Source organism: Pinus tabuliformis, chromosome 3_2 (assembly GCF_031772625.1).
Source record: "Pinus tabuliformis cultivar Carrire ecotype Pingquan chromosome 3_2, CPIR1, whole genome shotgun sequence".
NCBI lineage: Eukaryota > Viridiplantae > Streptophyta > Pinopsida > Pinales > Pinaceae > Pinus > Pinus tabuliformis.
This window is the reverse complement of record NC_142302.1, coordinates 715,168,159-715,240,247: the sequence shown is the minus strand read 5'-3', so window position 1 is coordinate 715,240,247 and position 72,089 is coordinate 715,168,159.

Below are 72,089 nucleotides of genomic sequence, written 5' to 3'. Positions count from 1 at the left end.
CATTGGCATGGATGATTGCCAAGATTGACATTGGTTTTTCCTAGCCTTGCCATTTCCTGGATAGCCATGGTGTTATGGGTTTTTCCATTAATTTGTTTTCTAATTGGTGCTTGTAATTCGTTATGGCTGTGGGTTGGAACAAATACTCTGGAAGCCCTAGAACAACTTGGGTTGAGTTACTAGTCCTGGAGCCTAGGTTGGACAAACACTCTAGAGCCCTTGGTGGGTTGAGTTACTAGTCTTGGAGCCAGGTTGGACAAATGCTCTAGATCCCTAGAAGGTTGTGGGTTGAGTTACTAGTTCTTGCAGCCTTAAACAATGTGGGTAGAGAATGATTTGGTTGGTGTTAGTGATGTCCAACCATGAGGTGGAATCACTGGTTGAGGGTTGAGGTGGTTTGGTCTCTAGAAGCCCTGGTTTGGTTTTGTTTGGTTTATTCCATGATATCTCATATTCATGTTTGGAATATGGCATGGGGGTGATTGGCTAAAATAGATATTTGGTTAAGCCCAATCTATGGTTGGGTGTTACGTGGAAGTCCCTGACTTGGTTGGTATTTTCCTATGTTAATAAGAGCTATTGTTCTATGATTATTCATATATATGTATTGGTAGTGTTGGTGATGTTATGGATGAGTTTCAATGGTTTATATGTTGGTTATTTTCTGGTTATATGTTGTTCATATGTTCTATATCTTCTATGACTCTTATCATGAAATATTTAGCTATTGATGAGTGATGAATGTATGGACTAATTAGTTGCGTTGAAACTATGTGGATAGGGCATAGGTACTTCTTGGTGATTTTCAAATGAATCTAAGACTTTTATGATCAAATATGCATTTATGACTTGTAGCTTACTTGTTTCAATATGTTTGATGAAATGTATGTCATGTTCTAGGAAGTCTAGGTCAAGTTCTGTCGTCAATTCTGTATGTCTAGCATTGATATCATTCTATTAGTTATTCTGAGAAGTTACAGGAAGTTCTGGGCAGTGGTTTGGAGGCTAATGTGGAATATAGGTTAAGATCTCGAGACCACATGCTCCTAAATGATAAATTTGGGTTGCAACTACATGGATGCAGACTTGTGAATGTGGTTGGAGGTTTCCAACCACATGGAGGGTTTGTTGTGGGTGTGATTGGGGACCTAGGTCAGAGAAAATGGTGTCCAACTTAGGTTTTGGCAACCTAGGGTGGGTACTCAGCCTCTAAGTGACTCGTAGCCCTTGTAGAATGTTATGATATGTCAGTTTATCTTTCATGGTCAGCCCCACTGTTGGAAATAATACTGAGAGGGGGGGGTGAATCAGTATTATCACATCAATAAAACTTTTTCATTTTCATATTCAGATTCATATATGCTACTTCCACAACTTCTTATGATGAATGCATTAGAACATTATCAACCATATTAACAGTAAACAGGTGCAGTAAAATAGAACAGATCATCACACATAAGCCACACACATGAACACCATGATATAAGGTGGAAACCCAATGTGGGAGAAAACCACCTACTGCAAGTCATCTTAATCTTCTTCTTAATAAGAAAATCCTTTTACAATGTTTATGTACTGGTGTAGTCTTATACCAGTACGCAGGCTTCTACCTGCAGAGAGTTACAACCCTCTCTCATTCTCCAGTCTCTCCTGGAAGGGAGCTACAACCCCCATAGTTCTTGTACTAGCCGATCCATTTACTAGTATGCAGGCTGGTTGAGTTTTCAACTGCTACTGGAAGGGATCTACCACCCCCTTAGCTCTTGTACTAGCTAAGATACTAGTACGTAGGTGCCTGCCTACAATCTTCTCTCCTCCAAGTACCACATTTCATGCATTTTCAGACTGGATACTCCTGAAGCACAACACATAATCTGAAAGGCCACGTTTCATCCAATTTTCATACTGGACCCATTAATATCATTGAAGCACATAATCAATCAATCTTCTGAATCACCCAAACACCAGATCAATACATATACAAGGATAATATATGTGTTAGTACCCAGATCTAGTCCATCAGATCACATAAATATGAGTCATTATGATCTTGATCCAATATTAGTTCTCATCCATCAATACTGAAGCTAAACACAATCAACCAAACAGGATATGCAGAATACTGACACCTTTAAACTGTCATCAGAACCCATCAACAACCAGAACCACCTGTGACTTCAAATATCATAGCTCAAATTGTATACGCTACTACAATGAACCAAACCTGCATATATACGTGCTTACACCAAAGCCAACCCACGTATAGATCTATAAATATTCAAACATGACTTGCAGCGATTTCAAACTTAAGTTATACCCAGTTCAGATCATTTTTCAATATACAGATCTAGAATAAGCATAATCAAATATATAGAGATAGTTCATTTCAAACCATTTGATCCCGATCTATCCTTAGATCTTGTTCTCCATCAACCGGTGAGATCCCTCTTTAGCTCAGATCCAGATCTGCACCATAACCCAATCACAGTATTCCAGATCTAGCACTTTATCAGATATTCAGATAATTCAGATGATGCTTTGCCAAATGATCTCCTTCCTCTTTTATAGTCTTAGGCCTTTCATAATACCACGGTCCAAAACAATAATAACACAATACCACAGACCCAATACTTGGGATCAACACTTTTGGATGCAATACCACGGACCAAAACCATAGGATCAAAAACTGTCGGACTAATACCATGAACCAACCATGAAAGTGCGTGAGATCAACACTAATACCACAGACCAAAACCATGGGATCAAAAACTGTCGGACTAATACCATGAACCAATCATGAAAGTGTGTGAACTTTTCTCTTGCATGAAGGGAACTTTTCTCTGCATGAAAGTGCGTAAACTTTTCTCTACATGAAATAAACTTTTCTATGCATAAAAGTGCGTGAACATTTCTATACATGAAATAAACTCTTCTCTGCATAAAAGTGCGTGAACTTTTCTCTACATGGAATAAACTTTTCTCTGCATAAAAGTGCGTGAACTTTTCTCTACATGGAATAAAATTTTCTCTGCATAAAAGTGCGTGAAATTTTCTTTACATGGAATAAACTTTTCTCTGCATAAAAGTGCGTGAAATTTTCTCTACATGAAGGAAACTTTGTTGCACTATAATTTATCAAATAAATTTGCTGCACTATAATTTATCATTTGTGTGATTTGCCATCAAGGACAACACTTGTCTCATAATGCCAACAATCTCCCCCTTTGGACTTGTCATACTGAGAATTGTCATCTGATATCTTTTCCGTAGATTCATCTAGATATATATAAGTGAGTTGATCTTCTATGAGTTATTTGCCATCAAGTACAACACATGCATCATAATGCCAACAATCTCCCCCTTTGGACTTGATGGCAACAATACCAAATCACTCTCCCCCTTTGACATCAAGGGAAAAGGGCGAACCAAGATATTCTCTTTCCTAGAAAGGCATTCCGCTGTTCATACTCCCCCTGAGTACCTGTTGAAATCTCTGAATGAGCTCCCCCTTTGTATATGCCAAGGTGTACCAATATGTTCATGCTACATGCTGAAAGCTCTGCTCTTTCTGAATTGTGCTGTTCATGCTCCCCCTGACTGTAGGAAAGATCTGCAAAAGATGTTCTTCAAGAAGAACCAAGACTTATACATCATGAAAGACCTTCCTATCACCAAAAGACTCAATACATACATCCATCACCCAACCAAGTGAGGATACATTAGAAATATGACAATCAAATACATTACATCTTCAGCCCAGGCATAGTGGGGAAACGAAACATAGGCCGTTACATGACCTTGATATGACTGAAATATTTCATCAAATGACTACAATAGATAGAGACACACTATTACACCATGAGTCTTGATATGACCTTTACATCGAATGATATACATGACATTTATAACAGAGACCAAACACCTAAATAAGATCATGATAAACATCAACAACGACACTGAATGATTTGCTCCATAGCATCTGTCACCAGCAACTTGTATTAGTGCATGAATCATCAAGGTATGTCCGTATCAACTCATCCTTTTGAACAGAATTCTGTATATACAGAATCATTCTATCATATGTGAGAAACACCATAGCCATCCAGATCTGCATGGACCAAGTATCATCAATTGGGAATATCTGCATTAATCAACATATGTAGGAAACAACCTATCATATAGGTAAGAACTCATCATCATCATGTCTCCAACAATGCAACTTTGAATAATCATCCATGTATCCAGCCAACAATCCTCATCCATATATGTGCCAAGAACAATCATAATATATGATCTTTATGCATATGACGACAACAGCATATGAGTGACTCATCATCAAGTAAAGAAGATGTGAAATCTTATCCTTATGAAGATCACCATGTAAGCACCATTAGAGAATCAACCACAAATCTGATCTAAATATCAACTATGTAACCCCAAGAATCATCTAAACAACTCATAATCATAGCAAAATGAATCATTTATCCATATACGCATCATCACCAAGGACTATTAACCATAATACCAACAATTCATTAAAAACATATTCTCCCCCTAAACCTGTGCCATCTTGGTTACTATCAGATCTGATCATGCATATCAGCAAGAAGTATCAAGACATCATCAATATCAAGTTAGAAACAAAAAACTTCTAACCATCAAGTCATTTCCACACATCATCAGCAATTGTAACCATTATCAAACAGCGCAAATAATAAACCGAATCATAACTAATCCTTTTCCTGAACCTGTCCCTTCTGCCTTTCCTCAAACAATCATATACGCGACTATGCCATAACCAACTCACGTATATACGTGACTTCTCTTTAAGAAACTTGCATATGAGATTTAGGACACTGAAGTTTTACACTTCCAGCTCCCTCTGATTCTGTTATGTCTGTATGTTGTGCTATGCCGCCTCTTTCTGACTGTACTTCTTTCTTCTTCCACATCTTCAGGTGTGATGATGATGTTTTCTCCTTTTGGTATGGTGCCCATACTTTGTTCCTGCATTCCTTAGCTATATGTCCAAGCTTGTTACATGTGTAACATCTTACATGTCTCATCATTTCTTCTATATGCAATCAACAGCTCTGTGACCAAACATATTGCAAGCAAAGCAATATCCATTAAAGTACCTTGAATGTGATGATCTTTCTGCATGATGGTCTTGAAACCTTCTTCTTCTACATCTGGCTGCAACATGTCCAAGATTATGACATACATAACATTCAACATTATTCATAGGAGGAGTAAAAGATTTTCTTTGAAGAATTTCTTTCCTTAGTTGATGATGAGATTGACCTTTCATCTCCTTATTGAGCATTTCAGATTTTGCAGTCGAGTCCCTTGAACTAGATTCACCTTTAATAGATTCATGAAAACCAAGACCAGTTTTGGTAGCAGGAGACCTTTGACTATTAAGAATATCATCCAAGACTTTAGTACTATCTTGAAATTGCAACAGTTTATCCTTTTCTTCTAATTTACCTTTCAAGATATTTACCTCAACTTGAAGTTGTTCTTCCTTTTCAAGATATTGCTTCTTCATGTCTTCTTCAGCTTTCCTTCCTTCTTCCAACTGATGCCTTAGTTTGAGAATCTCCTTTTCTTGTTCTTCATTCAGATCTTGCTGCATTTGATGAATTCTGAAGGCACATTCTAGCTGAGATTTTAAGCTGATAACTTCGTTTACCTGTTTTTCATTAGCTTGGAGTAGATCTTTATTCTGCTTCCTTGATTCTTCAAGATCTTCCTTTAGCGAGCGGATTGTGGCTTCAAGACTTTCATAGTAACTGGATCTATCTCTGAGTTTCTTGATGGTTGTGCTTCTTTCATTGACTTCATTTCTTAGAGATGTTACTTCATCCTGCAACTTTTGATATTTGTCCTTGAATAACTCTCGTTGAGCCTTTTGTCTAGTAACAGCTTCTTTGAGGGCACCACTCTTTATGTTCAGAAGTCTTTCTTGTTCACTAATTTTGTTTGTCAGCCTGTTAAATTCTGCCTCTATTTGATATCCTTCTTCCTCACCCATAAGAGCACATTCAGTTGTTTCGTTATCACTTCCATCTTTTCCAAATGGATAGATAGCTGGAACATCAGAGGATAGCAAATTCATACCTGATAGTTCATCTTTATTCTGAAATGATTCCGAATCTGAATCTGAATCTGAAGAGCTTCTTATACCTAATCCCCAATCGATTCTCCCACTGTCATAGTTCTTCTGAGATGTCTTCTTCTTCTTAGGTGCTTTCTTCTTAAGCTTCTTTCCCATAGTTCCACGGATCTCCTTCAAGCGATCAAGCTTCTACCAAAGGACTTGCTCTGATACCAATTGTTGGAAATAATACTGATTCACCCCCCCTCTCAGTATTATTTCCAACACCCACATCCTTAATGGAACCTAGGAGGTTTGGTCATGTCAGAGTAGCTATTCCTCTCATGTTTACCCTGGTAGGCAGGTGAAACCAGGTAAATGTGGGAGGGTGGTTACACTTGGGCCTGTTGAGAGCTGGATCTTGACTTGAGAACATCCTTGAAGGAAAGCGACTTTGAAGCTGAAGATGCCCCACCACCCTTAACATCACCATTAATGAATGCAACAAGATATATGGAGGCATCCTTCGCAATGCCATAATCTTTGAGTACCTGGTCCGTCTGTGGCTACCTTCCTTTGTAAAGGAGCCTGAATGAACCCACTTGAATTCCTGTCAACACTTTTATTTTGTCTTTGTGCATGAATACACCATCAACTACATTGACCACGAAGTAGAGGGATTTACTAGACAGAGATAATAAAAAATGGGAAATTTTGGTGAGAACTATCCTTGTTTCCTTCCCATCTGATTAATGATTTTGATAAAAAAAATTGCTTTTTTCTCACCAGTTCCATTTCCCTAGTAGGCATTTGTTTAGGTTTTTCGACAAACATTTGGCATGCATTCTTCCCACTTATGGAAATCGAGAGTTGAAACATGTAATTATCACCGGAACTCACAGTCATCAATCTACGAAACACCATAGTGATAGGGTTAAAGAAATTGGTGTCGAAGCTCTGCTAGATCATAAATTTTGATAGAGGCTCTATCAGGGAGGCTGTGAGGAAAAGCCAAGGCATGGAATTTCCCTGTTTCCGACCTGAGAACATTTTTCTTTTCATCAACGAGATACTAACTGTAATTGTAAGAGAAATCATGTAGAACTGTTAGGGTTGCATGACAAACAAGAACTTCGCCAACCTGAAAACAGGGTGTCATGCATAGTCCTTGCTTCATTTTCCTAAAGCTAAAAGTTATCATGCAAATGTAGGTGAACATCAAGATTCAGAGCCTTTGCTCTCCATCATTAGTTCTTGACTTCCCCAACAAACATGAAAGAGTTGCATGAACTTATAGTTGCATGAATAGTTATAAATGAGTAGCATGAACTTATAGTTGCATGAACAATTATAAAAAATTTAGTACAAAATAGTTTGATCATTATTACAAGTCTCATGGATTTAGGAAAAAATGATTATTACTTACGTACCTCGAAATAATAACATATCACTAATATAACAATGCTCAAAATGTCAATAACCACACTTAAATATGAAAACATGAATCATAAATGTGCAAATATGAATCATAAACCATGTGCATTTTGAAAATAAGTCCCACAAAAACAATATATGGACAGCCTTAAGGAAAATCTCGAGGAGAAAAGAAAAAATATTGATGCCAAAAACATGTAGTGTATTTTCTAATTGGGTTGTTATAAAGAACCTTTATATTGAAGATACCACATTTTTTCAGAGAGAAAAAGCATCATAAAAGATACCACATTTTATGCCAATGAAAATTTAGATAAATCAAGATAGATCAAAGTTCTTTATATTTAAGAAAGTATTCTAGTTAAAGAGGAAGAAAAGATGATATAAGAAATGCAGTGCGGTACTAGAAATATCTAAGTAAATAATAGTGGGGGTGATTTTATCTTTGTTCAGTAGTATTGAGAGCGATAACCATCCTTTAATGACACATGTAATATATTCATGTATGTTGAAAAATTACGAGGCATGAAAGGAAATATTTCAGGTGTAATAAATACAATGGCTTGTTGGGAGAACACTAATTGAAAACCACTCATCTTCCTCCAACCGAAAAGAAATTTGTTACTGTGAATTTATAAAACAAAGTATAAAAAATAGATGTGTAGATAAACACAAGGCCATGTTAGTTTCCAAGGTTATTGCGAAGAAAGAAAGATATTGTAATTTTGGTGATGAAATGAGCACAAGTAGGTTAATTTTGGCCTGCCCAACGTAGTTTGGATGAGCAATCCATCAAATAATGCCAAAAGTGATTTTCTCAATGGCAAATTCGAAAATGTCGATGTGGAATATTGTATAGGAGTTGAAAAAGGTGATGCTCCTTTAGTGGGTAACTTTAATAAGAGCTTGAATGGATCGAGAACAACACCATATTGTCAATATTTAAAAAATGATGATTATTTTAGATAATTTGGATTTTAAAAGAAATAATTTAAATTAAAAATTTATGTAAGGATTAAAAATGGTGATATTACTATGTTTCTGAGTTTTTTAATGGTTTAATTATTTCATGAAGTGATATATAATTGATTGTGAAGTAAAATATTTTTTTTTAATCAGATATTTGAGATGAAAAATTTAGGCTTATTTCATTATTTTCTTTGAATTGAATTTTACTAAAGACAGGATATTATTGTTACGATCTAGTCAAACTATGCTAAGAATATATTGCACTAGTTTATAATGGAGATAGAAAATTGGTTTCAATTTTTGTTACACCAAATGAAAGTTGATTATAGATGACACATGAAAAGAAATAGATTTGACTATAATTGTTGCTAATTATACAAAATATTAATTATTCAATTTCTTATCAAGGGATGAAGATATTTATGCACAAAATTTATTCCCTTTTCATTCCCTAGATATTGATGATAAGCTAAAGTATATGGGGTTTCATCTGAAACCAAATGATTATAGGAAAAATGGTTTGTTGTGGCTTATTGCTAAGATAGAGAAAAAATCAAAACCCAGTGTTTCAAATGGTTGTCTAGAGTAGAAAGATTCATGCTTATAAAATATGTATTGGAAGAAATATTGGTATTTGTTAAACACACATGGAAAACATAGAATAGGAAAGATAAATCAATGAGTACATTTCTTTTATTAACATCAGATATACATTTATAGTACAACATATGACTCTTGGGTTTCAGATCCCAAGGTCTCTTGGACTGCTTTGTCCATTCGACTTCCACACTAACCCACTTAGGATTAGGTGTCCAACATTCCCCCCCTTAATCCGAAGGGTTATGTATGAGTCCAAGAAGAGAGCTGTAATACAAAATGTGCAAAAAATGCATGGCAGCACTAGGCTGAATGTGCTCTATGAAATGTTGGTAAAAAAGGGCGGTGGTTTAAGGATGACCACCAACACTGGAACGCTTAGTGCAGTTCCCGGGACTCTTCCAAAACTGGCAAGAAACTGAAGTTTTCTGCTAGAGGAAGTGATCCTATTGTTTTAAATAGGGAAACCTTCAACCATAAAAGGGAGGTCTCACCCCGCATAAAAGGTAAAACTTCAACTTGAAAAGGGAAGTCTCAACCTGTGATGGTTTAAGGATAACCAACAACTCTGGAATGCTTAATGCAATTCCTGGAACTCTTCCAAAACTGGCAAGAAGCTGGAGTCTTCTGCTAGAGGAAGTGTTCTCAATTTTGTGATGGTTTAAGGATGACCAACAACTCTGTAATTCCTGGAACTCTTCCAAAACTGGCAAGAAGCTGGAGTCTTCTGCTAGAGGAAGTGTCTCAGATTGCCAACTGAAGGCATGTTCAGGCATCTTTGTCTCTGGCTACAACTCTGAAACTGGTGTGGCAGGTTGTGGCTTAGGCTCGCTTGATGTGACTTTGAAGCTTGTAGATGACCATCATTTCCCCCGTGTCAGGTACAAGGTGAGAAGATGGAGAAAACTCAACTGCAAGACTGTTCAATACTCTAGAACAAGTTCTGGCATGCGTTTGGAATATCTTCTTGGTTGTTGATGCCCATTGCCAAGAAGCGATCCATCCAAGATGAATCTTTGTTCTTGCAGGACGTTTGTTTTTGAAGCATCTGTGTGAAGAATGACTGGTTTTATGACAGTGCTTACATGGATGAAGATCAAAACAGTGATCTTTCAAATGGCCAACTCGGTCACAGTGTTGGCATTTCACGATCTGTTGTTTTTGTTGTTGTTGTTGCTGTAGAAGAGGGGCAGAATCTGGAACAGCTGAAGCTGAACTGTCATGAAGAGCAGGTGAACTGTCATGAATGAATCCAACACTCTGAAACTGAATGGGCTTGGCATAGTCTGGAATATGAAAGGACAAGTCCTTGTCATATCCAAGACCAATTTTGTGCTTGTTGTGGACAAGTTGTTCCCAAGGTCTAATGATGGGCTTGGGAAGTGCAGACTGAGTTTCTGCATCTGCATGTACAGCTGCTGCTTTATTGGGCATTGGATCTGAATGAACTGTAACATTATTAACATGTTGCTGATGGGTGGTTGTCTCAATGTTCTGAACAAAAACAGGTTCAGAATGGTGTCTATTTTGATGTAGCTCTTCTTGCTGTAGCTGTGATTCAAGCTGCAAAAAATCGATCTTTTCTTGTACATTTTGCAAACAACTATGAATATCGGTGAGAAAATCCTTGTTGATTTTGACTGTATTATTCATACTAGAGAGTATTAGATTGTCCACTAACTCTAATATTGCACCGATTGGAGCCATTTCTAACCTCAAAAGATAGTAAAACAATGAGGAAAAGATGGACACCAAATAAACTTATGGCAACAACTTCAAATCAATCAGCTTGCAATACTGTGTACAAGAATACTCTCCAGCAAGGTACCTTACCAACGTACATATGAATAAGACTTAACTCTTTGACCACATACAAAATTCCAACTCTACTATATTCTTGTTGACAACACAAGCATCATACATTATTCCCACTCAGCACCTAATACATGACTCGGGTTTGTACATGATATAAGGCTCACAATCATTGTACTATTGTAAACAAATTTCTTCAAATCATTTGAGAACAGGATTGATAAGAATTTCGAAGACAGAATTAGAAGGAAGAATATGCAGGAACCTGGGACTGCTTCTCTATTGACTTCCTCTGCAACAATATTCAACTCCGAAAATGAAGGTAGCCTACCAACAACACGGTTTCTTTCAATAAGCTGCCATAGGACCTTGGTCTGATCTGAACATGAAATAATTATGGAGTGTTTCAATATTGATCCAATCCCAAACTGCTATGCATCTGTTAAAAATCAACAGTTTTGCTTTTGGGTTGACGAAGCTGAAGTCCAATCTTCATTCATTCTTTGGTGCCATAAGCAAAGAAAGCAATGGATGGCTTATAAACCCATTCTCTTTCTACCATTCTAATCTCCATTCTCCTTTTCCTTTTGGCGCTATTAAACTTATCTCTCCGAGTCAATCTAAATCCATCTCACAGAGCAGTCATCGTAAGCCCAACGCTCTATCCAAGGAGAGCCTATTGAAGCAGGCAGTGGCCTCTATGAAATTGGACTCTGAAGCCTATGTTTCTATTTTGCAGGCCTGTATGGACACCAAATCTATCTCCCAGGGCAATCAACTCCATGCCCACATGGTTGTAAACGGGGTCGAGCAAGAAACTAGCTTGAAAACGAAACTTCTGAGCTTCTATGTTGCCTGTGGGAGAATGGATGATGCACGCTTGATATTTAACAGAATGTCCCACCGAAATGTCTTTTTATGGAATGAAATGATCAGAGGATATGCCTGGAACAAGCCCTTTGAGGATGCACTGGCGCTCTACTACCAGATGGAACAGGGTATGCCCAGAATGGATATGCCGGCGAGGCTTTGGCACTTTACAATCAAATGCAGTTGGCAGATGTGAAGCCCACTTCAGTCACCATGGTGAGTGTACTTTCGGCATGTGCGCAACTAGCAAGAACGGAGGTCGAAATAGGAAGAACGGAGCAACGATGTTGATTGTAATTGCACCGAACCAAATAAGCAATACAAACTGATCAAATGGCTCGTTCCCCACACTGATCAGATCCTTATCAAGGACATGACAATAATGGAGCGGAATGGATCTCACTTTGTGGTGGATGGCAACGAAAATGGGTGGAATTCGTACTGGTTAATGGACCAAAGCGTGGACGATTTCAACAGGCACAGAGTGAAGAAAATACTCAGGAGAGGTGCGGAAATGGGTCTAACTGTGATAGATGCTAAGAAATATGTACCTGGTCTTCTAGATGACCTTGCTATTGCTTGCTTAATTCGGGTTCCACGTGTCTTCCATCGGAAACTCAGGCTCGTATGTAAAAGGTGGTACCGTCTTTTGGCTGGAAATTTCTTCTATTCTCTGAGAAAAAGCCTTGGCATAGCAGAAGAGTGGATCTATGTATTCAAACAGGACCGTGATGGTCGCATTCCATGGTTTATCTAAATCTTACAGTTGTGGTCTGCCCGGATCTGGAATAAAACTGTGGTTGCCACCGACTGTGCATCAGAACATACAAGATTGGTCTGTGCGATGTCCTGTAATTCTCGGGCTCTCTCGTTCAATTGATGCATTCGCCTTTGCTGATTGTTTCCACCATTAAGCAGACAGATTGAACTTGAATCAACAGGCCAATTCAACTTGAATCTTCAGGAAGATTCTGGTTGGTGCGAAAGGCATTGTTTAATACAACAAGTGACCACAGAAGGAAGAAAAAGCCTTGCTAAAGTGCAGGTGCCGGACCTTCTTACAGAATCAAAAATCCACGACAGTCGCAACAACAGTTTCAAGGGAATATGGCAGACAGAATTCGAATGTAACTGATGGACATCATTCCGAGAATATGAAACGTTTATGATCAGAGAAGCGCAGGAATCATAAATAGAATGTCAGGGCAGCGCAGGTGTGGACAATCAATGGAGGCAATCACAGCTGCTATTGTGACTCAGATTCACACGTCAAATAGCTACCGGACCAGCACACATTCTCTCTCTCCGACCCAACGAATCAAATTCGAACCTTGATTGTGACCTCCAACGTACTTCACAAAAGAATGCGCAATTCGAGTGGAGATTTCAGGTGGTGCAACTCAGAATCTAATAAATAACCATTGCTCTGCTCACTAACAGGTTATAATGAGGTGCAGAGATGACAGATACGAATATGAGGGAGAACACTCATGGTAAATCGCAGCACTGTTATACCAGTGCGCAGACTGTGATAGGCCGCAGGTAGGAATACAATGCCTAGTTGCAGATCTGATGCTCTCAGCTAAAATAAATGGTCAGGTAATGAAGACTAGGCCAGCATTATTCAAGGTAGCTTAGACCAGTTGCTAAACCGTGAGAAAACTATACAAGCCACACATCATGGCTCTGATACCATGTTAAACACACATGGAAAACATAGAATAGGAAAGATACATCAGTGAGTACATTTCTTTTATTAACATCAGATATACATTTATAGTACAACATATGACTCTTGGGTTTCAGATCCCAAGGTCTCTTGGACTGCTTTGTCCATTCGACTTCCACACTAACCCACTTAGGATTAGGTGTCCAACAGTATTTTGGATGTCTCTGTCTTGGATTCCATCTGGGGTTCTGAATTCCATATAGAAATTACGTAGCAGGCTCATGTGGAAGGGAAGCAAAGATGGAAAAGTCTTCCCATGGGTTAGATGGGACAAAATTACACTGCCAAATTGTTTTGGAGGTTGGGGTTTGCAAAGCCTTCCCTCTTTCGGAAAGGCTTTGGCTTCAAAAGTTGGATGGAGGCTGTTTTATACAAAATTTATTTGGACAACAACTGCCCAAAGGAAGTATATCATCCCCAACTCCATGGAAGTTGGATCCAATCCCCAGATAAGAAGAGGATCGAGATCCCATAATCTGGAAAGAAGTTTTATCCTCTCTACCTATTGTGGAATATGGGTTGGAATGGAAATTTGGGAATGAAAAAAGGTTGAAAATAGGTCTGGGTCAGTGGGTTGGAAGTGGAGACAATTTTCAAGTACCAAGTGAAATGGTCCAATTTCTAAATGACCAAGGTATACATACCCTAGATCATGTTCTTGACCCACTTATCACAAGAATCAGGGCACAAAGATGGGTCAACATGTTGGCATTATGGTGTGCATGATTCCAACTAGCTAATGATGGCATTAGTTTCATGATGGAAACCAATATATGTTGGCATTGATATCAACCCTATGTAGACTAGATGATGTATTGATGCCTTCCTTGTAGCATGGTTGCAGTTGTTTGAGTTGGCATTGAGTTGGTTGTGTTGACATTGATGTCAACCTATGATGGCAGTGATGTGGTATGATAGCTTGATGGTTTCTCTTGTGCTTGATGTTCATGACCTTGTGCTGGAACCTAGTGCATGAATTGGAGGTGAATTTATACAACAATGTATTGGCTTGATGAGGATGGTTCTGAGGTACTACAATGTGTTGCAGTGGTGATTACAGGTCTATTTAGAGGTGTTGCATCTTTTGTAGGTGTCAGAGGAGAGTAAAGGACTTGTTGGCTGTGATGCCAACCCTTGTTTGTTTGCCTTTAGGCCAACTTGAGAGTGACGCCTCGGAGACATGTTTGGCCTATTTGTAGAGGTGTTACAGGACTTGGAAGAGGTTTGGAGGTGAGTTAAAATGCTTGATAAGGTAATCCAATAGGTGGCAGAGGTTCTGATAAGATGTTTTTATGTTTTTCATTATGCTCTGCCCTAACTTCACTCATGCAGGCTTGTGCATGTGGTTGAAAGGATCCAACCACATGGAGACAATCATGTGCATGTGGTTGCAACCAAGATCAGACAGTTCTATGCATGTAGTTGATCTTCTTCATGAAAAATTATGTGGATTCCTCTTACAAATCAGATGTATTTCGACTTGTAGATTCGGGGAAACTTCTATATTAATTGAATAAGGTCAAAATCAATTGAAAAAGTTCTCCAGTTTCCACCATATATCTAGTGTCTTCTTGTGTGATGGTTTTTGTGGTTGTGTTTTGATGGCTTTCTTTTAGTGCTTGCTACTTCTATGTTTATATGGTTATCACATATTGGCTTATGATTCATGTTACGCTGCTAACAAGTGTGTGATTCAGTGAAAGATAATAAAAGGAAAAATTGTGAATAAGTCATACTACTAATTCACCCCCCTGTAGTAGTGCTCAAAGGTTTCCAACAATTGGTATCAAAGACAAGATCTTGATTTCAGTTTGATCATTTTAGAGTAGATATGGATTTTGTTAGCAAGAATTTAGAATGACTTCTCAAGGAGTGGTTGTCCTTACTGCTGCAAATTTAAAGGTATGACACAAATATGTTAAATATCAATTATTGTCTAGTGGATTGATATTTAAACATTAATATGTGAATTTTGTGGCAAGGATCCAATTGCACTTGAAGTTTTATAGTAGGACGCTCAAGCTAGATGCATAATCTACAAAAATATTCATGATGAGGATTTGAAGAAGCTAGTAGGTTTGAAATATGCTAAATAAATGTGGAACAAGCTAGAGTCCATATTTGGAGATGGTACCTACATCAACAAGGAGAATGAAAAATAGAGCAAAAATATGAAGATCAAGAAAAAGAACAAGAAGAAGGGCCTTCAAAATAAAGAAGCTCAGCCATAAGGGTCTCATCTTCCTAGTCTAAGTGATTCAACCAATAATGGGTAGAAATGTGAAGATCAAGAACTAAAGGTATTGCAACAAAATGAATCCAAAGATATAAATGTTAATGCTTTTATTTTGAGTTACAATTTTCAGGATTCATATTTTGATCATGCTAAAATGCCTAGTGAAGATGAGGATGATATTAAGGTTATTAGAGATGAGATTTCTAGCTTGTTGATGGTGCTAGATGTTGCCAACATTGTAAGGGGATCTTCTCGATGTGAAGTCCCAATACTAACAACTTCATACAAGGATCAAGAAAAAATATTGCATATCTATGATGATAAGGAGGCCAATCTCAAGGAGGAGATTATCAACTTAAAGACTAAATTAGAATAATTAGAAAGAGTTGAGGAAGGTATGAGGAAGCAGTATAAAGAGAAGGAAGATGAGTGTGAGAGATTAAATATGAAGTGATGTCCTTGATAAAGAATCGGAAGATGGAGAAGATCATTGTGACATTGGATAGTTAGCTTGAGATCCAAAGATCACCATTGGATAAATATGGTTTTGGATTTCAAAAGGGTGAGTCTAGTTTGCATGCAGGTAAAAACACCAAAGTTGAAACAAAAGAACCTATAGTGAGCAATGCCAACAACAACATTAGCAAAGAAAGGAACCAATAACAATAGAAAAGAAAACCTCAAGGAGAATCTACATTTAGAATATATTTTTCTCCAAGAGAAGATTGTGACAAACCTATAAAATTCAAAGGAATCAAAGTCCTTTTGTTCCTTTTGTGCATAATATAGAATGTTACAATTGTCACAAATTTGGGAATGTTGCAACTCAATGCAGGAGTAAAATGTATAGATGTAATCAACGGATCTTGTAGCAATATAAAAAACCAAGGAGATTGGCCAACATGTGTAATTGTGATTTTAATGGTTATTATTACTCATGTAACCTGTTTGGCCACAACACAATAGATTGCAGGTCTAACCAATGGAGGAGAAGAACATTGCATGCAAGGTATATATCTGGCATGAGCAGCAAGATATTTGATCCTCTTTCTTCATATCTTGGCCATGTGGAGTGTTATACATGCCATAATTTTGGACATATGGCAAGAGACTGCATGCTTCCCCATTATTCAAGGAAAAACCGACAAGAGTAGAAAAAACAAAGAGGACCTAGTAGAAAACTAGTGAAGGAAGAAAAGAAGTAGCCAAAGACCATGTGGAGAAAGAAGGAGCAAAAACTCTTCAAGTAGTGAAGAGAAACCCCTCTTGTAGTCCATGATTATTTCTTGCATATTTATAGAGGACTGCAGAGTTCATGAGAGGTGCATAACCTTAGGGGGAGTGTATGGTAGCAGTGTGATAGTTTGATGAGTACAAGTTGTTGCAACAACATATAATGAGTTCATTTGAGCCTCATGCACATTCAGGTCCACAAGATCAACCTGTCTATTGGAGGTATATTGAGCTCAAGTGGAGCTATGCATGGTATGATATTTTCTTGGATTATTTGGAATATTCTTCATTGTTATCACTCAATTATTTGTAGTTTATTTACATATGTTTTCTGAGTGAAATTAATACATTTTTCAGCCATATATATGCTTTTGGCTTCACTAACAAGTTGGTTGGAACATTTGTACAACCATGCATAGAAGAAGATACTGGTATGCATGAGTATGCATATAGATTATTTGAGACTTGGACCAGTCATGTGTAGGATGTTACATGTTGATTATTACAAAACTCATACTGATAGCTATCTTCACACTGACTCTTACCATCATCCTTCCCAAAAATCTGGTGTCTTAAACACTCTAGCTGTTAGGGCTTTTAGGATTTCTGACCCGGATCACCTAAAAGAAGAGATTGAGCACTTAACCTCTATCTTCAAAAACCTTGGATACAAAGAATGGAGTATCAAGAAGGCTATAAGAAGAGCTCAGGATAAGGCCCTCTCCAAGCATCCCCCTGAAGACAAGAAAGAAGATTCTGGGAAGGTCTACCTTCCATTCATCCAGGGGATTACAGATAAGATTGCAAAAATTTTAAGGAAGAAGAACATAAACACTCAATTTACAACATGTGGAACTATAAGGCAGATGATGAGGTCAGTAAAGGATAACGTCGATCGTCAACAACTCAAGGGTGTGTATAAGATTGATTGCTCTTGTGGCAAGAGTTATATTGGGGAAACAGGTCGATCTCTAAAAATAAGACTAAAGGAGCACGTGGCTGATATAAAGAATGAGAGATCCTGTACATCGGCCCTTGCGGAACACTCGTCCAAAACCAAACATCATGTGTGTGTGGAGGACGCTAAAGTGATTGCAAGAGAGGATAATTATCACAAAAGAAAAATTAGAGAAGCCATCGAAATTATGAAATTTCCTCAAAACCTCAACAGGGACAATGGGAGTGAAATTAGTGGAAACTGGCTTCCCCTGATCAGACAAATAAACCCCTCGAGGGCTTTGGAAGCATAGTATCAGGGTCTCTTAATAAAATTTAATTAGATAAATTTAATTAGAATTTAATTAGATTAATTAAATCAAAATTAATTAATTAAAAAAAAACAAAAAAAAAAAAAAAATAATAATAATAATAATAATAATAATAATAATAATTATTATTATTATTATTATTATTATTTAATTAATTATATTAATTAAATAAAAAATTGTAATTAATTCTAAATAAGAATTAAATAGAATTTCTCAAATAATTAATAATAATAAAATAAAATAAATTAATTAAATAAATAAAAATAAAATTAATCAATAAGATTAATTAATCAATACATTTAATTTAATTAATTAACTAAATAAAAATAAAATTAATTAATCAATAAGATTAATTAATTAATAAATTTAATTTAATTAATTAATAAAAAAAAATAAGAAGGATTATAAATCAATTATTTAATTAATTTAAGTAGATCAATTAAATCAAAATTAATTAATTTAGTTATTCTATTCTAATTAAAATAAAAATTAGATAAAATTAGTCAATTAATTAAAAGAATTAATAATAACTAAGGATTAACATTGGATTAATAAATAAATAAGTAAAATTAAGATTATAAATTAATCTAATTAATTAAAGTAATTAATTAACTAATTAATTAGAATGGTAAATAACAATAAATTAAATTAATTAATCAATTAAATTCAAATTAATTAATTAAATAAAAATAAAAACAATAAGTAAGAATTAAATTAATTAATTAATTAATCAAATAAAATTAAATAAAATTAAAATTTGTTAAAATTAATAAAAACAGTTGGAAGGAAATGATAAATTAAATTTATTCATGAATCAGATATATCAATTAAAATATTTTAGGTTCTAGGTAAATTAATAGGAATAATTAATTTGGAAATAATAATAATATAAATAAATAAAAATAAATGAAAAAATTATTTACATAAGTGTCGGCTTCTTAAAAATTAGGGATCTAGGTTATTTATACCCAGGTCGTTATAGTTCTTCTCTCAATAAGTTTTCATTCATATTCTTTCTGATTTAGTCCTGATGATGGACCCCCTTTAGGGTTTGAAACGTCGACGGAATGAACATGAAACTGTGGATAATCCGGATCATACCACTGCATGTATTTATTATTGTATCATTATTTTATGATGGATGAGAGTCTAGTCATTTATGAGTTGAGTCATCTTGGTGATAGACATGTTTTTGGAGGAGTCTTATGGAGTCATTTTGCAACCATATGTATGGGATAATGATATTGTAACAACCATGATATGTCATATTTTTTTCATTGGTCCATAGGTAGTTATTATAGTAGCTATGTACTTTATTGATGTATTCATGTAAAATACTCATACTTATGTTGTAATATAATTGGGTCTTCTAGTCTTGAGTCATGAGGTCATATGTAAGTCATGTATGAGGTCTTATGTGGCTTCTATAACCATGTATGTATTAATGTATATGTCATTCAGTCATGGTCATGTGGAATTTTTGGTCCAATTTATGCTTCTTTATTGGCAAGGAAGCAATGTTTGCAGTAGAAGTAGTTCATTGTAGGTTGGAGCTGATTTTGGAGATGCCATATGTTTAGGGGGAGCATTATTTGTTCCTATTCACTTCAACCATCCATTGTTGGAATTATGGTCCACTTGGAGGAGTTCATGATGTACCTCTTCCTATGCTTTGGTTTTTGGGTTCTTTGCCTCATGTTATGAGTAGAGAAGATGTGATTGGATATTGGTGTTGCTGCCATGTGGTTGCTATGGAGAGTGTTGGTTGGTGCCTCATGTGTATATTGTTACATATACTCGATGTTGTTCACATTTTCTATTATGTTGCTACTCATTGATGCTTGTATGGTTTCTTTATGTGCATATTGCTACTACTGCTAGAGGTGTTTGGTTGGATATGTTGCTACTATAGTAGATTACTTGGAGAGAAAATGATGTGGAGCTGATCATGTTTTGAGAATTACATATATTGACATTTGTTTTACAGGATTACTGGTGCAGATGGTAGATTTTTTTTTTTTTGCAGACATATTGAGGGTTTGATGTTTTGGTTGTGTGAGAGTTGTGTTTTGCTACTGGATAGTTTTGTTAATCGGAGATTGGTTTATGGATGTGTTGTTGCCAATATTTTTCTAGTGACGATATCATATGTTTGTGGTGTTTTTGATTGATTTATTGATGGCATATTCTTGTTGGAGATCGTATTGGAGATCTAACTCGAGTTGAGTAGAGAGTCTTGGGATCCAATGTGAAAATATATGAAATGAGGTCCGCATAGAGTAGAGGAGCAATGACTTCATGAGAGTGGAGCAGTGGTTTTGTAGTATTGGTGAAAGGAACATTTTCTCCATCCAATGGTAGTTTGATAGTTCAATCAGAGTTGAGCGAGGATCGTTGATCATGGTGGCTTTCAACAAATGGTTATCTGTAGATTCATGTGAGAACATAGTCTTTCGAGCTGATCAATAGAATCAATTCTCTTGATTGATGGGGGTCAACTCATTGTATAGGAGGTTGAGTCTCCTAACTGATGGGAGTTAGTCATCTATGCAAATGACATTATTTTATTAATAGAATATTCAGAGCATCGTAGGAATAACAAGGGTGGTTTTTCTCCAAGAAGGGTTTCCACCATACATCGCCTGTCATCTTGTGTGATAGTTTTTGTGGTTCTATTTTGATGGATTGATTTTAGTACTTGCTTCTTATATGTTTATATGGTTATCAATATTTTATTATGATTCATGTTAAGATTATAAAAAGTGTGTGATTCAGTAAAAAATAATAAAAGGAAAAATTGTGAATAAGTCACACTATTGATTCACACCCCCTCTTAGTAGTGCTCAAAGGTTTACGAAACAACACTCAACATTAAATTTACCTGTTGAATTTCATGTTTTCTAGAACAATTATACAGTGGATTTAAACATTGCACATGTATGCCTTAGAGACGAAGTTGATTCTCTTCATTGGGTACACTCCCCATGGGGGAATACTCCCAAAAATATGGGTATGTGTTTACATGTAATGGTATACAACCAAAGGTTGTTGTATGGTGGTGAAAGAAGATCTAGAAATTAAATACCCCCCCAAAAATTTGTCTTTTCCTCTGTTGCTTACTAGAAAATAAAGCACCAACATGGGATAACCTTCAAAGGAGGTGTATGAAGGGTTCAAGGTGATCTACTTTATGAAAAAGTGCATACAATTTTTTTGAAGACTTGTGTATTTTCTGCCCTTTCTCTGAGGCAGTTTGGAATTCTGTAAATAATCGTCTCCAGTTTGTTCAAAACTAGTAGGGAGCATCCATCTGAGATATATGGAAATAATAGTGGGACTAGGTCTCCCATAAGTAGTACAATAACATTCTGTCATTGGTATGTTGGGGTTTATGGAAAACGAGGAACAAAGCCATTTTCAAAGGCAAATCCTCTATTCTAGATTGGGTGGCAACCAAGGTAGTTTCTAACTATGAACTCATACCTATTGAAGAAGTTTCACATGCTCCCAGAAATGTGGTCATGGAGGAGGTTGACAGGCCTAAACCTTGAGAATATTTTGATGGTGCATCTTCAGAAAATGGTGAATGCAAAGGGCAGTGGGGGGGGGGGGTTTCTATATATCAATGAAAATAAATTTTATAGGCTACACAACAGTCTGGGGAGGGGAACAAACAACTATGTGGAATTTCTTAGCTTAAAACTCATTTTCCTATTTGCAATTGAAAAATATTATCACTCTTTGCAGATATTTGGTGATTCAATGATCATAATTAATTGGTTTAATGATATTTTACTATCACATTCACACACTGAGCCCCATTCTTGAGGAGGTTTTACAACTCAAACATTTCTTTTTTCTTTTTTAATGCTCAAATTTATATTACTGAATCAAAGGATACATAGAGTTTTCCTTTGTGCTATTAGTCACCATGATGGGAAGCTTGCCCAGTAACATAAGTTAAGTTTCTTTAGATTTATGATGTTTTTCTTGACTAACTTATCAAACAAAATGAAAGGGTGACTTAGACTAGATATATTGTGTTTATGATTACAAAATTGATGGCTCGGATCTAGAGATCAATTTAGAGCAAGACAAAATGTATCAAACTACTCCATGACTAGATTAATGCATTATAGAGAACAATAATGTAATCAAGGACTAACCATATGCTAGCTTCCTTTATGGGAGTTCGAGCTGGAGAATTTAGCTAAGCTTGTGACCACCACTCATCCCCACAGCTGGAAACTCTATTCAAGGATGAATTTTGGATTTCCCACCAACCTGAAGCTAATTGTCAACTGCTACTCATTGCTGACCCAAACCATTAGAGAAATATAATAGGTAATCGCATAAAACTTTGAACCACTAACTGATTCCTCTAATGAGAGATGCTTTGGATTCCTGGGATGCGTTTCCACATAATGTATTGAGTTTGTATGTTATATGCTTCTGAACCACTCTTTTTCTGGTACAACCATCCTAACCCCATAGAGAAGCTAATTAAAAATGTTCTCGAACCAATTTTTACAGACTACAATCGAGGGTGGCTTGTAAGCTGTGAATTCTATTTGGCAGACATATCTTATCCTATTTATTTGACATATCTCCTTAGACTTAGAAACCAAGTCTAGAAACAAATAGACAAAAATACGAAAACATTCCCTAATTTGTCATTAAATAAAAAATGTAAGTAGGATGCATAACTCATACCTTTTTCTGACATGCTTGATAATGATCCTTTTTGTTATCCTTTGTAGTTTTAGTCCCGTCCTCAATTCTCCAATAAGAGACCTGCAGAGATAGAAACAAACAAATAATCAAATCATATAATACACCAATGATATAATCATAAACTATGTAAGTGATCAAGTAATATTATAATAAACACAATGTCAAATGTATAAGGGAAATAAACATACATTTGTATTAGAAATGAAGAAAAGGAGAATTATAACCAGGCCTTGATAATGGAAGCTTCCTTCCAATTATCATCAATCCAAACCCTTGTAATAAAAAATTCTCCAATAGATACTTGGACAACATGTAAGTATAGTTCATAAGTCTAAAATGGCAACCCAGTTCTCTTTGAGTGCATTGTACTTATAGGGAAAGAGTGGAATTTGAGAGATCCATAAAGGGAGGAAGTAGATCCACAATGAATGGGATGGATACACTATGGTAGGAAGGAGGTAGGGTATAAAGGGAGCTTGATCCCAATCTCAACCACTTTAGAATAGATACTAATCTCAATAGATTCTAGAATAGGAATCTTATTTTACTTTTTAATTTTTACCTCTATAAGAATACCATCACACCTTTACCACAAGAAAATTGCAATGACATCTCTTTGTGTTTACTCTGCAACATGCATCATTGCAGGTTGTGAATTGAATACCGGTGATGACCTCCAAAATTAAAGTTTTTTGGGTACTTATTTTGAGATTCTTATACATCATGAAGAGGTGATTCTTCCATATTTCAAGGGTATTTATGGTAACAGTTCATTGGATAGCGAAAGATCTAGATTTAGCATCATTAGTCTAGGTGTGACAAATTGATGTGTAACAGATTTCCCCCTAAAGTACAAAGTCAGGAAGGAAATGTTGGTTGAAGTAATTTATCATGCAAAGGTAAGAATAAAGAAATCATTTTTGGAGACATGCAAGTCAACAATACAGGAATTATAGTATAATATTGTCTTATGATCATGACTGAGTTAGGCCTCCCCATACTCAGAGTACAAGTATCTCAAAATTAAAGTATGGAAATATGAAAAGATCAGTATCAAGATGAGGGCATGGCCACCAGACATAGATTATGGATCCATGTTGCAATCATGAATACTCAAAACTCCATGAAACTTGGATATATTAGATAAAACCAGGGTCTTCATCCCTATCAATCTATAACATGAATCTAACCATGTGGATAAATATCTTGAAGTTGAACATAGTAGAAACCATCTTATTATCGTTCGATGATGAAGACCGTTAATAGATGCGAGAGAAACCACCAATAATTAAAATGGTTCTCAAGGAACTATATTACAATCTATGAGGTGCGAATAAACGATTTGATGTTGAACACCCATAGAATCATCTGATTGAAGGTCAATGATGAGAACATGTTGTCGAAAGAAAGGAAACCTTCCATTAAGGCATGTAGGCCCCAAGGTACTAAAGGAGGTTTCTAGATCAATTTTCTAGATGATGTACTGAAGTCAATAGAAAGTAACTCATTGTAGGAGGGCCTACGACGTGAAACAAATATCAAGTTTTGAAGAAGAAACTAGGAGTGATTTAGGACTGACTCAGGGATGTTCGCCATGATAAAAGGATTTAAAGACTAAAACGCGATTTTGAATAAGGTTGAACTTCTCTTGAACATATTGGCGACATGACAATTGACTTGGAAGTATATGAATCAAATTAAAACCAATTACCACCATGAATACTTTCATTAAGGTATGATTAAATGAGAGACAAATGGATTTCACAACCCTGACACAAAAAACTGACAAAGTATCATGCTCAAGAGAGACATACTATTTTTTTAAATACAAAATATGAATATTTCTTTCCCAATTTATCCCACCATTATTGGAAAGTACATCTTTATGTTTACACAAGCTCGAGGAGGATAACGTATGCTATATAAACTCATCCTTTGAATGAGTCCTTTGGAGTATTTTTAACAAACCCTAGGAAGGAGTGGCTCGGTCTCATCATGATTGACGAGTCCTACATTGTTACATTTTATGAGTCTAATGAAGGGGTAGCTTGACTTATTTTTTATGTTTAGATATTTTGAAAAATAAATAAAAAGGAAAATCCAAAATGGCCTTTTTTGTTAAAGTTTAACAAGTCCAAAAAAAGGATAAAAGATAACTTGCTCAATTCTTTCAACATAAAATTTTAACGAGCTTGGAGAAATTAAAGCTCAGTAATTTTGTCATATTTAGTGAGATTGAAAAGAACATAAAGAATAATCCAAGGTTACTATGCTCATAACACATTGTTTCTTTTTTTAACAAACTTGACATAGGAAAGGAACTATGCTCATGACACCTTGTTTCATTTTTTAACGGGCTTGACACAAGAAAAGAACCATGCTCATGTGACCTTGATCATGGCTCCCAAGAGGAAAAATATTATGAAGGAATAAATGCCAAAGGACATACCATTATCATGGATTCCAAGAGATCTTAATTGGATGGAACAATAATTCATTGGAAGGAATATATGTTAAGGGATGCAATAGGGGTAGGAAGATCAGGTTCCAATGTCCCCATTTAAGGTTTCACCATGTCAACTATTGGATCTAACTCAAAAGAAGTCAAACATGCAGTGAGAGGCTCTTGTTCATCAGTAAGTGAAGGCATGGGACAAGTTGCCATATAATTAACCTATGGTGGGGGTGACACCACTTGCGTATAGATAACTTTTAGGGAAGTCAAATGGTTGGCAGTTAGATTAAGACCACCAAATGAAAGCTGCTCAACAGTCATAATATTATTATTATGATAGAAAGACATCAATAGAAAAAGTGTAGAACACTATAACTTTCATGGCATAGACATAATATCGCCCAAGGAGAAAATTGAAATCCAAGGGGCATTTGACTACCATAACATCAATACATATAGTTTTTCCTTCCAAGGCAATGGGAAATTGAGGGATCCTCACTGTATCTTTTGTTAAAATTTAATAGATTTTGAGTAACAAACACAAGCTAAGGGGAACCCAAAGCTTTCCAAGTAGTGGAAAGTTTCACCATGTCAACTATTAGATCTAAGTCAAAAGAAGTTAAGCATATAGTGAGAGGATATGTCAGTCTTTGAGGGCGTTCTATCAAAACGGGTGAAATACCCTTGCATCGGGAAGATCTGAATCAACAAAAATAACCTAAGCGATATTAAATTTTTTCTAAAGGGAGAGTGGGATTGTCTAAATATGGAATCAAGTTGACCACTTGATAAACCAATGGTTCATCAACTTGAGTGGTATGAGAATTACTCTCCAAAGGAAGATTGGGATTTAGTGGACATGGAATCAGCTCAATCACTTTGTTAATTGATGGTAGCTTAGCAGAAAGCTTATAGTAACCAGTTAGAAGTTGTTTTTGAGAACAAGTAAGGTTTTCCAACAATTTCAAGGCTTCATCCATATGAGGGAAAAGGTGAGTTTGATGACTCCCTTCGCATAACCTACAAGGAAATCTCAATTCACTATTTTTACCTGGAACCTTATAATCACTAGTTTATGGACTAACAATAAATTGATGAGAATCCTTAGGCCTTAGGAATACTAGGGAAATTGATAAGAAGGTGGTCACCCTTACAGAGATTACAACGAAATTTTGGATTGCAATGCATGTTGGAGGGTTCCTCAACATTATCAACACTCATCGTATTGGTTGGTTGATTGGATCCTTTATTATCTTGCTTTTTCTTCTTCTTCTTCCTTTTCTTCTTATTCTTACCCTCCTAGTTACTAGCATTAATGCTTTCTCCATGTGAAGAAGAAGAAAGGGAAGAAGGCATGATAGGTGAAGGTAAAGGGTCAACATGAGGTTGGTGTCGTTGAGATGAAGTACTCAGTTGGGGTGATGTATATTCGGTATTTAGGACCAATGAAGTTGAAAACAACCATACCGATAAACCTATCATGAATCCGGGAAGGGAAAACATAGACATGTATGGAGGACCAACATTTCCAAAACAAGGAAAAGGACTAGGATCCCTGATAAAAGGGGTTCCTTGATTAGAAAATTCCAGAATTTTTGGCATAAAATTCAACCTGAGTTATGCTAAAAATAAAAAAAACAAAGTAACGCACACTAAGAAATATAAGGAGTCAAACCATGCAAATAACCTTTTCACAGCAAAATCACTATTTGGTGATGAAATCCAACATCATAGAGATCAATGTGAAAAGTGGCTAGAGATAGATTGGGTGGAACAGTTACCTTAACAACCTACTTAATGGTCACAACCTAGTGCATTTAACTTCACATATAATACCATATCATGTGAAATACCATCCAAGAAGGCCCAATTGAGTCTAGGCAATGTCTATTCCAGGTACAACAAGGCATTCCCCCTCATCGTCACCTTAAGAAATAGCCCTATGATTATGGTCACTAATATTAACACATATAACAACTTGAGTCGTAGGTCATATACACATACAAGGGTAGAGTAGTAAATCTTAATCCCCTTGAAACATCACTCAAAATGAGGTAGACCTTCCAAGTGATTCCTAAGTACCTCAAGTGGGTATTGTGCGTAATGCTCCATAAAATCTTTCAAAAATATTTCTAGAAAATTTACTATCCTTATCCACAAAGTATTTGACTAATGAGACTCAAATTATTTGATGTATAACAAAGGCTTTTGTTTTCTTTTGAATTGCAACAATGGATGTTCGTTAAACAAAAAATATTACATAGTGATCACATCCAGAAACCATAAGGTCTTGTCAATAGAAAAAAACATAGATAGACAAAGGACCAAACTTCTCCTCACAAAAATAAGATAAATAAACTCATCCTTCCAACAACTATAGACACTAAATAAGTTTCCAAGAAGCTGAGACAACACCAGACAAGACAACTTGAAACCCTATCCCTTACATCTAAGGGCGAGAGGCATCACCAATATATCATAGCATTCATTTCTTGGTAAAACCATTTAGCAAATAAAAGTGTTACAAAAATATACCTAGCTAAAGAATCTTTTTAGGCAAGATTCCAAAACCATAATTCTCACACCCAGGAGATAGAATATGTAACACCCTCCTCCTACATCTAGCCAAGCAATCGGATAGCTGAGGTAAAGAAGCAACAAGAGGCTACTATGATATGATTCAACCTCCTAGGTGACCTTAAGGAAATGAAATCAATGGAAAAACAACACATAGACCCCCCTCAGGTGCTTCAGGAACTAATCCACCACTCTAGGTGCCCGACCCTTGAGTTAACTTAGAATTTAGATGAATTAAACCCAAATTCGCTCGCATGACAAGGCATGCATGTGACAGTAACCCAAAAGTCACTCTCACAGGCCTACCTTCCAGTGACTAGAGACCCAATTTGTCAGTGTTATGCCAGCGACTTCGGGATTTAAGCCATTTTTTCAGGCCCAGAGCCGAGGTCACTTCCCAAAATTGAACCATATCATCAAATCAGTAAAATAACATGGAAATGATAATAATAAAGCAAATACTTGTTCAAGACTTTGACTAGTCCCCTAATAGCCATGACAACAATTTTGTCAAATACTTAGTAAATATTCAACCTAGAGGTGTAAATAAAAGATTTGAGCATAGGGGTCTCATACTTATCTGAGATTCACCATGAAGAATTTTCTCCTTATCACATTATCTACCACTTCATCCACTAGGTAATAAATACATTGATCATTCAATAATAAGTAAGAAAATGATGAGATCCATTCATGGTTGCTGTCATAAAACATATACATAACCAACATAATAGGGAAAAAAATATCAATTAAATCACAACCATATACACCACATATAATCCATCATAATACTCATAGAAATACCGGAGAAATAATCTTTCATTAATGATGAAAAATACAAATCCGAGATGGGACTTCCACGTTCGACCCGACTGTAGAATGGTTGAGCCAAATCTCTCTTCAATCATTCACCCTTGTGCCATATTCCAAGCATGAATATTGGATCTCATCAAACACATCAATCAAAATTCATCCAGGGCTTCCAAAGGCCATCCACCCCAACCCATCAAACATTGATTCCACCTCACGGTCGGACATCACAAAACCATCATCAGATTTGTCTCCATCCAAGCCTTCCACGACTTCCAGGTTGTTTGTTCCAACAAAGGATTCCAAGACTAGTAACTCAACCCACAACTACCGCCAAGTTTCCAAAGCGTTTTTCCAATCAAGGCTTCCAGGACTATTGACTCAACCCACCAAGGGATTCCGCAACGTTTTTCCAACCAAGGCTTCCAATACTAGTAACTCAACCCAAGCTGTTATAGGGCTTCCAGAGCATTTGTCCAACCAGGGCTTCCAGAACTAGTAAATCAACTCAAGCTAAGGAAACATGATAACCAACCAAAAAAAATAATGAAAGTAAACCCACAATCACCATGGCTATCTAGGAAATGACAAGGCTAGGCAATCCAATGCCAATATAGGCCATCCTTCATGCCAATGACAGATCACAACCAAAAATCCACATGCATATGCCATGCATGCCAAAACTAGTGAAGGAAACATAAATGCAACTCAGTACCTGCAAGAAAATCTGATGTAGCTACTGATCCCAATGCCCTCTTGCACTTTCCTTCTCTTCCTTTGCCTTCTTGCTCCAAAAATCCTAGTATGCCACACCCTCCAAGAGTGCTCCAAAAAACTCTAAGTCTCCAAGAGTATGAGAGAGAGAGAGAGAATAATGAGAGAGAGCTCCAACATTGAATTAACCAAGTCTCTCCCACCAATCCTCATAAGCCTTTTTATTAATGAGGCCTCTATTTTCTTCATTTCCCATTATTTTCCTTCATTTTCCTCCTCACATGCAACCTGTGACCTTTCACCTTCCTTTTCTCCTAATTTCCATTATTTTCCTAAATAAAATGCCAATAAATTCCTTTTTCCTTTCCAAAGTCTTAGCCATTTCCTTTACCAATTTCTTTAGCCATAATAAACCGAATCAACACCCACTAGGATGTTTTCACCCACCATTAAGCTTGGAATAGATGTCCCATCATACGTGGTGTTATATATTCTTACATAGAATTTTCACTAGGGTTGTTACAGAACCCTCCCCCTTAGGGGAACACCGTCCTCGATGTTCAATGACAACTATAACCAACAAGATTTCTAAAAAAAACATATTGCCCATGGATCCGTATAACATAGCTCATTGTCGTATTTACAATGACCACTATTAAAACCTGGAAAAAATATTTTTTATTAGAGCTTTATAACAAAACTCACTACGATATTTACAATAACCACATATACACATACACATTTGCTTCAACCAGCAAATAACCATATTTTCTATGGAGCTTTATAAATCCAACTCGATACAATATTTACAATAATATATGCATATACATATTTTCTCAACCAACAAATAAAAAGATACGATGCACGCATCTACAACAAGGGAATCTAGAGGCTCACACCTCCACCCTCAAGCAATACTAGGATTCGCCTCCTTCCCAGGAAGTCCAGAATCCACTGCCACAGTCAACCTACATCCAATGTCCAATGTTATAATCCTGCACCACTTGTCTTCTCAGTAAACAATTACGAGCTCATTGTTCCAGGGTGCACTCCCAATGTGCATCTGATTCCATCTAGCAATGCTAATGACCCAAAACAAATCCATCCATGACCTTCCCTTCTCTGCTACATAGTCCCTCAGGCAATCCGATCAACCCCTTCCGTGCAGTCACTCACCTTCCAAGTTTTGTTGGCACCCCCATCCTGGGCAGTCCATCCCTTGGCAAGGCTTCCTCACATTAGAATATACAAAAACCAAGGCATATACCTACCTCAACACCATCATATCGGTCATAACATGCTCATGGAAATCAATGGTCACTATTGGGTATTGGTGTCCCATAATGGCCCTGTTCCTGAATGCTTTACTATCATACTACTGCATGTTCTAATTTCTTTCACTGTCACTACTAATTCTTGTAGTCGATTTCAACCACCCAATTCGGCATTTTCATGATTTCTTGTACCAAGCACATAACTTCCATATATTTATAATAAATTGAAATAAATTCACATCACACCTCATTGGTAGCTCGTGAATAAGGTACATTTGCAATCTTGTTGGATTCCTATTACAACAAATCAAACTAGCATATTTTACCAAATCAACATGTATAAAAATATCTCATTAGGTTAGCTCAAAACATAACCATCATAAATCACATGTAACCATCATAAAGCATAGTCATAATTCACATGTAATCATCATATACCAGAATCATAAATCACCCATAACCATCATAAACCACATGTATAATAAAGATGAAATAAAATACCAATACTTATCCTTCATTGATCCTTACTTATAACTTTGTTCTTATTTTGGCACACTGGATTAGTTGCCACACCCGAAAAACACCCAGTTCCTTCTCCTCAAATAGGTGCAAGTATACACAGTGTGCATCACACACATGCGATGACACATGACATACAACACATACACCTACACCCAGTGTATACAATACAATACATATGCCTACATCTAGTGCATAACATAATACATACACCTGATGTACAACATAACACAAATATGTATCTAGAGTGCAACACAATGAATGCATATGTCATGATATAATGACTACATAATGCACATACATAGTACCGCATACCCGCAACACAACATGTACGACATGCACTCAATCCCACACGTACACTAGTACCACATGTACCAAGCACCACCTGCACAACATGTGCACAACATCACATGTACACGGCACCACCTGCACAACGTGTACAAAATTCCATATGTACATTACACTACTTGTACAATGTGTACACAATACCACATGCACGACATGTACGTGACACCACATGTAGATAATGCTGCATATCCAACATGTACATAGAATCATATATACACAACACCACATATCCAACACGCACAAAGCACCATATGCATACAACACCACATATCCATCATGCACACAATACAATATGTGCACAACACCATATAGCCAAAATGTACATAGCACCATCTATAACCTGCACTGAATATGCAATATTCATACAACATTATCTATACCATCTTGTGCATAAAATTACAAAAACAACATGTACACACATTATATGCACACAACAATGCATGCACACAACATCAAAGATGAAACATGTAAAAAATTTACAAGATATGCACAATGGTAGTATCACACATCCAAACCACACTATCTTTACCAAGAAACCTTATTTTCAGTGTCTTTCTGCCATCCATGCTTATCCTAGCATGCCATGAACCACGTGGATTTCATTATGCTGATGCATCCCTTGGTATGACCTATACATAACACAGACATAATACAATCACGTAATATCAACTCGTAACCACATGATACTGACCTCATATATTTGTCATGAATACTCTTCCCAATTGATTCCTCGTAAAACCAGGAACCTCTTCATGTCATTTGTTTGCATAAGCAATCATTCCTCCACAAGGATGATTCCTGATGACCCTGTCAGATAGTGACATAGATACATGGACACATACATACATATATATACATATAAATGTTAGCGTTAATAATCATGATCCATGATGACCCTGTCAGACATGACATACATACATACATACATACATACATACATACATACATATAAATATCATCATAATCATGCTCATAACATAATTACCAGATATCAAGGTCAAGGTTAAGAGAACTTCCTTTATTCATGCGTACCATTGAGAACCACTGTTCCCAACTTAGTCAAGCCATCCGACATCTCAGGTCCATTTAATTTACCTTTTCTGGTTACCTTTCTCCTGCCTATCCTAACATTGTCCATTTACACCAATCGACCCAACCAATCCAACTAGATGTCATATTCTTACCCTCTGTTGTGCTTATTCATGCACAAAGCTTCATCTAAATCTTACATTACCTTTTGGGTACCACACAACTTTCCCGAGATCCATCAAATTTCATATTTCCTAAACAATTCCCAAGACTCAAAACATAAAAGGAAAGACATGAATCAACTAATAAGAAAACCATGAAAACCAAAGCAAGTATGACACCACAAACAAAGTGGCATGATCATGCACTAGACATAACAAAACTGAAAATCAAGCACAAGCAAATCACAAAATACCAAAAGCACAAGACTCTCAACAAACACCATGACTTGATCACCATGGTTCCCAGTGCTTCCAAAGAATATCTCAACCTAAGCCCTCTTCAAAATTTTATGGCAACCTCCCTTGCCATGCAACTCCCTACATCACATTGTCATCAACACATATCTATCAGTGCATAAATAAACATAACAATACATTGGTTACCTTACCTCATTGTTCCAAGCACGTTTCTTGCAACTGAACACATCCACACCATCTCTAAAGGGAATCCAATTACCTTGGCAGATTTACATGTAACTAGAAACTAGCTGATATACCTGTCAAATACATGTCCATGAATATAACACATATCTACATAATGTCAGATGAGATTAAGGTTAAGAATAATTCTTGTACGCAAGTCACTCATTCACTTGTAATTATGGTTTCCAAACATAGCCAAAGGAATTCTTTCCTAATTCCTTCCTTTTACCTTTTTACCTTGTTGCAATCGAGGCTTACCATGTACTATCACATCACCCAACTATTAGTTATACAAACACATCAAGTGTTACCTTGTCATGCTAATACCTAACATGTTACCCTGCAATTGCTCACACATGTCAACCACATGTTACAAATACCAACACAGTCATATCATCTATGGTCTTATATATTTTTACATGGAATTTTCACCAGGGCCATTACAGAATACACAATGAGTCAGACCAAATTTGCACCAACTCTTAGAAAATTAGAAAGGAAGAATACTTTATTTATATTTATAATTACTTGTGATATTCTTATGTTTTCTTATATTCCTTTTTTTCTTTAGTTCATCAAGAAATTACAAAAAATTAACACAAATATCACAAACACCAGATGTAGGCAGATAGCCAGGGGAAAACCCAGTCAACAACTTGTTAGTGTCAGTCTTTCCAGCCTTCCTCCAGTGATCAAATATGCTCTTACAAAGTGGTCTTAGAGTGTCAAGGTCAAATTTTGTCATTTCAAAGAGTTCTCAAGCAAAATTTGGTCACTAGGCATTAAGTCTAGGGTTTGCCCAAATGTCAGTCCATGTCATCATTCAGCTGAGCCTATCATCATTCAGAGGGTTTTCATTATCATGTCAGTGTCAAATGAGTCATTTTACACCTTATTCATGCTTCAGTTGTGCCTAAGTAAGGTCATTTCCCTCTCCTAGGGTTTTGAAGGCAATTTCTCTTGGGCGGCTAAATAATCAGCAAAACTCATATCCTGATGTTCATACACCTTCCCCTATCCTTAAAGTACCTTATAAAACACTTCCCATCCCTTAGATCCGCCAAATTCCTCATTTTTGCACAAACCCTAGTTTCTAGCTACAACCTGGCAATTTTCTAGGTTGGGCCTGTGTTTTGCCCTTTTGGACCCCTTCCCTCACTCAATCACTGAGATTCCACTTTCCCATACTTCCTAACATCCCTCCCCACTCCCACAAATTTCCCCAAGAATTTAGAAGCCCCCTATCCCCTTCATCTCGCTCCATTTCGACAAAATTCCTTGCTTCACACATCGGGACAAGTTTCACTCAAATGATGTTTCTGAGCAATAAAAGATGAATTTTGGAAAACTGAGAGAGGTTATTGTCCGCAAAATTCCAAGGAAGAAATAACTCCTTCACTTTTTACACAGGTGTCATGGTTTGAGAGAAATGTCAAGAATACCATTGCCTCAGGAGAATCAAAGACACCTCTGAAAGTGACCTTGGGAAAATCAAGTGTTCTCCTAGCTTGGTTGGCCAAATGATTTGTTTGATGGGTAAAATGATAACTAGACACAAATATCTTTCCAATGAGCTATCATGAGCTCAATTTGGGGTTGAGGAAGGCATTCAAAAGTTGACTGCAACAGAACTCTTCTTTGAGGCAGCCTCATTTGGCACTTTTTGACCAGTCTTGGGAGATTTGATTTTTGACAGGTCAAATCAACTCCAAATTGAAAAATTCCACTTGGGTTGGAAAGTAGACTCAAATAAATTTCCAAAGAGCCATCCTGCGCCTGATTCTAACATCAGGAAGGCCTCCAAAAGCCTCCTGCAAAAGCGCGACCCGTTGGGAGGTGCGCGACCCGTTGAGAGCCCTCCTGCAGTGTAAAAAATCAACGTGCGCGACCCGTTGGGAGGGGCGCGACCCGTTGAGGATTTATCCACAAAAACTTGCCAGTGAGCTGCCAAGTGACCATAGACTTGCTCAATCTTCCTCCAAATCATCAAATTTGTTTGAGGTAGGCCTTCTACACTTCAGTTGGTGGTTTGTCATGATTGATGGCTCTCGTGTGCAAAAGTTGAATTGGGCAAGTGGATGAAATTTTAAATGGCTCCTCAAACATGTCAGACACTGAAACATATGAGCAGAGTGATGACCATTCATCATCTTCAGAGGTTCAGGTACAGAGGAGGCCACATAGAGGTGGAAAAGGTGGCCATCACAGGAAATAGGAGCCTACTTCTTTGGCAGGTCTACAAGCTTGTCCTTTGGCAATTTCTTGCTTTCAGTACATGTCCTATTATGAGTTCTTTGTCTTGCACTTGCATGAAGGACATGTCAACCTTGCCAGGGTGGATTTCACTTTAACACCCGAGGTGATTGCACAAGCTACAGGGATTCCAAATGTTGGGGAGATATGAGAAAGTCCTTGATGAGCTATGGAGGATTTGAGGAGACCGAATCTTGAAAAGAAGGAGGCCCAGTGACCTATTGCTTGTGGAACGAGAGTCCATGCTCATCCAGGTGAATGCACACTTAGAGAGGCTGTTGGCTAAGGCCAACCAAGAGAAAAAGCTGCTGAGGAATATGAAAAATCATTATTGGGCAAGGATGCATGTATGCAAAGCCAAAATGAAGATGTTTCTAAGGAGGTTGACCGAGGCTCAAAAACGGAGAAAGAAGCCAAATCCCCTTCGTATCTTAGCTGAGGCTTCACTCAAGGATCATGACACTCACTAGCATCATCTACAGCACAAATCCCAAAAATTTTGGAGAATTTTGGGTAATTTTGGTATTTTTGGGAAATTTACAGGTTTTGGCTTCTCAACGGGTCTCACCCCCGGTGAGACCCTTTGTCATCGTAGCTCCGTTTTGAAAAAACTCAACATTTTTGGATTTTTCATGCAAAGTTACACATGCCTATGGATGGACTTGAGTTTTTATGGAGTTTTGGGCCTCCAGAAGGTCAAAATACATGAAAAATTTGACTTTCTGCCACTTTTTTGAACTGCAGAAAGCTGTCTTGGGAGAATTGATTTTTGATAGGGCAAATGAACTCCAAATTGAAAAATTCTAGTTGGGTTGGAAATTAGACTCAAATACCTTTCCAACGAGCTATCCTGCACCTGATTCTGACACCGGGAAGTGCCTCAAACAGAGCTCCAAAGGGGCGCGACCCGTTGAGCAGGGGGGCGCAACCCGTTGAGCAGACTTTGCCAGATTTCACTGTACAGCTCGAAAAATCACAGTTTGACTTGGTTTGACTTTTTGGGGTTGAATATGATTACCTTTGATGTAATTATTGTAAATCTAAGACACTTTTACTCTTGTTTAACACTTCTAGAAGATTCATTCATGTCAAGGGTAAATATTTAATGAATGGATTGGTTTCCTAGCTTATAGAGGCAAGTTGTTTTGACTGCCTAGATTTTAGTGCTCAGTTTAGAATTAGTTGAAACAGCTCCTAGAAGGATGAGCTCGACCCCTAGAGGCAAGGGAAGAGGTTGGCTTGCCTATATTATGTATTTTCTTAATCATTTTCAGGGGTTGGAAGGTTGGACTCTTGAGGGAGGAGCTATCATTGTATATTTCACTTGTATCTCTGCAATTTTTGGCTAAGGAAGACCAGGGTTTTGCAGTCATCTTTGGGATTCTTGTGGACTCAGGTGTTGATGGTGTGTTTCTTCATGTTATTGTAAGCTTTGTTATGTGATTCATTTCCTTTCTATACTGCTGCATATTAAACAAATGAAGTGATAAAGTCAGAATTCATGCTTGCCATGCTCTACTTTTAAATTTGTTTAATTTCTATGTTTTCTGCTGTCTAAAGAGAATTCAAATCCATTGTTTGCTCTCTTTAGCCTTCTTTTCTTTCTTCCTAATCATCCACTTCAGCTAAAGACATCAATACAGGCTCCTACCTTGCCCCAAAGACCCCCCTGCAGAAACTGTGTCCAATCCCCGCACCCTAAATTGCAGTTCCTCAAATTGCCACCAAAAACCCCCAAATCAACCTTTATAATCAGTTTACTAGCCTAATATCAGTGTTACCTTATTGGTCATCTCATCTCATTGAAGATCTACCGAGATTGACCGGAGAGAGCCTTCTCCTGCCCCGTAGGGCTAGCTACGAGGCTGAATGGTTTGATGTAGCTTTGAGGTTTGCCTTTTCAGCCTGAGGTGAAATTTCAAGTAAAACATACTGGCGACCATACTGGGGAGAACAAATTTGTTTGTGGATTGATGTGTTTGTTTCATAAGTCTTAGACGGAGCCTGAAGTTACGCCAGGTAGCCTTCGAAAACGCTCTTGTTTTACATCAGCGTTAGTAGATAAACGTTGCTTCAGTCAATCTCCGTGAGCTTGTGAATACGACCACTTCATTTGCGTTTCACCCCAGTACATGTATCAAGTTCAGATCTGATTGTTGATTGTGGACAACGATCAGACACTTGAAAGGCTGAAATCATTCACTTGGCGACTCTAAATCAGTTTCGAGATCAGATCCAAAGACTCCACTGGAGGATGATCCCGACCAGCAAAAACATGAAAGGACAACATGGGCAGATCAGGTACTTAAGTTGGAATTTCATCCAAGACATTTTGTTCTTTGTCATAAATTATTTCTTCTCTTTTCCCAAGAATGTTAAGAAGGCTTTGCAAAGTATACTATGCTTGAGAAAAGATCCCAGGCCGGCAGTTGATTCTTTCCCTTTGAAGATTGTGAATACCAAAGATTTGCATGCCTTTGAGCTTGATCAAGATCCTTTTTCCGAATTTTGTGATGACCATATTCAGATTGATGAACCTCAAGTTACCAAAACTAATTCTATACCTGTTGTACATACCCCTACACCTTGTAAAATTCCAGATCGGTATAAACCTCTTGTTTTACCTTCTGTTCTTCATGCTTTCCCCAAAAACTATGATCTATACTTGCCGATGTTTGATGGTGAATGTAGGAATGTCAACGCTGAGCACCATGTCCAGAATTTTGAGAATTTTCTAGATCTTTTTGAAGTTGATGAAGAAGATGTTAGTATAAGGCTTTTTGCTCTCTCTTTGCAAGCCAAAGTGAAGAGTTGGTTCAAAGCCTTGCCTGATGCAAGCATCTCAGATTTCTAGCAGTTTGTCAAAGTTTTTCTCGATAGGTGGATGATCGGGCAGAACCTTCTCTTGATTGTAGAAGAGTATAACCAGCTGAAAAGATTGCCAGGGGAGACAGTACAACAGTTTTCAGCGAGATTTAACCATGTTTATTATTCGATGCCAGTTGATATAAGACCTACTCCTAGATCTGCTCTCTTGCACTATCCGGGTGCCTTTGATCCAGAGATGGAGTTTCAGCTGAGAGAAAGGGATATTGCAACACTTCATGAGATGCAAAACAGTTCAGTAAATGTAGAGGCTCATCTGCTGATCCGAAGGGCAAGGATGGAGGAAGAAGAGATGAAAAACATAGATCCGGAAAAATCGACATCTCTAGAGGTAAAACTTGACATTTTGGTAAGTGCCATGGAAAAGATGATGGACAAGATCAACACAAGAAATGCTTATGATGTTCAAGATCATGGCGTGCTGATTGAAGAAGAACAAGTTGCTGATTCAAAATATTTCGTTTCTAATCCCAGTTGTCATAGCACTGATAATGATTGTTTTGTAGATCATCTTGGAGAAGAAAGAACTGTTGATATGACCTGCATGCTTGATGATATGTTTTATACCGATGATTTGCCTCGTTTTGATCAGTATGATGATGATTATGTTCTCCAAAAAGAAGCTAATCTTGCAGACAAATCAGCAGCTAGTTTGTGGGAGGAAAAAGTTCATTTTCAGTAGCTTGAATACAATGTTCAGTCATCACATATCAGCTATGACAGTGACGAGGAAAGTGCAGCAAATTTTGAAGTAAGTGAAGGATCTTTACCTTTTTGCTTTGATTCGTTTCAGTTCATCAGAGATAACTACCATGCAATCAGAAATCAAAGGTCAACAAGTCTTGATCTAGACCATCTTGAAGGCAATAAAAACCTTGTTCCAGACTTTACATATTCAGATTTGCAGTCCCCAAATGCCATTGGTTGTCAAGTTGCAGATGAAAGCATGGAAGATGACATATTTGATCAAATGATACAAGAAGGTTCCCTACCTTTCTGTTTTGAATCATTTCAGTATTTGAAGGGAAATTTGCATAGTCCATCTTCAGTGAATAATGAGCAGCGTGTAGGCAATCATGTAATCACATTGGAACCAATAGAAAATGGGTTGCAGCAGTCTTTTCAAGTTTTTCATGATCCAATAGCTGATGTTTTGGATGAGGTTTGCAGTCAAAGTCTTTCTCCATTGACTACATGTGAGCTTGAAACATGTGCTGATACAAATTTGATCCGGCAGCCAGTTTCTTTCTCATTTTCAGCAGAGGTCTCGTCACAAGGCTCAGATCAAAGTTTGCATTCATGGTACGAGAAGAAGAGAAGTAATCCATTGGATGAGCTAGGTCCCAATGTGCATGAACTTCAAGATCCTTATGCAGTGTTTTTGGAGGCAAATAGAGAATTCATATCATTCAACGGATCTGTTTCTAAGTTGTCATGGGAGTTGCCTTTCAGTAGTTCTCTCTTGTTGTTCATAAGCAAGCACTTGTGGAGAATTTGAACAGCAGATGGGACACTTACTTGGTTACATTGGTTGTTTCATTTCACTTGACTAGGTGATGAATGAAACTGTTAGAGTAGGTTTTGATGAATAAGCTCCACTTTGAGCATCATTTTCAGTTTGTCAGTTGTGTTTAAGTATCGAGTTAGTTTTTAGTTGAGTCATGAGTCCTTTATGAGTCAATTTTTAGTCTTGTTGTTAAGTTAGTTTGTGTCAGTTTTCAATCATGCATTTCAGCTTGAGTTTATGACTCCATTGCCCAATGATTGAAACGCATTGGTCTTCTCTCCCAGAGGTCTAAGGTTCTTGGCACCTCCAAGGAGCTACCATCCCCATTGGAGCCAATGTTAGTGTCAGTCTTTCCAGCCTTCCTCCAGTGATCAAATATGCTCTTACAAAGTGGTCTTAGAGTGTCAAGGTCAAATTTTGTCATTTCAAAGAGTTCTCAAGCAAAATTTGGTCACTAGGCATTAAGTCTAGGGTTTGCCCAAATGTCAGTCCATGTCATCATTCAGCTGAGCCTATCATCATTCAGAGGGTTTTCATTATCATGTCAGTGTCAAATGAGTCATTTTACACCTTATTCATGCTTCAGTTGTGCCTAAGTAAGGTCATTTCCCTCTCCTAGGGTTTTGAAGGCAATTTCTCTTGGGCGGCTAAATAATCAGCAAAACTCATATCCTGATGTTCATACACCTTCCCCTATCCTTAAATTACCTTATAAAACACTTCCCATCCCTTAGATCCGCCAAATTCCTCATTTTTGCACAAACCCTAGTTTCTAGCTACAACCTGGCAATTTTCTAGGTTGGGCCTGTGTTTTTCCCTTTTGGACCCCTTCCCCTCACTCAATCACTGAGATTCCACTTTCCCCTGCTTCCTAGCATCCCTCCCCACTCCCACAAATTTCCCCAAGAATTTAGAAGCCCCCTATCCCCTTCATCTCGCTCCATTTCGACAAACTTCCTGGCTTCACACATCGGGACAAGTTTCACTCAAATGATGTTTCTGAGCAATAAAAGATGAATTTTGGAAAATTGAGAGAGGTTATTGTCCAAACCATTCCAAGGAAGAAAAACCTCCTTCACTCTTTACATAGGTGTCATGGTTTGAGAGAAATGTCAAGAATACCATTGCCTCAGGAGAATCAAAGACACCTCTGAAAGTGACCTTGGGAAAATCAAGTGTTCTCCTAGCTTGGTTGGCCAAATGATTTGTTTGATGGGTAAAATGATAACTAGACAAAAATATATTTCCAATGAGCTATCATGAGCTCAATTTGGGGTTGAGGAAGGCATTCAAAAGTTGACTGCAACAGCACTCTTCTTTGAGGCAGCCTCATTTGGAACTTTTTGACCAGTCTTGGGAGATTTGATTTTTGACAGGTCAAATCAACTCCAAATTGAAAAATTCCACTTGGGTTGGAAAGTAGACTCAAAAGAAATTTCCAAAGAGCCATCCTGCGCCTGATTCTGACTTCGGGAAGGCCTCCAAAAGCCTCCTGAAAAAGCGCGACCCGTTGGGAGGTGCGCGACCCGTTGAGAGCCCTCCTGCAGTGTAAAAAATCAACGTGCGCGACCCGTTGGGAGGGGCGCGACCCGTTGAGGATTTATCCACAAAAACTTTCCAGTGAGCTTCCAAGTGACCACAGACTTGCTCAATCTTCCTCCAAATCATCAAATTTGTTTGAGGTAGGCCTTCTACACTTCAGTTGGTGGTTTGTCATGATTGATGGCTCTCGTGTGCAAAAGTTGAATTGGGCAAGTGGATGAAATTTTAAATGGATCCTCAAACATGTCAGACACTGAAACATATGAGCAGAGTTATGACCATTCATCATCTTCAGAGGTTCAGGTACAGAGGAGGCCACATAGAGGTGGAAAAGGTGGCCATCACAGGAAAGAGGAGCCTACTTCTTTGGCAGGTCTACAAGCTTGTCCTTTGGCAGTTTCTTGCTTTCAGTACATGTCCTGTTATGAGTTCTTTGTCTTGCACTTGCATGAAGGACATGTCAACCTTGCCGGGGTGGATTTCACTTTGACACCCGAGGTGATTGCACAGGCTACAGGGATTCCAAATGTTGGGGAGATATGAGAAAGTCCTTGATGAGCTATGGAGGATTCGAGGAGACCGAATCTTGAAAAGAAGGAGGCCCGGTGACCTATTGCTTGCGGAACGAGAGTCCATGCTCATCCAGGTGAATGCACACTTAGAGAGGCTGTTGGCTAAGGCCAACCAAGAGAAAAAGCTGCTGAGGAATATGAAAAATCATTATTGGGCAAGGATGCATGTATGCAAAGCCAAAATGAAGATGTTTCAAAGGAGGTTGACCGAGGCTCAAAAACGGAGAAAGAAGCCAAATCCCCTTCGTATCTTGGCTGAGGCTTCACTCAAGGATCATGACACTCACTAGCATCATCTACAGCACAAATCCCAAAAATGTTGGAGAATTTTGGGTAATTTTGGTATTTTTGGGAAATTTACAAGTTTTGGCTTCTCAACGGGTCTCACCCCCGGTGAGACCCTTTGTCATCGTAGCTCCGTTTTGCAAAAACTCAACATTTTTGGATTTTTCATGCAAAGTTACACATGCCTATGGATGGACTTGAGTTTTTATGGAGTTTTGGGCCTCCAGAAGGTCAAAATACATGAAAAATTTGACTTTCTGCCACTTTTTTGAACTGCAGAAAGCTGTCTTGGGAGAATTGATTTTTGATAGGGAAAATGAACTCCAAATTGAAAAATTCCAGTTGGGTTGGAAAGTAGACTCAAATACCTTTCCAACGAGCTATCCTGCACCTGATTCTGACACCGGGAAGTGCCTCAAACAGAGCTCCAAAGGGGCGCGACCCGTTGAGCAGACTTTGCCAGATTTCACTGTACAGCTCGAAAAAGCACAGTTTGACTTGGTTTGACTTTTTGGGGTTGAATATGATTACCTTTGATGTAATTATTGTAACTCTAAGACACTTTTACTCTTGTTTAACACTTCTAGAAGATTCATTCATGTCAAGGGTAAATATTTAATGAATGGATTGGTTTCCTAGCTTATAGAGGCAAGTTGTTTTGACTGCCTAGATTTTAGTGCTCAGTTTAGAATTAGTTGAAACAGCTCCTAGAAGGATGAGATCGACCCCTAGAGGCAAGGGAAGAGGTTGGCTTGCCTATATTATGTATTTTCTTAATCATTTTCAGGGGTTGGAAGGTTGGACTCTTGAGGGAGGAGCTATCATTGTATATTTCACTTGTATCTCTGCAATTTTTGGCTAAGGAAGACCAGGGTTTTGCAGTCATCTTTGGGATTCTTTTGGACTCAGGTGTTGATGGTGTGTTTCTTCATGTTATTGTAAGCTTTGTTATGTGATTCATTTCCTTTATATACTTCTGCATATTAAACAAATGAAGTGATAAAGTCAGAATTCATGCTTGCCATGCTCTACTTTTAAATTTGTTTAATTTCTATGTTTTCTGCTATATAAAGAGAATTCAAATCCATTGTTTGCTCTCTTTAGCCTTCTTTTCTTTCTTCCTAATCATCCACTTCAGCTAAAGACATCAATACAGGCTCCTACCTTGCCCCAAAGACCCCCCTGCAGAAACTGTGTTCAATCCCCGCACCCTAAATTGCAGTTCCTCAAATTGCCACCAAAAACCCCAAAAACCCCCAAATCAACCTTTATAATCAGTTTACTAGCCTAATATCAGTGTTACCTTATTGGTCATCTCATCCCATTGAAGATCTACCGAGATTGACCGGAGAGAGCCTTCTCCTGCCCCGTAGGGCTAGCTACGAGGCTGAATGGTTTGATGTAGCTTTGAGGTTTGCCTTTTCAGCCCGAGGTGAAATTTCAAGTGCTAACACAACTCTTCCTTAATAACTTCACGAGATAATCAAAGACTCTTGACCCTGACACATACTTCCTCCACACCAAGTCAACCTTTTCTTCCTTATATAGATGATAACCCTTTCAACAATAACTTTGACCTAGCAACAAGAACTTGTAGCAACAACATAACTTTGATCCAACAACAAATTTGACCCAACAGTTAGCCTAACAAAAATTTCAACCCAACAACTAGCTCAACAACAAATTCGACCCAACAGTTATTGTAACAACAACTTCGACCCAACAATTAGCCCAACAACAACTTCGACCTTGTAGTATCTTCATCCTTCCAACAAATATCCCAGTAAATCCACATGAGTGAGAGTGAGATGACCCAAAAAATTTGATCTTGATCCTTCCAGCACTTCTTCTTATCCTCTTGGAATTTCACACTGTTTTTACCTCCTCTTAGATATAAAACTTGTGAGTGAGATTCTCCAAATGAATTCAAATTGCTTCAATAAATAGGTTTCTGGTGAGTTTGAATTACTCTATTTGAGGCCGAATTGATCTCCTTGAGGCCAACTTGGTGTGGAGGTTGAAAATGACTTATTTGACTCAATAATAAATCTTTTTACATGATTCAAAAGCCGAAGAAGGGTCTCTTTTAATGGAAAATGACTCTAATGACTCAGTATAAATCCTATACGTCCTCAATGGGGACTTTGACCTAAAACATGATGACCCAAGCATGAAACCCATGCTTTAATAAGTCATAATACTAATATTTTTTTCTTTCTTTCTTTTGATAAATACATTTCATTATGACTCAAATACAATTATAAAGAACGAACTTGGCTACATTCTTCAACACTCCCTCTTAACTAGGGAGTTGAACATACATACATATACAAGTACATGGAATATCTCAAAACACATGAACCATGAAGAGTTAAGGAACTTATGGTGCCACGAACTAGATTCCTAACTAGGGAAATCCATTTGAGTGGGACTAATATGGACTAATCTTTCAACCTCTCTAGCTACCATTAGGCTTACTTTCTAATCATCAACCTAGGGATCTAAGTGCGTAATGAAAGTTCAAATCTATATGACCAATGCCACCATCCCTAATACTTCGGGAACTATACATCAACACATTTGTCGGCTAGATGTACTCCCAAGCATTTGATGTAGGAGGTCAATTGAACGACAATTGAACAACAAATGAACAACAACCGGTCTTACCTTGAATTCGGCGTTAACTTTCCCTTTTGAACAACACTTCACTCTACGTCATTGATTTCCTCTGTCCAGATCTAACGGTCGGCAATGACATTGCAGATTGCACATCGTAGTTTCTCCAGGCCAGGGTCATTCACTCATGAATGATGCGATGCGATATGATCCAATGGTCAGCAAACAATCGGTCATCCAATGGTTGACGTGATATCGCATAGGGAACTTTGCACGACACTTATCTGCCTCACGGAGCCGATATGGTTTATAGAACTTGATCTATAGAAATTCAGGTCCAGGTTTAGACTTAAACTTCGATTACTTTAAACCTTGATATTTCTTGGATAACAGAGTTCCTCCAATCCTTCGGCTAGCGGTTCTTTGACTAACACATAGGTTAAACACATGCCTAATCCCGTTGTTGACTATGATGTCAGAAGTTGAACTTTAGATCGATGGTTAGGATGGAGTACGAGCCTTCAATCACAATCAACCTTTCTATGCTCTTCTACCCCCGTTATTAATATTAATGACTGTGATTAACCATAAACACTGAGATTATAATGAAAATACGAAAAACAGAGAAAATACTTGGATGTGCTTCAGAACATAGATTCACAGAGTAAACAAGAGTTTCCACCAGGATTAACACACAGGTGCACACTAATCAAATTCATTCAATATAATAATAGTTATAGAGTCTTGACCCTCTTGGCTCGATCACAACAAATTAACAGACCTCTGTTTCAATCTCAAAACCCTCTCTATCACTCAACTCTCACCTCTCGCTCAATCCTCAATCATCTCAGCTAATCCTTCTTCATTACATTTTCTTTGTTTTATGAATCAAATTCTATCCTAACTGTATAAACAACTCAATCTCTATTTTAAACAATCTAACAATCAAATCTCTATTTTTAAGCTCCATTACACACCTACGCTAACAAATTATCCTTTAATCTAAAATAAGATATTTTCCTAACTATTACAATAATGTATTACAGATCATTTTCGAGAGATCCAACCCTTTCGACCAAAATTGACTTTTGACCACTCAGGTCAGTGACATTCAACTCTTTTAGCCACAACATGTGAAAAAATATTCACATTGTTGTGTAAGTCTAGATGCTCCTGCATCAGACTCCCGGGGAACAAAACAATCATCCTTCAAACTTTTAGGGTTTACTCCATACTTCTGCAACTCTACTGTTGTCAACCAACTAGCATCCTCCACTTGTTGTCCTTTCCACTTAACTATATACTGATAATAAACCTGTCCTCTGGTTCTTTTGGATACTCTTTTCTCCAAAATAGCTTTCTCCTCTCTCTTAACTGTCTTTGGCATTTGTTCTTCCCAATTCAAAGTTTGAACTTCATATTCTTTAGTTTCCTCCTATATCTCTATCGCTGTCTCTTTGTATGGATACAAATCTGCAACATTAAAGACAGGTGATATTCCAATCCTTCTGGCAATTCAATTTTCATAAGCATTATTTGAAAACTTTCTTACAATTCTACATGGTCCTATCTTTTTCATTTTTAGTTTATTGTAAGTCTTAGCAGGAAATATTTATTTTCTCAAATACACCATCACTAATTCTCCTACATGGAATTCTTTCCCTCTTCTTTTCATATCTGCTCTCTATTTGTATTTGCTACCGCTTTCCTGCAATCTGCCTTTGACATCTTCTTGTAGTCTATGCATCTGCTCTGCAAACTCTTCATCTTTTGCACTTCTTGTTTCCTGTTTACCCAAATTTCTGAGCTCATACACACCTCTTGGATTCATCCCAAAAACAATTTGAAATCGACTCATTCTAGTACTTCGGTTTGGAGTATCATTATAAGCAAACTCAGCCTAAGCTAGTGCTAAATCCCACTGCTTAGGATTTTGATACACGAAACTTCTCAATATGTTCCCCAAGCTTCTTTTTACTACCTTGGTCTGTCCATTTGTTTGAGGATGGTATGTTGAACTAAAACTGAAGTTAGCTCCTAGTTTCTTCCAAACAGTCCTCCGGAAATGCCCTACAAACTTTGTATCTCTATCAGACACAATACTTATAGGGAATCCATGTAATCTTATAATTTCTGAAAAAAAATAGATTAGCAATATGTGTTGCATCACTAGTGTTTTTACATGAAATGAAATGTGCCATTTTGAAATATCTATCTACCACAACATAAACAGAATCATTCCCCCTTTAAGTTTTAGGTAACCCCAAAACAAAATCCATGCTAACTGCATCTCATGGTCGGTTTGGTATTGGCAAACGACTGGTACAATCCTGTATTCTGGCTTCTCCCTTTAGCATGCTGACATATCCTGCACTTCTCAACAAATATCTTAACATCAGTCTGCATCTTTGGCCAATAATAAAAAGCATTTACCTGAGCAAAGGTTTTTTCTTGTCCAAAGTGGCCAGATAATCCTCCACCATGTTTCTCCTTTATTATGTTTTCCCTCATAGAACATTTGGGAATGCACAACTTATTGCCCTTAAACAATAAACCTCCTTGGATAAGATAATATAACCACTGACTTCGGTTATGAGCTATTGGATTTTGTACTGCTGTGTAAATATCCTTGAAATCTGCATCGTCTTTATACATTTCAACCATTTCTTCAAATCCTACAACACCAACTTTTAATTCTTGCACAATGAAATTTACCCTACTTAAAGCATCAACGACTTTGTTCAACTTACCACTTGTGTGCTTTATCACAAAAGTAAAGCTCTGTAAAAACTCTACCCACTTGGCATGTTTCTAGTTCAATTTCGGTTGGTTGTTTATGAACTACAATGCATGATTGTCAGAATACAATATAAACTCCTTTGGTAGCAAATAATGTCTCCATTTTTTTAAGGCTTGTACAATAGCATAAAATTCTTTATCATAAGAAGAATAATTCTTCTTCGCTTCATTTAATTTCTCATTGAAGTATGCTATTGGTCTCTGTTCCTGACTCAAAACTGCTCCAATTGCAACTCCACTAGCATTTGTTTCAACTTGGAATACTTTTCCAAAATCAGGTAAAGCTAAAATTGGTTTCTCTGTGATTTTCCTCTTCAGCAACTTAAAATTCTTGTCTACTGCTTCTGTCCACTTGAACGGCTAATTAGTCTCCTTGATTGTTTCAAGAATTGGTGCACAAATCTGACTAAAACCTCTGATAAATTTCTTGTAAAAACTTGCAAGACCATGAAAACTTCTTACCTCAAATATATTCCTTGGAATAGGCCAGTTCCAAATTGCTTGGACTTTCTCTGGATCCATTTTCAACCCTTCATTAGAAGCTACAAATCCCAAGTAAATTAATTCTTCTTTCATGAAACTACATTTCTTCAGATTTATCAGTAGTTTCTCTTCTAGCAGATTTCTTAAAACCAACTTAAGATGCTCTAGATGTTCTTCTTTACTTATGCTAAAAACTAGAATATCATCAAGATAAACAATAACAAATTTTCCTACCTATTCCTTCAGAACTTCATTCATCAATCTCATGAATGTGATAGGTGCATTAGTGAGTATAAAAGGCTTCACTAACCACTCATACAACCCACTGTTTGTTTTAAATGCAGTCTTCCATTCATCTCCTTCTCTAATTCTTATTTGATGATATCCACTCTTCAGATCTATTTTAGTAAAATACTTTTACCCACTCAAACAATCCATCAAATCATCCATGCATGGAAAAGGAAATCTATACCTGATAGTGATGTTGTTTATGGCTCTGGAATCTGTGCACATACACCATTCACCTCCTTTATTTGGACTGAGTATTGTTGGTATAGCACATGGACTAAGGCTCTCTCAGATTAGTCCCTTATCCATCAGTTCTTGCACTTGTCTTCCAACTTCTGCATTCTCTTGAGGAGTTAATCTATACGCTGCTTTGTTGGAAATAATACTGAGAGGGGGGGTGAATCAGTATTATCAAATTCTTTTCAATATGCCTTCCAGATTTATACTTTAATTTATTCTTCAGATATTGATCATATAATAATGAACAAGAACAAGAAAAATAGATAAGCACACCAAAGAACACAAGATATAAGGTGGAAACCCAATATGGGTGAAAACCACCTGCTGCAATATTTCTCTATCTTCTTTCAATTAGAAACTTCTTTTACAAGGATTTTGTACTGGTGTAGTCCTTTACCAGTACGCAAGCTGCAACCTGCAGAGAGCTACAACTCTCTCTCATTTTCCAGTCTCTCCTAGAAGGGAGCTACAACCCCCTTTGCTCTTCTACTTCTTTAAGGACCACGTTTCATTAATTTTCAGACTGGATCCAAGAAGATCAAATAATCATCAAGTACATGCAAATCACCCAATCTCCTTATACAATCAACCAATGAATCACCCAACTTCTCAGAATGTTGTAAACAGAAAAGTAATACCAGAAATCTAAACCCAGAACTCTACAGCAATAGATAAAAGACAGCCAACAAATGTTTCAAGACAGGTCCGCAACTTCACCGATATAAACCTGCGGATATCCGCAGTCTTTCTGTGCCTGAACTGCGCAGATCTGCACCGTATCCTTCTGTTGCTCTGCGTACCACCGCACTTTCTCCTTCTGATGAACTGCGTACCTAAACTCAGATACGCACTGCACTGTCTATCAGACCGTGTACCTTCGCACTGTTCCTTCTGCGCCTCTGCGTTTCTCCGCACCATGCTTTCTCCTGTGCTACGTACCTCGCACTGCGCCTTCTGTTGCGTTGCGTACCCCCGCACTGCGTCTTCTCCTTCTCTGCGTACCCCCGCACTTTCGTCGTGGATCGCCTGCAAACCTCTGATTAGGGCCAAAGTAACAGTCCTCCAATATGCCACAGTCAGCCAGATCCACAGATCTAATCATGTGCCCAAGAGATCACGACTTATCAATAGATTCGCCTTAAGTTTCCTCCTTGACTTAGATCTAGCTTTTAAAACCAATCACCCAAACTTTCAGATCTTAAGATATTCAAATTTCACAAGTGACTAGCCAAGTGATCTCTTTTCATTTTTTATAGGCAAGCCCTTATTCAAACCATGGGACAAAACCATCGAAAACCAATACAAGGGATCCAAACAGGGGTTCAAATAATTTAGATCCTAAACCACGGGCCAAAACCATAGGATCATGAATGATGGGCTAAATACCAAGGGCCAAACATAGGAAACCCCACATGAGCGCGCTTCTCTGCATTGGAGTGAGTGAACTGGGGGACCGCACCTTATGAACGGATAACCTGTGGGTATGTCCGCACTTCCTGGATGGCGAACCTGCGGGTCCACACCTTTTGAATGATGCACCTGCAAACCTCTTATTTTCCATCATTTTGAGAGCCTGAACAGAATTTTTCCACTTGAGTGAGTTTCCATCAAGTACAACACCTGTACCATAGAGCCAAACCAGAATCATAATGCCAACAATCTCCCCCTTTGGACTTGATGGCAACCTCAAGATCCTCAACGTCTTTCTCCCCCTTTGACATCAAGGGCAAAGGGTTATGCTCCCCCTGAGAACATGCTCCTCCTGACTATAAACCAGATTTGCAAAAGGAAAGAAATTTCTTCAAGAAGAACCATAATCCACCAAACACCATAATTGACCATGAAAGAGATAGAGACACATTGCAGCACTATTCAGATCAGCATCCATGATCTCCTTCTGTACATCCTCCAAGATCTGCTACCATAATGCCAACAATGCTACCATAATGCCAATAGTGCATTATATGCTCCCCCTAAACCTGTGCCATTCCATCTTCGACCAATCCGCAACCCAACAAATGTACGCGTATACCCCATATGAAACTTGCGTACGCCCAAAAATCTCTGAAACAGATGAGATTCAACAACAAGGTGATCCATCAACAGCCCCCAGCTTTTGCCTGAGGTATTCAAAGGTCTCCCTGGGCAATGGTTTGGTGAGTATATCAGCAACTTGTTCCTTAGAAGGAACATACTCCAATTTGACCTTTTGTTCAAGCACTTGTTCCCTGAGAAAGTGATACTTGATCGGTATGTGCTTTGTCTTTGAATGCATGACTGGGTTCTTTGAAATGCTGATTGCACTTGTATTATCACATAAGATGGAAATAGGTGGAGTACAAGTAATTTGAAAATCCTGCAAGGTCTGCATCATCCAAAGGAGTTGAGTACAACAAGATGCAATAGCCACATATTCTGCTTCAGTTGTAGATAAAGAAATCGAACTCTGTTTCTTGCTGAACCAAGATACTAATCTGGAACCCATAAAGAATGCACCACCACTTGTGCTCTTCCTGTCATCCACGCTTCCGGCCCAATCTGCATCTGTATAAGCATGAAGTGTGAGATCTGTATCTCTAGGATACCATAAGCCATAGTTTTGAGTTCCTTGAAGGTACTTGAAAATTATCTTAACTGCCTGAAGATGAGTTTCCTTTGGATTTTCCTGAAATCTTCCAACTATTCCCACTACATGCATGATGTCTGGTCGGGTACCTGTTAAATAAAGTAGACTTTCAATCATAGATCTGTAGGTTGGTTGATGCACTGCTGCTGATTCATCATTTTAACTGAGGCTACATCCTATGACCATGGGGGTACATACTGGTTTTGCATCTTCCATGCCATATTTCTTCAAAATCTGCTTGAGATACTTGGTTTGAGACAAGAAGATTCCACCTTCATTTTGTTGGATTTGCAATCCAAGAAAATATGTCAGTTCTCCAAGCAAAGACATTTCGAATTCTTTCTGCATCACCAAGGCAAAGCTTTGACTCATAGCTTCTTCATTGCTGCCAAAGATAATATCATCTACATACACAACAAGTATTAGTAATTTGTCATTTTCAATTTTTATGTAAAGATTGCTATCTGTTGATCCCTTTGTAAAACCTTGTTGATGAATATATTTGTCCAAACGGTAGTACCAAGCCCTTGGAGCCTGTTTAAGACCATAGAGAGCCTTCTTTAGTTTGCATACAAGATTTGGATCATTCCCAAGGATGAAACCATCTGGTTGCTCAATGTACACTTCTTCTTCTGAGTCCCCATTCAGAAAGGTTGATTTCATGTCCATTTGAAAAACTTTGAACTTCTGAAAGCTTGAGAGAGCAAGGAACATTCGGATGGCCTCAAGTCTAGCAACGAGAGCAAAAGTTTCTTAGAAGTCTATTCCTTCTTGTTGAGCATACCCTTTACACACAAGTCTGGCCTTGTTTCTAATTACTTCTCCATTTTCATTCAACTTATTTTTGAAGATCCATTTTGTCCCTATGACATTCTTATCTTTTGGTCTAGGAACCAACTCCCAAGTGTTGTTCTTTTCGATCTGCTCAAGTTCTTCATCCATCGCTTTGACCCAGCATTCATCTTTGCATGCCTCTCTTACATTTTGTGGTTCAGTGGAGGATAGCAATGCCAAATAGCTTGAGGCTTCTGCAATTGTTCTTCTTATTTGTACACCTGCTTCTTTCTGCCCCAAAATTTGAGATTTTGGATGATTCTTTTGAACGTACCTGGATGGAGTCTTCTCTTCTATCCTTATTTGCTCCTCAGGTGCCTCTTGAGGTTCTTCTTCATCATTTCTCTGATTTGGAGAGTAGTCTTCATCCTCTTTGATAATTTCATGATTTACTTGCCTAGGGATGTATCCTTTTTCATCAACCACTACATCAATGCTGTCAACAATTCTTCCAAGTCTTTTATTGTAACACTTATATGCTTTGCTGGGGGGAGAATAACCAAGGAGAATGCCTTCATCTACTCTAGGTTCAAGTTTTCCAAGCTGTTCATCAGTGTTCTTGATATAGCATTTGCTCCCAAAAATTTTGAAATGCTTTACCAAAGGAGTCTCACCATACCAGAGCTCATGAGGAGTTTGAGTGTTGTTCACTCAGACATTTGTTTTGTTGAGAATAACAACTGCAGCAAATGCAGCTTCACCCCAGAAGGTTGTGGGAGTCCCAGACTCATCAAGCATAGCACGAGCCATTTGTTGGACCGTTCTGTTCATCCTTTCCACCACTCCATTTTGCTGAGGAGTCCTAGCTATAGAGAATTCCCTTCTTATTCCATGTTCCTCACAGAAATCAAAAAATTCATTTGAGGTGAACTCCCCACCTCTGTCGGACCTGAGGCACTTAATTTTGTGATCTGATTCGTTTTCAGCCAAGGCTTTGAAAGATTTGAATTTTTCGAATGCTTCATCCTTGTGTTTCATAAGTCCCAACCAAACAATCTTGGAGAAGTCGTCAATGAATAATATAAAGTATTCTTCTCCTCGAGGTGACCTTGTCCTAAATGGACCACATACATCTGTATGGACTAGTTCAAGAGGCCTGCTGGCTGATCCTTCCTTCTCAGGGAAGTTAGTTCTGGTTTGCTTACCAAACTGACATGATTTACATATGGTGTTGTCTGGAATTTTGATATCTGGAAGACCACAAACTGCCTGGTATTTGCAGTCTTTCCTTATTTGTGAAAAGCTTAGATGCCCCAACCTCCGGTGCCATAACCAATGTTCATCATCCTTGCTCAAATAGCATTGTTGTTGTCCTTCTTCAAATATGTATATATTATTTGGAGTTCTTCTGCCTTTGATCACTGTTTTTCCTGTATCAAGATCACAAACGCTACATCCATTTGATCGAAATATTACCTCGGTTCCTTGATCGCACATCTGACTGACACTCAGTAGATTATGCTTCAAGCCATCAACATACAAAACATTTCCAGCTTTGACCTTTTCTTTCAACTGAGCAGTGCCTTTTCCTTTTATGGCTGCAGGGGTATCATTTCCAAAAGAAACTTTCTTACCCTTTTCTAAAGCAGTATATGATTCAAGTTTTTCTTTATCACCTGTCATATGCTTCGAACATCCGTTGTTGATGTACAATAGATTTTCTTGTCCTTCTGCATAAAAAGCTATCCCACATCTTTCTGGTTTTGGTTCCTTTATTCTCCATGTTCGGGTGCTTGAGGCTTGTTCCTTTGTTTGCCGAAACCTGCTCCTGCATTCAGAATCTTCATGACCGAAGTTATTACAAATAGAAAACTCAATTTCATTTTCAACGGCCGAAAAGTTGTTATAGGTCCTTTTCATAATCCCGGTCATACTTCTTTGTTTTTGAGCTTCTCTAGTCATGATTTTCTTATAGGCAACACATTGAGCTTCTTTGTGACCAAAATTATGGCAAGAGAAACATTGGCCATTGAATAAACTTCTGCAATTATCAAATCTACCAGCCAAATGATTGTAATTTCTATTGTCATCCATTCTTGAAGCAAATTGAGAAGTTTTTACCTGTGGCTGGTTGTAGCTTTTGTTCACCCTTAAGATGGATTGCCCCTGGTTTACTTGGTAGTCTTTGTTTGTTCTTGATGTAATTCGTCCCTGCTTTACCTGATGATCTCCATTGGGCTTTTGCTCATTCCTCCTTGCTGCATCAAGATAACTCTTTGAGGTGGATGCTTGAGATGTTTCTCCATTATAACCCAGACCTGTCTTAATTAGAGGAGAATGCTATACATTGATAATCTCATCTAGAGTTTCAGATCCTTTAACAAACTTAAGATTAAGAACCTTTGTTTTCTCAATTTCTTTTCTAAGGACAACAATTTCACATTCTAACTTCTCAAGAGATTTTTGTTTTTCATCAAGTTGAAATTGCAGAGTATAAATGATCACATTCTTTTCTTCTAAACATGTCTTGAGTCTAGAAATCTCTTCATAAAAGTCATCCACATCTATAGCATCCATGTAATCATCATCTTCAAAAGCCATTAAGAGTTTATAATCATTACCTCGTTCATCTTCGTCACTATTTGATAGGCCATCATTGTCTTCATGAGTGTAGTAACTTTTCTTAGTTGCATTCTGTTTCTTGTTCCATCTAACAGGTTCCTTCCCTTTGTCAATCTTATCCTTGTGAGGACATTTGGTAGCATAGTGACCGACTCTTCCACAAGTAAAGCATTTGAAAGGTAACTTACCTCGGAACCGTCCAGTACCCCGTTGAAGATTTATGACAAAATTTGATTCTTCTTCTTCTTCTGACATGTGTCCTGACTCATAGTACTCGCCTTTGCCTGAAGCCTTGAAGGTAGCTTCTCTCCTATCTGATGGACCTCCTTTCCTCATTTCATAAGCAATTAGAATTTCCTGCAGCTGTGACATTTTAAGGCTTTGTAGATTCTCTTTTTCTTCTATAGTAGAAACTTTAGATTCAAACCTAGGGGACAAAGATCTTAGAACTTTTTCAACCACAACAGCCTCTTTTATTTCTTCACCCAAATTTTTCATACAATTAACAATCTCATCTACACGAAGAAAATAGTTAGCCACACTTTCATCATTATACATCCTAAGATTTTCATACTGAATCCTGAAGGTTTGAAGTTTTGCTCGTTTTACCTGATCATCTCCTTCATAGCTCAGAACAATCTTGTCCCATATCTCTTTTGCAGATTTAAACTGCATTACCTTGACAAATTCTGATTGAGATAGGCATCCTAATAGAGTATTGACCACCTTTGCATTTGTTTCATATTTCTTCTTCTCAGCCGGATCTGTAGGACTTGCAGATGGAAAAGTATACCCTGTATCTATGATATCCCAGACTTCTGTACCAAGAGATTGAAGATAGGCAGTAACTCTTACCTTCCAATAAACGAAGTTTGTCCCATCAAAAATCGGTGGCCTGATTGATGCTTCCCTCTCGTAGTTTCTCATGATGCAGGATCTTTCTTCAAGCGATCAAGCTTCTTCTGAAGAACCTGCTCTGATACCAATTGTTGGAAATAATACTGAGAGGGGGGGTGAATCAGTATTATCAAATTCTTTTCAATATGCCTTCCAGATTTATACTTTAATTTATTCTTCAGATATTGATCATATAATAATGAACAAGAACAAGAAAAATAGATAAGCACACCAAAGAACACAAGATATAAGGTGGAAACCCAATGTGGGTGAAAACCACCTGCTGCAATATTTCTCTATCTTCTTTCAATTAGAAACTTCTTTTACAAGGATTTTGTACTGGTGCAGTCCTTTACCAGTACGCAGGCTGCAACCTGCAGAGAGCTACAATGCTCTCTCATTTTCCAGTCTCTCCTGGAAGGGAGCTACAACCCCCTTTTCTCTTCTACTTCTTTAAGGACCATGTTTCATTAATTTTCAGACTGGATCCAAGAAGATCAAATAATCATCAAGTACATGCAAATCACCCAATCTCCTTATACAATCAACCAATGAATCACCCAACTTCTCAGAATGCTGTAAACAGAAAAGTAATACCGGAAATCTAAACCCAGAACTCTACAGCAATAGATAAAAGACAGCCAACAAATGTTTCAAGACAGGTCCGCAACTTCACCGATATAAACCTGCGGATATCCGCAGTCTTTCTGCGCCTGAACTACGCAGATCCACACCGTATCCTTCTATTGCTCTGCGTACCACCGCACTTTCTCCTTTTGATGAACTGCGTACCTCAACTCAGATACGCACTACACTGTCTGTCAGACTGCGTACCTCCACACTGTTCCTTCTGTGCCTCTGCGTATCTCTGCACCGTGCTTTCTCCTGTGCTGCGTACCTCGCACTGCGCCTTCTGTTGCGCTGCGCACCCCGCACTGCGTCTTCTCCCGCACTGCGTACCCCCGCACTTTTGCCGTGGATCGCCTGCGAACCTCTGATTAGGGCCAAAGTAACAGTCCTCCAATGTGCCACAGTCAGCAAGATCCACAAATCTAATCATGCACCCGAGAGATCACGACTTATCAATAGATTCACCTTAAATTTCCTCCTTGACTTAGATCTAGATTTTAAAACCAATCACCCAAACTTTCATATCTTAAGATATTCAAATTTCACAAGTGACTAGCCAAGTGATCTCTTTTCCTTTTTTATAGGCAAGCCCTTATTCAAACCATGGGACAAAACCATTGAAAACCAATACAAGGGATCCAAACAGGGGTTCAAATAATTTAGATCCTGAACCACGGGCCAAAACCATATGATCATGAACGATGGGCTAAATACCAAGGGCCAAACATAGGAAACCCCACATGAGCGCGCTTCTCTGCATTGGAGTGAGTGAACTGGGGGACCGCACCTTATGAACCGATAACCTGCAGGTATGTCCGCACTTCCTGGACGGCGAACCTGCGGGTCCGCACCTTTTGAACGATGCACCTGCGAACCTCTTATTTTCCATCATTTTGAGAGCCTGAACAGAATTTTGCCACTTGAGTGAGTTGCCATCAAGTACAACACCTGTACCATAGAGCCAAACCAGAATCATAATGCCAACATGCTTTGTTTGGCAAACTTGCTCCTGGTATTACATCAATATGATGACTAATACTCCTGATTGGTGGCAATGCATTTGGCAACTCATCCACAATAATATCAGCAAAATCATTTAACAAAGTTTTGATTTCTTCTGGTAAATCATCTAAGTTTGCGGAGGTTAAAACTACCTTAGGTTTCCCTACGAAAACAAAATGCATTTCTTCACCTTTTCCTACCTCTTGCAACAACTCCTTTCCACCCATCAACATAACACTGTTTTCGGGTGCTCCTTTATCAACATCATCCTTCAATGGCAGTAGTGTATGTTTATTTCCATTCTTCTCTGGAGTTGATCTAGGTGGCTCCAAAGACACACACAGGACAAGGAGGACTTAGGAAAGCTCAAAAATCAAAGTGTTTGGATTATGCTCAAACTAGGACCAAAGCATAGATCTTGTCGTCTTGATCATGGTGGTGCAAACGGTTTGTCGATCCGAGTTCGGATGTGAAAGTTAGAAGCAGTCAAAGTTAGGTTGACTTTCTGATGACTGGGCAGGCTTAAGGAGGCCACAATTTGGACTTTTTTCGGTCACCGGATTCCGACAAACTTGGGCCAGATTTCGAGTGAAATTATGGGGTCATTATTTTGACTCCTATGGCTTAAAAAAACGAATTTTAAAAATGTGCATTTGTTATTATTAAAACAAAAAAATATATAAATAAAGGGGGTGGGGGCCACCAACCCCACCACCCCCAAACCTTTGCACCATAACCGTTACATGTTATATGGGGTGGGCATGGGCCACCTCCAGTGGACCCGGCCCACACCTCGAAACCATTGAATGCGTGCCATATCACATATAATACGGGACTGGTGAGGGTCGAACCCGCCCGGCCCACATGGTCGACCCCCAAGCGGGCACCCCCAAAAACATTAATATGTACCAACGACCCGGCAAAACGGTGGTCCATCAACTTTAACATGCCACCCTCATTTGAGATATGGTTACGGGAGTCACCGCCTAATGTGGACCCAACCCCCCCATTCAAACACATTTTTGGGTTAAAAAAAAAAACAAACAACTATAATGAGAGGGGCGCGGTTGACCACTCGACCCCTCCTCAACGGTTTTCTAAATTTACCATTATGTCGTAACCGAACTCCTTGGTTAATCTGCCTTGGAAAAATATTTAACCCTCATTTGCTTGGATTTCGAGATAAATGGAGGAACCAGGAGCAGGCACAAATTTCGAGACAGGAGGACACTGTGCACGTAGTTCGAGGCATCGTATTACAAGACGGGTGAAATTTCATGTTGTCATATTTTGACAAATTTTATATGGATTCAGCACTTCTCGTCACCATGAACGCAATGGCATTGTCCATGTCTCCATCAAAGTTTTGCATTTTTCGGCCATTTTCAGGATGAAGGTGGAACCATGATTGCTGCAAAAACACGGAGCAGAACCATGAGCCTTGAAATTTCCCTGAGGAGGTAATTTTTGTCCATGTCGGAATATAATCAAGTTTATACTCATTTTTCATGGTTTTCCACAGGGATCACAATGGAAAGGTCAGATTCGCGCTTTGAGTTGTAGATTTCCAGTCCACCCATGGAGCATAATCTTTGAGGAATCTAGGGGGAATCTAAAAGATTCCTTGAGCCCAAGATTCTCAACTTCTCAGAATTCAAAAATTCGACAGTCGATTTTGCACTATTCGACATCACAAATCTGATGGTGCATTCAGATTTCTCATTCTCTCATTCTCTTCTTCAACCACTTTTCTAAGTGGAATGCAGGTGTCAGCGTTCATGTGCGAGCAACCATTTCCATGCGATTGATGCCATGAGATCGATGGTCCGAGCAGCTTCAGCAGTTTGACATATGGTTCTTTAGATGGCCCTTGGTTGTGAGGTATATGTTGTGTTCATGTACTTCTTCTTTATGCATTGTGCTACACGGGTCCTTGCTTGATGTTGATGTGGGATCCTATTTCTTACTCATTTTTATGATTCCTACTTGATGTGACGTGGAATTGCCTATGTGATGTACTTGTTGTCATGATTCATCATGTTGTGTTTTGAGATCCCTTTATTGTATGTTGATGGGATACTCATGTGTCACCATGCATGTTTGCTTTGAGATCCTTTTTATGCCATGTTGGCGGGATGCTCATCGTGCATGAGTTTTGTGTCATACTGATAGGAGTCTTTTGATTGAGAGTTCCAGTAGTGGAACATCTCTTAGAGCCACTCCTGTGTGAGGGAATTTTCCTTGTATGATTGCGACATCATCTCTTGTGTACATCATCACTATTGGCAGCACTTAATGCAATGGACTACACCATCTTAACACTAGGGCTCGGAGATGTAGTCCCTCCTGGATGAACTTCGTTATCAATGGCTTATGTTTTCATGTGTTGATGATTGTCTTGTTCCTCTTCTTTACAGCATGCAGATGTATTCATTTATGTTCTTCTAAAATGAAATTTAACATGTCACGAAAGTAAAAGGTCTTGGAAGGGTCCTTCATCAAACTCGGACCTGGATCAAGTGGTATTAGAGCAGTCTTTGCGTTGATGTGAATTGCAGCATGAACAATGGAACGTGCAGCGATAGAGGATGAAAAAGCGATGTACAAGACCATGCTACAAATTTCCAAAAGGGTGGAAATCATGTATGAAACTATATAGAAAGAGGCAGAGGAAAAGGAGCGATTGCAGCATCAGTTACAAGCCACGGAAGAGGCCCTGGAAGAACTGAAGCACAACAAGCAGAATCTTCAAACAAAGAACGTTGAGTTGAAGATGCTTCTAAATGAAGAGAAATAGGAAAAACAAATTTTTCTATGACAGCTACAAGCAAAGGATGAGGCCTTGGAAAAGCTGCAGCGAGACCCACGTGGAGTAAAAAGTAGTTTTCCATCTTCATGCATGTTTCCTGATGATGATTTCGGTGTTTTTGAAAATCATACCACAGGAATTGGCTCCAAACTGTTGAAGAAAATGGGGTATGAAGGGAAAGGCTTGGGCGTTAATGGCCAATGCATTGTCTATCCCATCAAAGTAGAAGAGTTACTTCGTCAGGCAGGACTTGGGTATGTCGGAAAGGAAGTTGGGGAATCTGCCACAATAGTTAGCGAACCACCAACAACGGATGATGAGAAACCCTCATCAATTCTTTCCAAATCGCAATAGGAGGTAAAAGATGTTGATTTCCTTTTGGTTTCATCTTCACATAGTATGAGTTCTGTTGGAGATTTGGAGATCCCAATTGCATGGAAAAACATGAGGCTCCTTACAAGGATGAAGCACGAGGAGAAAGAAGAACTTGGTGTTAATAACCAATGCATAACTCAAGCTTTGGAGGTTGTGCACGAACATCGATTTGCAGGCTTGAGATACACTAAAGGAGAGTGCTCGAAGGTGTCAGAGTTGTCCGAGACATCATTGAAATTGTCGAGGAAAGAGAATGATGGGAACACATCCCCATCATCCCACGATAGTTCCCATTATAGGGAGAGAGCTGAGGCAAGCTCTCATCTCCATACTGACATCAGAGACAACAAGGGAAGGTATAACCACTTTTGATCTCCGAATGTTAATTTTGATTATGATCATGTTGATAATAATGAACGTAAAACATGGCATCAAAAAACATGCACCTTTTGTGGATTACATAACCATACATTTTCTAAGTGTTGTAAAAGCATGGCAACACACAAAAGGATGAGGTGTGAAAGACCCTCTCAAAAACATGAAAAGAAACAGGTTAAGTAGATATGGAGGAAGACAACGTACTACAGTCATTGCGATAGAAGTGGCCATCAAAGAGCCACTGGTTGGATGCTCCATCCAGAGTAGCGCCTTAAAGACAAAACGTCGGTGCATGAACCACGTGAAACAATTGTTTGACAAACCAAGTCACCACAAGGAGGCGACCCATTCACATTGATAAGTGTAAAATGGTTTCTAGACATGTTGTCATTTCATGGTCGTTCTTTTGTAAATCATTTGTTGCATTTAATATGTAAAAGTGATGATGTGTTTTCCATCACTTGTTCAACAACAATGATGTTTGGTTGTATTTTGAGTCGCATTTTACACTCTTAAAGTGATGTTCTGTTTCCATTACTTGTCAAAACAATAGTGTTTGGCCTTATCTTTGTAAATCATGTGTTGCAGTGATGATGTGTTTTCCATCACTTGTTGAAGCAACAATGATATGTTGGTCATGTTTTCGTAGTTGGGGAATTGCGTCCATCTTGTTGTAAAATTGACCACCGAGTATGCGTTATAAGCTCATGGCAAGTGTGGGACGTTTGGGTCATTAGTTGGTCATGAAAGTGAAGCATGTAATTTGTGAAACAATGTACTATAGGTTGTGTCGACTCATCGCTTAAGGCTCTGAAGAACAAAGGTGAAGGAGATGGAAGCGAGACCTTTCAAGACGCTTGTGATGTAGACAAGGTACAAAGAAGTTGTAGATTATTTTTCATGCTTTTGGAGGACCAAAAGCTCCTCAGTAGGGAGGATTGATCTAGGTGGCTCCAAAGACACACACAGGACAAGGAGGACTCAGGAAAGCTCAAAAATCAAAGTGTTTGGATTATGCTCAAACTAGGACCAAAGCGTAGATCTCATCATCCTGATTGTTGTGGTGTGAACAGTTCATCAATCTGAGTCCGGATTAGAAAGTTAGAAGCAGTCAAAGCTGGGTTGACTTTTTGATGACTGGGCAGGCTTAAGGAGGCCACAATTTGGACTTTTTCCGGTCATCGAATTCCGGCCAACCTGGGCTGGATTTTAGGCAAAATTGTGGGGTCGTTAATTTGACTCCTACAGCTTAAAAAAACAAATTTTAAAAATGTGCATTTGTTATTATTAAAACAAAAAAAATATAAATAAAGGGGGTGGGAGCTACCAACCCCATCAACTCCCCCAACCTACGCACCATAACCATTACATGTTATATGGGGTGGCAATGGGCCACCTCAAGTGGACCTGGCCCACACCCTGAAACCATTGAATGTGCGTCATATCACATATAATACAGGACCGGCGGGGGTAGAACCCGCCCAGCCCACGTGGCCGGCTCCCAAGCGGGCGGCCCCAAAAACATTAATATGTACCAATGACCTGGCAAAATGGTGGTCCATAAACTTTAACACGCCACCCTCATTTGAGATATGGTTATGGGAGTTTTGGGGGCGGGCCGCCCAATGCGGACCCGACCCCCCCATTCAAACACATTTTTTGGTTTTTAAAAAAAACAAACAACTATAATGAGAGGGGCGGTGTTTGACCACCCAACCCCTCCTCGACGATTTTCCAAATTTACCATTATGCCATAACCGAAATCCTTGGTTAATCCACCTTGGAAAAATATTTAACCCTCATTTGCAAATATTTCGAGATAGATGGAGGAACCAGGAGCATGCACGAATTTCGAGACAGGAGGAAACTGTGCACGCAATTCGACGCAGCGTTTTGCAGGAGGGGTGAAATTTCATGTTGTCAGATTTTGAAAATTTTTATATGGATTCATCACTTCTCATTGCCATGATGCAATGGCATTGTCCATGTCTCCATCAGAGTTCTACATTTTTCATCCATTTTCAGGATGAAGGTGAAACCATGATCGCTGCAAACGCAGGGAGCAGAACCATGAGCTTTGAAATTTTCTTGAGGTAATTTTTCTCCATGTCGGAATATAGTCAAGTTTATAGTCATTTTTTATGGTTTCCACAGGGATCATAATGGTGAGGTCATATTCACCATTTGAGTTGCATATTTCCAGTCCACCCATGGAGCAGAATCTTTGAGGAATCTAGGGGGAATCTAAAATATTCCTTGAGCCCCAGATTCTCAACTTCTTAGAATTCAAAAATTGGACAGTTGATTTTGCACTATTCGACGTCATGAATCTGATGGTGCATACAGATTTATAATTCTCTCATTCTATTCTTTAGCCACTTTCTAAGTGGAATGCAGGTGTCAGCATTCATGTGCGAGCAAGCATTTCCATGCGATTGATGCCATGAGATCGATGGTTCGAGCAGCTTCAACAGTTTGACATCCGCTTCTTCAGAAGGCCCTTGGTTGTGAGATATATGTTGTGTTCATGTACTTCTTATTTATGAAATGTGCTGCACAGGTCCTTGCTTGATGTTGATGTGGGATCCTGTTTCTTACTCATTTTTATGATCCCTGCTTGATGTGAAGCGGAATCGCTTATGTGATGTAATTGTTGTCATGATTCATCATGTTGTGTTTTGAGATCCCTTTGTTGTATGTTGATGGGATACTCATGTGTCTCCATGCATGTTTGCTTTGAGATCCCTTTTATGCCATGTTGGCGGGATGCTCATCATGCATGAGTTTTGTGTCACACTGATAGGAGTCTTTTGATTGAGAGTTCCTGTAGTGGAACATCTCTTAGAGCCACTCCTGCGTGAGCTCATTTTACTTGTATGGTCGCGACATCATCTCTTGTGTACATCATCACTATTGACAACACCTAATGTAGCGGCCTATACCATCTTGACACTGGGGCCCGGAGACGTAGTCCCTCCTGGACGAACTCCATTATCAATGGCTTATGTTTTCATGTGTTGATGATTGTCTTGTTCCTCTTCTTTACAACATGCAGATTTATTCATTTATGTTCTTCTAAAAATTCAATTTAACACGTTACGAAAGTAAAAGGTCTTGGAAGTGTCCTTCATCACACTGGACCTGGATCAAGTGGTATCAGAGCGGTCTTTGCGTTGACATGAATTGTAGCGTGAACAATGGAACTTGTAGCGATAGAGGATGAAAAAGCGATGTACGAGACCATGCTAAAAATTTCTAAAAGGGTGGAAATCATGTATGAAACTCTACAGAAAGAGACAGAGGAAAAGGAGCAATTGCAGCTTCAGTTGCAAGCCACAGAAGAGGCCCTAGAAGAACTGAAGCACAACAAGAAAAATCTTCAAATAGAGAACGTTGAGTTGAAGATTCTTCTACAGGAAGAGAAAGAGGAAAAGAAAAGTTTGCTATGACAACTGCAAGTGAAGGACGAGGCCTTGGAAAAGCTACAGCGAGACCCATGTGAGGTAAAAAGTAGTTTTCCATCTTCATGCATGTTCCCTGATGATGATTTCGCTATTTTTGAAAATCATACCACAGGAATTGGCTCCAAAATGTTGAAGAAAATGGGGTATGAAGGGAAAGGCTTGGGCGTTAACTGCCAAGGCATTGTCAATACCATCAAAGTAGAAGAGTTACCTCGTCAGGTAGGACTTGGGTATGTCAGAAAGGAAGTTGGGGAATGCGCCATGACAGTTAGAAAACAAACATCAACAGATGATGAGAAGCCCTCATTAGTTCTTTCCAAATTGAAAGAGGAGGTAAAAGATGTTGATTTCATTTTTGTTTCGTCTTCACATAGTATGAGTTCTATTGGAGATACAGAGATCCCAATTATAGGGACAAACATGAGGCTCCTTACAAGGATGAGGCACGAGGAGAAAGAAGAACTTGGTGTTAATAACCAAGGCATAACTCAAGCTTTGGAGGTTGTGCACGAACATTGATTTGCAGGCTCGCGATACACTAAAGGAGAGTACTCAAAGGTGTCAGAGTCCTCCGAGACATCGTTGAAATTGTCGAGGAAAGAGAATGATGGGAACACATCTCCATCATCCCACGGTAGTGCCCATTGTAGGGAGAGAGCTGAGGCAAGCTCTCATCGCCATACTGAGATCAGAGACAACAAGGGAAGGTATAACCACTTTCGATCTCCGAGTGTTCATTTTGATTATGATCATGTTGATAATAATGAACGTAAAACATGGCATCAAAAAACATGCAACTTTTGTGGATTACATAACCATACATTTTCTAAGTGTTGGAAAAGAATGGCAGCACACAAAAGGATGAGGCATGAAAGACCCTCTCAATAATATGAAAAGAAATAGATTAAGCAGATATGAAGGAAGAAAACCTACTGCAGTCATTGCGATAGAAGTGGCCATCAAAGAGCCACTTGTTGGAGGCTCCATCCAGAGCAGCGCCTTAAAGACAAAGCGTCGGTGCATGAACCAGGCGAAACAATTGTTCGACAAGCCAAGTCGCCACAAGGATGTGACCCATTCACATTGATAAGTGAAAAATGGTTTCTAGACACGTTGGCATTTCATGGTCGTTCTTTGTAAATCATTTGTTGCATTTTAAAATGTAAAAGTGATGATGTGTTTTCCATCACTTGTTCAACAACAATGATGTCTGGTCATATTTTGAGTCGCATTTTACACTCTTAAAGTGATGTTCTATTTCCGTTACTTGTCAACAATAGTGTTTGGCTTTATCTTTGTAAATCATGTGTTGCAGTGATGATGTGTTTTCTATCACTTGTTGAAGCAACAATGATATGTTAGTCTTGTTTTCTTAGCTGGGGAATTGCGTCCATCTTGTTGCAAACTTGACCACCGAGTATGTGTTATAAGCTCATGGAAAGTGTGGGACATTTGGGTCATTAGTTGGTCATGAAGGTCAAGCATGTAATTTGAAAAACAATGTACTACAGGTTGCAGAGGTTGCAGGTGTCGGCTCATCGCTTAAGGCTCCGAAGAACAAAGGTGAAGGAGATGGAAGCGAGACGTTTCAGGACGTTTGTGATGTAGACAAGGTATAGAGAAGTTGCAGATTATTTTTCATGATTTTGGAGGACCAAAAGCTCCTCAGTGGGGAGGATTGATCTAGGTGGCTCCAAAGACATACATAGGATAAGGAGGACTCAGGAAAGCTCAAAAATCAAAGTGTTTGGATTATGTTCAAACTAGGACCAGAGCATAGGTCTCGTCATCCTGATCATGGTGGTGCAAACAGTTCATCAATCCAAGTCCAGATGAGAAAGTTAGAAGCAGTCAAAGTTGGGTTGACTTTTTGATGACTGGGAAGGCTTAAGGAGGCCACAATTTGGACATTTTTTGGTCACTAGATTTCGGCCAACTTGGGCCAGCTTCTGGGAAAAATTGTGGGGTCATTAATTTGACTCCTATGGCTCAAAAAAATGAATTTTAAAAATGAGCATTTGTTATTATTAAAACCAAAAAAAATATAAATAAAGGGGGGTGGGGGCCACTAACCCCACCACCCCCACAACCTACGCACCATAATCGTTACATGTTATATGGCGTGGGCATGGGCCACCTCTTGTGGACCTGGCCCACAACTTGAAACCATTAAACACGCGCCATATCACATATAATACGGGACCGGTGGGGGTAAAACCCGCCCAACCCATGTGGCCGACCCCAAGCGGGTGGCCCCAAAATCATTAATACGTACCAACGACCTGACAAATGGTTGTCCATCAACTTTAACATGCCACCCTCATTTGAGATATGGTTAAGGGATTTTTGTGGATGGTACACCCAATGCGGACCCGACCCCCCCATTCAAACAAATTTTTGGGTTTAAAAAAAAAAAAACAACTATAATGAGAGAGGCCGGGTTTGATCATCCGACCCCTCCTCAACGATTTTCTAAACTTACCATTATGCCATAACCGAACTCCTTGGTTAATCTGCCTTGGAAAAATATTTAACCCTCATTTGCACAGATTTCGAGACAGATGGAGGAACTAGGAGTAGGCATGAATTTTGAGACAAGAGGACACTGTGCACACAGTTCGAGGCAGCGTTTTGTAGGATGGGTGAAATTTCATGTTGTCAGATTTTGACAAATTTTATATGGATTTAGCACTTCTTTTCACCACGAATGCAATGGCATTTTCCATGTCTCCATTAGAGTTCTGCATTTTTCATCCATTTCCAGGATGAAGGTGGAACCATGATTGCTGCAAAAATAGGGAGTGGTACCATGACCTTTGAAATTTTCCTGAAGTAATTTTTATCCATGTTGAAATATAGTCAAGTTTACAGTCGTTTTTCATCGTTTTCTGTAGGGATCACAATGGTGAGGTCATATTCGCCCTTTGAGTTGCAGATTTCCAGTCCACCCATGGAGCGAAATCTTTGAGGAATCTAGGGGAATCTAAAAGTTTCCTTGAGCCCCAGATTCTCAACTTCTCAGAATTCAAAAATTGGACAATTGATTTTGCACTATTCGACGTCACAAATCTGATGGTGCGTTCAGATTTCTCATTCTCTCATTCTATTCTTCAGCCACTTTTCTAAGTGGAATGCAGATGTCAACATTCATGTGTGAGCAACCATTTCCATGCGATTGATTCCATGAGATCGATGGTCCGAGCAGCTTCAATAGTTTGACATCTGCTTATTCAGATTGCCATTGGTTGTGAGGTATATGTTGTGTTCATGCACTTCTTCTTTATGCATTGTGCTGCATAGATCCTTGCTTGATGTTGATGTGGGATCCTGTTTCGTACTCATTTTTATGATTCTTTCCTGATGTGACGCAGAATCGCCTATGTGATGTACTTGTTGTCATGATTCATCATGTTGTGTTTTGAGATCCCTTTGTTGTATGTTGATGGGATACTCATGTGTTGCCATGCATGTTTGCTTTGAGATCCCTTTTATGCCATGTTGGTGGGATGCTCATCGTGCATGAGTTTTGTGTCATATTGATATGAGTCTTTTCACTGAGAGTTCCAGTAGTGGAAAATCTCTTAGAGCCACTCCTGCGTGAGGGAATTTTCCTTGTATGATCGCAACATCATCTCTTGTGTACATCATCACTATTGATAGCACTTAATGCAGTGGCCTACACCATCTTGACACCGGGGCCCGGAGACATAGTCCCTCCAGGACAAACTCCATTATCAATGGATTATGTTTTCATGTGCTGATGATTGTATTGTTCCTCTTCTTTACAACATGCAGATGTATTCATTTATGTTCTTCTAAAAATTCAATTTAACACATCACGAAATTAAAAGGTCTTGGAAGGGTCCTTCGTCACACCCGGACTTGTATTAAGTGGTATCAGAGCGATCTTTGCATTGATGTGAATTGCAGCGTGAACAATGGAACGTGCAGCGATAGAGGATGAAAAATCTATGTATGAGACCATGCTCAAAATTTCCAAAAGGGTGGAAATCATGTATGAAACTCTAAAAAAAGAGACAAAGGAAAAGAAGCGATTGCAGCTTCAGTTGCAAGCCATGGAAGAGGCCTTGGAAGGACTGAAGCACAACAAGAAGAATCTTCAAACATAGAACGTTGAGTTGAAGACGCTTCTACATGAAGAGAAAGAGGAAAAACAAAGTTTGCTACGACAACTGCAAGCAAAGGACGAGGCCTTGGAAAAGCTACAGCGAGACCCATGTGAGGTAAAAAGTAGTTATCCATCTTCATGCATGTTTCCTGATGATGATTTCGCTGTTTTTGAAAATCATACCACAAGAATTGGCTCCAAACTGTTGAAGAAAATGGGGTATGAAGGGAAAGGCTTGGGCGTTAATGGCCAAGGTATTGTCAATCCTATCAAAGTAGAAGAGTTACCTCGTCAGGTAGGACTTGGGTATCTCAGAATGGAAGTTGGGGAATGCGCCACGACAGTTAGCGAACCACCAACAACGGATGATGAGAAATCCTCATCAATTCTTTCCAAATCAAAAGAGGAGGTAAAAGATGTTGATTTCCTTTTGGTTTCATCTTCACATAGTATGAGTTTTGTTGGAGATTTGGAGATCCCAATTATAGGGACAAACATGAGGCTCCTTACAAGGATGAGGCACGAGGATAAATAAGAACTTGGTGTTAATAACCAAGGCATAACTCAAGATTTTGAGGTTGTGCACGAACATCGATTTGCAGGCTTGAGATACACTAAAAGGGAGTGCTCGAAGGTGTTAGAGTTGTCCAAGACATCGTTGAAATTGTCGAGGAAGGAGAATGATGGGAACACATCCCCATCATCCCACGACAGTGCTCATTGCAGGGAGAGAGCTGAGGCAAGCTCTCATCACCATACTGACATCAGAGATAACAAGGTAAGGTATAAACACTTTCGATCTCCGAATGTTCATTTCGATTATGATCCTGTTGATAATAATGAACGTAAAACATGGCATCTAAAAACATGCAACTTTTGTGGATTACATAACCATACATTTTCTAAGTTTTGGAAAAGAATAGCAGCACACAAAAGATGAGGCATGAAAGACCCTCTCAACAGCATGAAAGAAACAGGTTAAGCAGATATGGAGGAAGAAAACCTACTAGAGTCATTGCGATAGAAGTGGCCATCAAAGAGCCACTTGTTGTAGGTTCCATCCAGAGCAGTGCCTTAAAGACAAAGCGTTGGTGCATGAACCAGGTGAAACAATTGTTCGACAAGCCAAGTCACCACAAGGAGGTGACCCATTCACATTGATAAGTGAAAAATGGTTTATAGACATGTTGTCATTTCATGGTCGTTCTTTTGTAAATCATTTTTTGCATTTTAAAATGTAAAAGTGATGATGTGTTTTCCCTCACTTGTTCAACAACATTGATGTTTGGTCGTATTTTGAGTCACATTTTACACTCTTAAAGTGATTTTCTATTTCCATTACTTGTCAAAACAATAGTGTTTGGCCTTATCTTTGTAAATCATGTGTTGTAGTGATGGTGTTTTCCATCACTTGTTGAAGCAACAATGATATGTTGGTCTTGTTTTCGTAGTTGGGGAATTGCATCCATCTTGTTGTAAACTTGACCACCGAGTATGTGTTATAAGCTCATGGCAAGTGTGGGATGTTTGGGTCATTAGTTGGTCATGAAAGTCAAGCATGTAATTTTCGAAACAATGTACTATAGGTTCTAGAGGTTGCAAGTGTTGGCTCATCGCTTAAGGCTCTGAAGAACAAAGGTGAAGGAGATGGAAGCGAGACCTTTCAGGATGCTTGTGATGCAGACAAGGTATAGAGAAGTTGCAGATTATTTTTCATGCTTTTGGAGGACCAAAAGCTCCTCAGTGGGGAGGATTGATCCAGGTGGCTCCAAAGACACACACTGGACAAGGACTCAGGAAAGATAAAAAATAAAAGTGTTTGGATTATGCTCGAACTAGGACCAGAGCGTAGATCTCGTCGTCCTGATCGTGGTGGTGCAAACGGTTCGTCAATCCGAGTCCGGATGAGAAAGTTAGAAGTAGTCAAAGTTGGGTTGACTTTTTGATGACTGGGCAGGCTTAAGGAGGCCACAATTTGGACTTTTTCCAGTCACCGGATTCCTGTGAACCTGGTCTAGATTCCAGCCAACCTGGGCTAGATTCTGAGCAAAATTGTGGGGTCATTAATTTGGCTCCTATAGCTTAAAAAAACGAATTTTAAAAATGTGCATTTGTTATTATTAAAACAAAAAAAAAATATAAATAAAGGGGGCGGGGGCCACCAACCGCACCACCCAGCCAACCTACACACCATAACCATTACATGTTATATGGGGTGGGCATGGGCCACCTCTGGTGGACCCGGCCCACACCTCGAAACCATTGAACACGCGCCATATCACATATAATACGGGACTGGCAGGTGTCGAACCCGCCCGGCCCACGTGGCCAGCTCCCAAGTGGGCGACACCAAAAATAGTAATATGTACTAACGACTTGACAAAATGGTGGTCCATAAACTTTAACACACCACCCTCATTTGAGATATGGTTACAGGAGTTTTGGGGGCGGGCCGCCCAATGCAGACCCGACACCCTTGTTGAGTCAAGGAAAGGGTATGTGTTTACTATTAATCTCATTATCCTTTTCCTTTGTTCTTATCTTAATGCGTTAATCTATTGAAGAATTTTGGTAAAGAATGAAGGAATTATTTACAACTACGAGTTAACTAACTTTTACCCTTCTTTATGTAGGAAAACAAAAAAAGGGACTATTGTTGTTCCCTGACGAAGGAACAACAAAAACCAACAAGCAATGTAAGGAACGTGGCGGTTGCAGACAAGGCTAAAGGCAAATCAGAAGGATCAGCGCGAGAAAGGAAAGGATGGCTGAAGTTAGAAATCTGTTGTGAATCCATTTACCATTTATCTTTTACCCTTTTTTATTATAAAAGGAGACGTTTGTAAGAAGCAAGGGGGGTGTCACATGGAATAAGTCGATCTTGCGGACAAGATAGACCTTCCTAGAATCTAAAGAAGACCTAATGACAAGCAAACCAATCACACACTATCTTTCTCTAAATATGCTTTTATAAACAAGGGCAAACAAGTGTTTTAGGCCTACCTTAGGTCCAACGCAAGTTTGTGGAAGCCTTCGCTCCTTCGATCCAAATGAGCTCCTTTGTCGCGAATCTGCAAACACAAACAAGCAAACAAATTAAATAGCACCTGAAAAGCCAATATCATAAAACATATTTAACATGAAATTCAAGGAATTCATGAAACAAATGACATGAGACAATTTGTTGAGAAAAATGAGTTTGATTGTATTAATTCAAATCAAGAAGAACTTTACAACCTGTGCCTTGACGCTGTACAAGCTCCTCCCAGGGTCCAGCAAGAAGTCTCCTCTACTTTGACAAGTTTCACTCTCTTCCCAATGAAGCCAAAAAGGTATGTGATCTCTCCTCTTAAGCTCAACTAGGAAGTCTTAATTTCACCAGCATTTACCCTCAAAAATGTTCAACTTCTAACCTCTCCAGCAACTGGCCCAATGCCTGAATTTATAGTGCAATGGAGGAAAGTTACTAGGTCCTCCTTCAAAGGGATAAATCCCTCCTTCAAAGGGATAGCTCCTCTCATCAAGGGATTAGCTCCTTCTCTTTTGGGATGCATGAACCA